Source organism: Arachis ipaensis, chromosome B9 (genome assembly GCF_059453495.1).
Source record: "Arachis ipaensis isolate K30076 ecotype BB chromosome B9, ASM5945349v1, whole genome shotgun sequence".
Taxonomy (NCBI): domain Eukaryota; kingdom Viridiplantae; phylum Streptophyta; class Magnoliopsida; order Fabales; family Fabaceae; genus Arachis; species Arachis ipaensis.
The window spans coordinates 53,909,495-53,981,583 of NC_142444.1; the positions used below are offsets into that span (position 1 = coordinate 53,909,495).

General features: G+C 40.0%; 2 non-coding genes across 2 annotated transcripts; both read left to right on the forward strand.

Annotated features, from left to right (window-relative positions):
* The first annotated feature begins 30,679 nt into the window (after positions 1-30,679).
* LOC148544685 (small nucleolar RNA R71) lies at positions 30,680-30,787 on the forward strand. The gene has a single exon (XR_015901856.1). It is a non-coding gene; the product is annotated as a small nucleolar RNA R71 (small nucleolar RNA).
* Positions 30,788-50,431: 19,644 nt separating this feature from the next.
* Positions 50,432-50,535, forward strand: LOC148544686 (small nucleolar RNA R71). Its single transcript, XR_015900598.1, has one exon. It is a non-coding gene; the product is annotated as a small nucleolar RNA R71 (small nucleolar RNA).
* Positions 50,536-72,089: the final 21,554 nt, after the last annotated feature.

Consider the following 72,089-nt stretch of genomic DNA (forward strand, 5'->3'; position numbering starts at 1 on the left):
TCATTTGCAGGGAGCAGCTGGTCAGCTTTTTCCTGCTGTGTGAAGTTCTTCTCCCGCGCATGAGGAATCGTGCATGAGGGCAATGATGGACTGGGAGGAATCTCCTTGCTTGCGCTTGCCAGTAGCCTTGCCTTTTCCTTTCCTTTGTGAGGCAGACATCCTGAAAAACAGAAAACCAGGATATGGATAAAAATAGTAAAGCAAATAGGCAATTAAACAAAGGAAACTCAAAGTGGCAAAGGAGAAAGAAAATAAGGAAAATGAGTATATGAAATGTGATTGAATTTATGTTAAATGTAAAAATAATCAATATGCCATGGTTAGAAAGTTAGAGGAAAGTGAAAATAAACAGAAAAGAGATCAAAAGGGTTAGTATGGTTAGAATTTGAAGAAGAAATTAGTAAATTAAAATTAGTGAGTTAGTAAAGTGCGGGTTAAAGTAAGTGGCATAGAGAAAAATTTCATATAACAAGGATTCACAGGTAAGAATAGAAGTACTCATAATCGAACAAGGAAAACAGGGTGATGCTGATTCGAATAGAAATAAAGAAAGCAAAAATTGGAATCAATGAATCACAAATGCAGTTTATGAACCAGGAAACCAAAGAGGGTAAGAAAGTCTGCCATAACATTCATGAAACGGTTTGGGTAAAGCAGAGTAAAACAGAGTTCAGAAATGCCAAACCAAAACATGAATGAAAACAATTTACAAAAAATTTGGGCAGCATTCCGGCAAAAATTGGATTGTCCCGGAAAATAAACAGCAATCATAGCAGTGCATATGAATTAAAAACTTACTGTAGTTACCTATAATTAATAGAAACAGGAAAATTTAGAGTAACAAGTAGCAAATGCAAGAAATCACAGCATATGAACGAGGTCACAGGAACAGCAGAATTGAAGTATGATAAAATAGAAATAGGAACAATGCAAGTAAACAGACCTAGATCCACTAACCACAGCCTAAGCTACCTAACAACCTAAAAATACACTACAACATGCATATCTATCTATCCTAAGTATGAACAAAAACGGAAAAAAATACAGAAAAACGACGAACGGATAAAAGAGAATGCGTGTTGCAGAACCTGGAAAGCGAAAGAAGCAGAACGGTTGGGTGATGGCGGCGGTGGTGTCCGGCGCGGTGGCGGGGCACGGTGGCGCGGTGGCGGCTGAGGGGGAATGGGGATAGGGTCTTAGGGTTAGTAATAGAGAAAGGGAGGGGGGTTGCGGGTGGGTGGCAGAGGGGGGGGCCGAGGCTGGATGGCCGGCGGTGGTGGGTGGTGGTTCTGGGTGGTGGCGGAGAGGGGAGGAGAGAGGAAGAAAGAAGAAGAAAAAGGGGGAAGGGGTGGTACGGCGGCGGTGTCTGGACGGTGGCAGCGTCTGGGTGGTGGCACGGTGGCGGCTGGGTGGTGCTGGGTGGTGGCTGGAGGAAGAAGAAGCAGAGAGGGAGAAGAGGGTTGGGGGTGGGGGGGCTGCGCAACTGATAGGGTTCGCGTGGCTGGGGAGTTATATTTTCGAATCCACGCGGCCGCGTGGGACACGCGGTCGCGTGGTTGGGGTGAAAATGGGAGTGACGCGATCGCGTGGGGCGCGCGATCGCATGAGAGGGGGGGGGGGAATGAGGGGTGACACGATCGCGTGGGTCGCGCGATCGCGTCGCTAGAATTCGTGCTAAACACACGACTCCAGCACCGTTTTAGCGCAACTCTCTGTCTCCTTTTGGGGTGATGTGCAATCCATGCGATGCGATCGCGTCGCTCACGCGGTCGCGTGGGATTGGTATTGTGCAAGTGACGCCATCGCATGGGGCATGCGATCGCGTGGGCCAATTTGTGCGAAACGCACAAGGGCCGCACGATGCCAGCCAAACTTTCTGTTCGTGGGATCCTTACGCCGATATATACATATATATATATATATATATATATATATATATATATATATATATATATATATATCACGCGGCCGCGTGGGTCATGCGGTCGCGTGGGTGGTGTTTCTCGCAATATGACGCGATCGCATGGAGCATGGGGTCGCGTCGTGCACCCCTTTTTTTTATATATATGCATGAAAAATACAGAATGCAATGATTAACATGAATGCTATGCATGATTCCAAGTTTAATAAATTAAAATGAAAAAGGAAAAATGAAAGCAATTAACAAGAAATAAATTGAAAAAGAAGCGACCATACCATGGTGGGTTGTCTCCCACCTAGCACTTTTAGTTAAAGTCCTTAAGTTGGACATTGGAGGAGTATCCTGTTATGGCGGCTTATGTTTAAATTCGTCTAAAAATCTCCACCAGTGCTTGAAATGCCAATAGCCTCCGGGGTCCCAAACCAAGCATGCAAAGCTTCTGAGCAGCTCCAAACAGATTTTCAGGCTCCCGGGACGACGAATGTCAGGATAGAGTCCAGGATTCCAAGCCTTGCTTTTAAATCCGCATCCGTCTTGATCTACATGTTTCCATTCGGGCGGTTTAAAAAGTAGAATCTCACCTTGGTGACCAAACGTTTTCCATGATCCATGCAATTGATCATGATACCAATCCGTGTACTTCGAGGTAAAGCATGGAACCTTATTGAACTTTGTGCACCAGCTTTGAGTACGAGCCATTTTCCTCTTACTCTTAAAGCCGCAGAGAGCTCTAAGCTGGCCATCTGTTTCAAGCAAACCATATTTAAGTGAATAAGTAAAGTTATAAGTTAAGGATTGTACCCACTTGAAGCTTGTATTAGGTGGTAATGGCCTTGGGATAGGTGTTTTTGGTGGTTCTGTAAGTTCCATTTCTTTGTGCTCTTCTGTGAATTCCTCCACTTCTTTGCAGAGATCTTCAATTGTATCTGTGTCCTGGTCAAAGTCTTCTGTGTCTTCCTCATCACTTGAGTCATAGATTGAAGGTTGAGAGAAATCTACCTCTGCATCATCTTCATATTCACTTGGGGAAGATTCTTCGATCTCAGAGAATTCACTTGCGGATGCAAGTTCATTGCTAAGAGAGCTAGACTTGTGACTATCACTATCGAGGAAATTTGTTTCTTGGATTATTCAGTCTGATTCTTCATAAACGACTTGCCTTGGAGAAATATCCTCCTTAGCATCAACTGTAGTCTCCTTGACGGCGTGTTCCTCAATTCTGGATTCCCATGGAGGTTCAGCATCTCCCAGATCTTCAACCAACTCTTCTTCTTGAGCGATGACAGCTTCTTCTACTTGTTCTAGTACGAATTCATTCTCTGTCTTGTCCACTGGAGTTTCTGGTATCTCCTTCATGCTACGCTCTTCGTTAGACTGTTCACATGGGCTGTGGCTGATCCTTGTGTATTTGAGCGCCTAGAAACCCAATGAATTATCGCTTGCTCCAGTTGTTGAATGGTTGTTTGAAATTTATTTACTGTTTCCGTTAGGCGAACCTCTGCTTCTCGGGTTGCTGGACTTGGACATGACACAAAGGAAAGTGGTGGTGATTGGGAGCGATTGGATTGGCACTGGGGTAAGGAAGGATCATATGGTGGCGAATGGTGAAGAGAAGCTTGTGAGTGTGGTGGTTCGAGGTTATATTGAAAGGATGGTTTACATGCACGGGGTGGGGCTTGTTGGTAGTTACAAGGTTGTCCACCATATCTTTCAGCTGGGTATGCATTGTAGAATGGTCTTTGTCCAGGATATCTCGGAGGGTGTTTCTGCCAAAAGGGTTGATTAGATCCTTTTGGTTCCATCCATCCTTGATTGGTCTGACCTTGATGCGTGTTCCTGCTGTAACTTCTATTTCCTTTAACAATATTAGAACCAAACTCAGAGCGAGAGGGATGAGAGTTCATGGTAGCAGATAAAGATAAACAGGAAAAAACAAAAATAAATAAACAAGCGAAAGAAAAATATTTACAATAACCAATAATAAGGCACACGTTAGCAGTTCCCCGGCAACGGCGCCATTTTTGACGTTAGGATTTTTGCCAGTAAAGAATGTCATAAAAACAGTCGCATTGTAGATATAGTCTCTAAACCGACAAAAATCCCTTCGTACAAACGTTTTGGGTGTCACAAGTAACAAACCCCTTTAGAAATTGTTAACCGAGTATTCAAACCTCGGGTCGTCTTCTCAAGGAACTGCAAGAAGGTATGTTCTTATTATTGGCTATAAAGGTTGTAATCGGGGTTTAGGAGGTGAGAAGCAAGTGATTTAAATGACAAGTAAAGTAAATGGCAATTAAAATAAATAATTACTGTAAAGCAACTTTTGGCAAGGTAAGAGAAATTAGAAGTCCACTTTGTTATCTTTCTCAACAATAATGAAAGTTGAATCTAGATTCCACTTGGTCAACTTTTACTCAAGTAAAAGTAAGTCAAGGGAATAATTAAATTGGCCTTTGAATCCTATTTATTTCCTAGGGAAAGGTTGGGATTATTAAAGTTCATCTCAATTAGCAAGATAACGATTATCAATTAAGTTGAGTTGATAACTGTTGGGTTACTGATTTCTTAACCAGGACCAAAAGGGGAAAAAGTAAACTGCTGGAATAATAAAAATGTCCTTAGATGGGAAGCAATGGTAACTTAAATCAAAGAGAACAATCATAAACTGAAAATACCTCAAATATCATTAATTCAAATAACAATCTATAACATGGAAAAGATTCATAAATTCACTGATCAATTCAAGTGCTGGAATAAATAAAAGTAAAAGGAAGCTAAAACAAAGAAATGTAAAACCTGGATCGAGAGTCACTCTTACAAACCAAGAGAAATCCTAAATCCTAAATCCTAATCCTAAAAGAGAGAGAGGAGAAAATCTCCCTCTCAACTAAATCTAAATCATCGAAAGTAACAAAAATTGCGAGCTCTCTTTGAATGGGTGCATTCCCACACTTTATAACCTCTGGTCTATGCTGTCTGTACTTGGATCTGGGACAAAAAGGGCTTCAGAAATCGCTGGGGGTGTATTCTGTAAATTCTGATACGTGGCCTCTGTCATGCGTCCGCGTGGGTCACGCGGTCGCGTCATTCGGAGCTTTTCCTTGCCACGCGGTCGAGTCAGCCACGCGTCTGCGTCGTATGCGTTTTGCTTATGTCGTGCGGTCGCGTCAGTCATGCGGCCGCATCGCTGCATCTTCGCTTCTGGCACGCGATCGCGTCGTCCATGCGATCGCGTGAATACCAGTTTCCTTCAAAGCTCTGTTTTGCTTTCTCCTTCCATTTTTGTATGTTTCCTTTTCCATCCTTTAAGTCATTCTGCCTTAGAAAATATGAAACTACTCAACACACTGATCACGGCATCGAATGGAAATAAAGGTAATTAAAATAATTAATTTTTAAAGCTTAGAAAAACATGTTTTTCACAATATGACATAATAAGGAAGGGAAAGTAAAACCATGCAGTTAATATGAATAAGTAGGTGGAGGATTGAATAAATCACTCAAATTAAGCACAAAAGAACTCATGAAATATGGGTTTATCAAGAGGTCGTCAATGCTCCTCCAGATCTGAACACCAGGATTAGTGCGCATCCAGTCTGATTGAGGGTGAAGCTCCTGCAGTCCATATTCCTTAATGATCCTACTCAAAACACCACAAACAAGGTCTAATCTTCCGGAACAGAGAATGCTGCGCCTTTAGGTTCTAGGCTCTACCACAGAGACCCTATTCTCCCCGTAAATTGGCTGAACTGGTGTCTCGAGAAGTCCCCAACGAAGTCATGGATTAGCCGTCTGAGAGATGTATAATCAAGCTGGCGGTTCATGCTTTCCAGTCACGTATTCACACGAACTCAAGTAGACACGGATGGTTGTCAGGCACGCAGTCTTAGTATGATGAATGGAGCTGGTTGTCACTGGCCATCCCATTCTCCATGTTGAAGAACAAATATACATCTTAGAATTAAATTAAACACGGATTGAAGAGAAATAGTAATACTTTTATTAATTCATAGAACTCAGCAAGGCTCCTCCCTTCAACCTAGGAGGTTTAGAAACTCATACTGATAGGAAATACAATGATGAAATGAAAATTAGTGAAAAATTTGGTAGAAAATGTAAATCTAATCCCTTTAATACTAAACTAATGACTAGTAAGGGTAAAACAGTCTTTTTAGTGCTAAAATCCACTTCTGGAGCCCACTTCGTGAGTGTTTGGGCTGAGCTTTGATGAGATCCACGTGCTATGAGGCCTCTAGGATGTTGAACGCTGGCTAGGGGGTCCTCTCTGGGCGTTTGGACGTTGGTCTCTTCTCCTTGGACGCTGGACACCTGAAAGGGGGCAGGAGACAGGCGTTGGACGCCAGTTTTGGGCCTTCTAATCTGAAGCAAAGTATAGACTATTATACATTGCTGGAAAGCTCTAGAAGTCAGATTTACATAGCAATTGAGAACGCTTCATTTGTACTTCTGTAGATTTAGAAAAGCTCTTCCAAGTGCAAGGAGGTCAGATCCGGACAATATTTGCGGTGCTTTCTCTGTTTCTGAATCAAACTTTTGCTCCAACTCCTCAATTTTAGCCAAAAAATACCTAAAATTGTATAAAAACTCACAAACTCAAAGTAGAATCCAAAAATATGAATTTAACACTAAAACCTATGAAAACTAAACAAAATATGCTAAAAACCATATGAAAATGATGCCAAAAAGCATATAAAATATCCGCTCATTAGATTTCCATAAAATTATTGGACCATCAGTTGTCCAACCTCTGTGTGTGGGTTGCACAGAAAATGCCACCCTCTTCTCTCAATTTGAAATTGAATTTCTGGATATTCATCCGGTTGCAGTGCAAATCTAACTTCCAGAGTCACAGCCTTCTTGTAAGTATTATCATAGAAGTGTTCCTCATGGAGCTTGGATCAGAACCTGTGTGCATCATGAGAACTGGTGGCTGGCTCTTTGTCTTTCCTTTTCTTTAAGGATGCAATAGTTTTGGGTGCCATTACAGAAAATAGAAAATAGAGAAAACAAACAAGCAAAGCGACAACACCAAACTTAAAACTTTTGCTCATCCCCGAGAAAATTAGAAAATACAAAGGGGAAGACAGAGGGGAGTGAAAGAAGAAATTGAAAAAGAATAAAATAAAAATTAAATTTAAAATTTTCTTTTCTATTTTTTTTATGAAATTGAAATACTAAAAAGGATGAAGAAAAGAAAAGGGGATGGACAAAATGGGGTTAGTGGAAGGGGTGTTATGTGTATGGAAAGGGGTGAAGGTTAGGACAAGGAAGCATGGTTAGGATGGGGGGGTAAGGTGTTGTTGTTGGGGTTGAGAAGGGGATGGGGAAGGGTATGGTGTTCTTCGAGAGAAGCATTGGTGGGGGGGGGGGACAATTAGTATTAGTTGTTTTTATATAGAAGGAGACTGAAGTGTGTTGAAGTGTGTGGCTTGAAGTGGGATAGAGGGGGACTTATATAGAGGGATTGGGTGGGTTTCGTCAGGGTCAATGGTCACGGGCAGGTCTAGGGGAATGATGGGAGTGGTTCACGAGTTGGCTTGGGGAAGGGGTAAAGGAAACAGGGAAGTAGGCGTGAAGTGTAACACCCTAATTAGCCTAAGCTTTACCTCGCGTCGTAAAGTAAAGGTTAATCAGAGATTACGACAGTTCTAAGCTCATACACAATATATATATATATATATAGAGAGAGAAAGAGAGAGAGAGAAAGAATAGTATAATCTAGAAGCCCGATGAAAGATATAGCTCAAAAACAGTATTTAAAAGCGCAAACGTACTATCAAAGCTACTAACTTAAAGCAGAAGATATATATGTAATATAACAATAGATAATAGTATAATATCATAAGAATCTAGCCACGGCTCGTGGAGTTTAAGCCGGCTAGCCATATACAGACATACAGAAACCAGACAGTAAAAACAGCTTATACAAGTTTTGTTCTCTCAATACAGGCCTCTAGGCAAAAGCAAAATACAAAAGTGAGAACTGGAGTTTAACCCGATGCATAAACAAAATAAATTGAAAAGACTCCAAAAGAATCCGAGATCCTCCGCTGCTGTCACCATCCAAGCAACTTACCGAGGTGGGTTGCGACCTACATCTGAAAAATACAACAGAAATATGGTATGAGAACCGGAGGTTCTCAGTATGGTAAGAGTGCCCAGTGAAGTAGGATATAAGACCTCGGGATGCCAAAGGCAATCCTAGATTTCACATCCACCACAAGATTCAATCTTAAGGTATGCTAAAACAATTAAGCATAAATATATAATCTTAACATAAACAAAGGCAAGTGCATCGGGTCATACCAAGTAGTACCTCAGGTGAATGAGGGTCGATCCCATGAGGATTGATGGATTAAGCAACAATGGTTAAGTGATTGGCTTAGTCAAACAAACAGAAAATGATGTTTGAAGGTTCAAAAGCATTAATAGTAAATCAGAATTTCAGAAAAGCAAGCAGTAAACAAGTAGTGAATAATATATGGAGAAACAGTTAAGGCTTCAGAGATATCTATTTTCCGGATTGACTTTTCTTACTAACTATTTTAAGCATGTAAGATTCAATTCATGCCAAACTATATATGACTAAGCCCTAATTCCTTAGACCTTCTTAGTCTCCTCTAAAATTCATCAACCGCCAATTCCTTGGTCACTAAATTCCAATTAGAGGATGAAGCTCAATTCTAGTTATATGCCACAAAAATCCTAATTACCCAAATATAAGAGGATTATATGTCACGTATCCCGTTAAGTCTAGATAATTAGAAATTTAGGAGAAATTATTTTCCAGCTGTTGTTCAAGTAAAGAGCTTTTCCAAGTTATATAAGAACTCAATTAGAACAAGGATCATACTTCCGTTCCACCCAAATTCATACAATAAAGAACGAAAACATTTCTTGAATTATAAATCAGTACATGAATTAAAATAGAAAAATAATAGTATCAATCCATACAATAGACAGAGCTCCTAACCTTAACAATGGAAGTTTAGTTGCTCATGGTTCAGCGAGAAAACTAGGATTCTGTAAAACTGTAAATTGCGGAATGAGGTAGAAGAGAAGAGAAGAGCCCAAAGGGCTTATTCTTTTTCCCTTTTATATCTAATCCTAATTAATGTAAATTATAATTTCTAAAACTAAATAATATCTTTTCCTATTTTAAAATAAAAATTAAGCTTAATCAAAATAAATAAAATCTTTGTGCATCTTCAATTGATGAATGGGGACCACTTGCTTCGTAGGAATGCACGCCTAACTCAAGATGGATGATGAGCGGATAATTTATACCCTTTTTGGCATTGTTTTTATATAGTTTTTAGTATATTTTAGTTACTTTTTATTATATTTTTATTATTTTTTATTCAAAAATCACATTTCTGGACTTTACTATGAGTTTGTATGTTTTTCTATAATTTCTGGTATTTTGTGACTGAAATTGAGGGATTTGAGCAAAAATCTGATTCAGAGGCTGAAAAAGGACTATAGATGTTGTTGGATTCTGACCCTCCTACACTCGAAATGGATTTTCTCGAGCTACATAAGTCCAATTGGCGCGCTTTTAATTGCGTTCGAAATTAGACATCCTGGGATTTCCAGCAATATATAATAGTCCATACTTTTCCCGAGATTTGATGGCCCAAACTAGCGTCATAAGTCATCCTAAAACTTTCTGGCGTAAAATGCCAGAACTGGCACCTTTTTCGGCGTTAAACGCCCATTCTGGCACCCAGGGTGGCGTTTAATGCCAACTTTGGGCATATGAACGTGAAAGATTGAAAGTTCAGCCCAGGCACGCACCAAGTGGGTCCTGGAAGTGGAATTCTGCACTATCTGCACTTAGTTACTCATTTTCTGTAAACCTAAGTTACTAGTCTAGTATAAAAACTACTTTTAGAGATTCATTTTGTAACTTATGACATTTTTACATTTCATATTGTACCTTTGATGGCATGAGTTTCTAAACCCCATAGGGGGGTGAGGAGCTTGGTGTGCAAAAATCGTGACGGTTCCATTCCTTGGTAACGGCGCTAAAAACTCAATACGCACGTTCATAATCTTAGTTCTTTGTCACAACTTCGCACAACTAACCAGCAAGTGCACTGGGTCGTCCAAGTAATAAACCTTACATGAGTAAGGGTCGATCCCACAGAGATTGTCGGCTTGAAGCAAGCTATGGTCACCTTGTAAATCGCAGTCAGGCGGATTCAATTGATTATAGAGATTTAATAATTAAAAGATAAATATAAAATAAAGATAGTGATACTTATGTAATTCATTGGTGAGAATTTCAGATAAGCGTATAGAGATGCGTTCGTTCCTCCTGAACCTCTGCTTTCCTATTATCTTCATCCAATCATTCATACTCCCTTCTATGGCAAGCTGTATGTTAGGCATCACCGTTGTCAATGGATACATCCTGTCCTCTCAGTGAAAATGGTCCAATGCACTGTCACTGCATGGCTAATCATCTGTCGGTTCTCGATCATACTGGAATAGGATCCATTGATCCTTTTGCGTCTGTCACTACGCCCAGCACTCGCGAGTTTGAAGCTCATCGCAGCCATCCCTTCCCAGATCCTACTCGGAATACCACAGACAAGGTTTAGACTTTCTAGATCTCAAAAATGGCCGTCCATGGATTCTAACTTATACCACGAAGATTCTGATTAAGGAATCCCAGAGATACTCATTCAATCTAAGGTAGAACGGAAGTGGTTGTCAGGCACGCGTTCATAGTTGGGAATGATGATGACTGTCACGATCATCACATTCATATTGAGGTGCCAATGAATATCTTAGAATCGGAATAAGCTTTAATTGAATAAAAAAACAATAGTACTTTGTATTAATTCATGAGGAACAGCAGAGCTCCACACCTTAATCTATGGTGTGTAGAAACTCTACCGTTGAAAATACATAAGTGATGAAGGTCCAGGCATGGCTGAGAGGCCAGCGCCCAAATGTGATCTAAAGATGAAACTCCCGATGTAAATACAATAGTAAAAAGTCATACTTATACTAAACTAGTTACTAGGGTTTACAGAAATGAGTAATTCATGCAGAAATTCACTTCTGGGGCCCACTTGGTGTGTGCATGGGCTGAGCATTGAGCTTTACACGTGTAGAGGCTTCTTTTGGAGTTGAACGCCAGTTTGTGACCTGTTGCTGGCGTTTAACTCCACTTTGCAACCTGTTTCTGGCGTTTAACTCCAGAATGCAGCATGGAACTGGCGTTGAACGCCAGTTTGTATTGTCTAAACTCGGGCAAAGTATGAACTATTATATATTGCTAGAAAGCCCTGGATGTCTACTTTCCAACGCAATTAAGAGCGTGCCGTTTGAAATCCTATAGCTCAAGAAAATCCACTTTGAGTGCAGGGAGGTCAGAATCCAACAGCATCTGCAGTCCTTCTTCAACCTCTGAATCTGATTTTTGCTCAAGTCCCTCAATTTCAGCCAAAAATTACCTGAAATCATAGAAAAACACACAAACTCATAGTAAAGTCTAGAAATGTGATTTTTATTTAAAAACTAATAAAAATATACTAAAAACTAACTAAATTATACTAAAAACTATGTAAAAACAATGCCAAAAAGCGTATAAATTATCCGCTCATCAGAGCTCTGCTGTGTTTCAATGGATTAATGCAATTACTACTATTTTCTATTCAATTACGGTTGATTCTATTCTAAGATACTCACTCGTACTTCAATATGGAGAATATGATGATCCGTGACACTCATCATTATCCTCAACCCTATGAACGCGTGCCTAACAACCACTCCGTTCTATCTGAGCTCAACGTAGTCATTGGGCGATAGCTTGAGTGTGTATCCCTTGGGTTTCTAATCCACGGACCGAGTCTGGAGGTTAGAACCTTCGTGGTATAGGCTAGAACCAATTGGCACCATTCTTGGGATCCGAAAAGTCTAAACCTTATCTGTGGTATTCCGCGTAGGATCTGGGAAGGGATGACTGTGATGAACTTCAAACTTGCGAATGTTGGGCGCAGTGACAGTGTGCAAAAGGACAATGGTCCTATTCTGACGCTAGCAGGAACCGCCAGATGATTAGCTGTGCGGTGACAGCGCATATGGATTTTTTTTCATCCGAGAGGATCATACAGCTTGCCATTGAAGGAAGCCATGCGTGTTTGGAGAAGAAGACAGTAGAAAAGTAGAGATTCAGATGATAGAGCATCTCCGGAACCTCAGCCTGTTTCGCATTACTGAATCACAAGTACTATTTATTTTATGTTATTTATTTTTCATAAATATAACCACTCTTATCATTAATCTCCTGACAAAGATTTACAAAATAACCATAGCTTGCTTCAAGCCAACAATCTTCGTGGGATCGACCCTTACTCACGTAAGGTATTACTTGGACGACCCAGTGCACTTGCTGGTTAGTTGTACGGAGTTGTAAAAAGTGTAATCACAATTTCGTGCACCAAGTTTTTGGCGCCATTGCCGGGGATTGTTCGAGTTTAGACAACTGACGGTTTATTTTGTTGCTTAGATTAGGAAAAATTTATCTCTTTGATTTAGAGTCTTTTATTATTATTTTTGGTTAAAATTTTAGAATCCTTATTCTCTTTTTCTAAATTATTTTCGAAAAATTTTTAAAAAAAAAACCAATAACTTCATAATTTAATCTTCTGTTTGAGTTTAGTTTCATATTTTAAGTTTGGTGTCAATTGCATGATTTTATTTTTCTTTCAATTTTTCGAATTATTAGTGTCCAAAATATATAAAAAATTTTAAGTTTGGTGTTCTTTGTATCTCTATTTTCTTAAAAATTTTTAAAAAGTGTTCTTGGTGTTCATCTTAACATTCAAAGTTTTTCTGTTTGCTTTCTTAGTTTTGATCTAAAAAAATTCTAAGTTTGGTGTCATTTTATTATTTTTCTCTTTCCTCATTAAATTCAAAAATATATTTTCTATTTATTTAATTGAATTTTTGAAAATTTCATTTAAAAATTCATATTTCTATTTTAAATTTTTTTTATTTTATCTTATCTTAGTTTTAAAATTTCAAAATTCAAAATTATATCCAAAAATTTTTCAAATCTTTTTAATTCATCAGCCATTTTAGCATTCGAATTTTTTTATTTATTTTAATCTACTTTATTTTATTTTATTTAATTTTCGAAGCTTATTTTTCTAGTTCCCAATTATTTTATTTTCTTCTCTTTTGAATTCGGTTAGCATTAAATAAATAACATAAAAATAAAAATATTTTGATTTTTCCTTTACTTTATTTCTATTTTACAATCTACAACATCTCCCTTTCTCCATCATGGATCTAAGTGGAAATGAACAGTCCAGAAGGACTCTGGGGTCATATGCTAACCCCATTACTGCTGCATATGGGAGTAGTATCAGTATACCCCCCATCAGAGCAAGCAATTTTGAGCTAAATCCTCAGCTCATTATCATGGTGCAGCAAAATTGTTAGTATTCCGGTCTTCCACAGGAAGAACCTACTGAATTTCTGGCACAGTTCTTACAAATTGCTGACACAGTACGTGATAAAGAAGTGGATCAGGATGTCTACAGATTATTACTGTTTCCATTTGCTGTAAGAGATCAAGCTAAGAGGTGGTTAAACAACCAACCCACAGCAAGCATAAGAACATGGAAACAATCATCAGACAAATTTCTGAATCAATATTACCCTCCAAAAAGGGTGACACAGCTAAGGTTGGGCATCCAAGGCTTTAAACAAGAGGATGATGAATCTCTTTATAATGCCTGGGAAAGGTACAGAGGGATGCTAAGGAAATGCCCCTCTGAAATGTTTTTAGAGTGGGTACAATTCGACATCTTCTACTATGGGCTTACAGAAAAAGCTCAAATGTCTCTAGACCACTTAGCTGGTAGATCTATACATATGAAAAAGACAATTGAAGAGGCTGGTGCACGAAATTGTGATCTCAATGGCGCCAAAAACTTAGTACGCACTATCATAATCTCAATTCTTCTTCACAACTTCGCACAACTAACCAGCAAGTGCACTGGGTCGTCCAAGTAATAAACCTTATGTGAGTAAGGGTCGATCCCACGGAGATTGTCGGCTTGAAGCAAGCTATGGTCATCCTTGTAAATCTCAGTCAGGCAGATTCAAATGGTTATGGGATTCTGATAATTAAAATATAATTAAAACATAAAATAGGATAGAGATACTTATGCAATTCATTGGTAAGAATTTCAGATAAGCGTATGGAGATGCTTTGTTCCTTTTGAATCTCTGCTTTCCTACTGCCTTCATCCAATCATTCATACTCCTTTCCATGGCAAGCTGTATGTTGGGCATCACCGTTGTCAATGGCTACTTCCTGTCCTCTCAGTGAAAATGGTCCAAATGCGCTGTCACCGCATGGCTAATCATCTGTCGGTTCTTGATCATGTTGGAATAGGATCCATTGATCCTTTTGCGTCTGTCACTACACCCAACACTCGCGAGTTTGAAGCTCGTCACAGTCATCCCTTCCCAGATCCTACTCGGAATACCACAGACAAGGTTTAGACTTTCCAGATCTCAGGAATGGCCGTCACCAATTTAGCTTATACCACGAAGACTCCGATCTTTCGGAATGGAGGCTAAGAGATAAACGCTCAATCCAAGGTTGAACGGAAGTGGTTGTCAAGCACGCGTTCATAGGTTGAAAATAGTGATGAGTGTCACGGATCATCATATTCATCATGGTTGAAGTGCAATCGAATATCTTAGAATAGGAATAAGCTTGAATTGAATAAGAAAATAATAGTACTTTGCATTAATTCATGAGGAACAGCAGAGCTCCACACCGTAATCTATGGTATGTAGAAACTCTACCGTTGAAAATACATAAGTGATGGAGGTCCAGGCATTGCTGAATGGCCAGCCCCCTAAACGTGATCTCTGAACATAAAATTATTCAAAGACTAACTAGAGATATAAAATAAATCACTAAAAGTAGTTTTTATACTAAACTAGTAGCTAGGGTTACATAAGATAAGTAAATGATGTTGAAATCCACTTCCGGGCCCACTTGGTGTGTGCTTGGGCTAAGCATTGAGCTTTCATGTGTAGAGACTCTTTTTGGAGTTAAACGCCAGGTTGTAGCCTATTTCTGGCATTTAACTCTGGTTTGCAACCTGTTTCTGGCGTTTAACTCCAGAATAGGACAGGAAGTTGGCATTTGAACGCCAGTTTGCATCATTAAAACTCGGGCAAAGTATGGACTATTATATATTGCTAAAAAGCCTTAGATGTCTACTTTGCAACGCAATTGAGAGCGTGCCAATTGGGTTTCTGTAGCTGCAGAAAATCTATTTCGAGTGTAGGGAGGTCAGAATCCAACCGCATCTGCAGTCCTTCTTCAGCCTCTAAATCAGATTTTTGCTCAAGTCCCTCAATTTCAGCCAGAAAATACCTGAAATCACAGAAAAACACACAAACTCATAGTAAAGTCCAGAAATGTGATTTTTATTTTAAAACTAATAAAAATATACTAAAAATAACTAAATCATACTAAAAACTATGTAAAAATAATGCCAAAAAGCGTATAAATTATCCGCTCATCAGAGGCTCAAGAGCTCATTGATACAATTGCTAGAAATCAGCATCTGTACTTGAGTAGTGAGTCCTCCCTGGAAGAAGAGGCTAAAGTAGTATCCACTTAACTTAGTCCTCATGAACAAGTTGCTGAACTCAATCAGCAATTGCTTACTATAACAAAACAGTTCACAGAATTCAAAGAGATGCTCCAAGACACTAAAAATGCTAACCAAAATATAGAAACACAATTGAATTAGATAAGACAGAACCTATCTAAACAGATAATAGAAGAATACCAAGTTGTTAAATTAAGGAGTGGAAAAACACTGAACGTATCAATCCAAGGTAGCAGGAAGCCAAGAAAGGAACAACTAATAAAGGATAACCAAACCACTACCCAAAATCCCTCTGAGGACAGTAAGAGCCCAGAGAAGAATGATTCTGGCATTCAAACGCCAGAAAGGGGGTGAAAAGGTGGCATTAAACGCCCAAGGGATGGCCAGTTCTGGCGTCCAAATGCCAGAAAAGGGCGGCAATCTGGCGTTAAACGCCCATGCAGCCCCCAACTCTGGCATTCAAATACCACAAAGGGGTCAGACACTTGCAAGTGCTGAAAACAACCCCCTTAAGCAGGCTTCTCCAACCACTTCTGTAGGAAATAAACCTACAGCAACCATGGTTGAAGAATATAAAGCTAAGATGCCTTATCCTCAGAAACTTCGTCAAGCGAAATAGGATAAACAATTTGCCCACTTTGCAGACTATCTCAGGACTCTTGAAATAAAGATTCCATTTACAGAGGCACTTGAGCAAATACCCTCTTATGCTAAGTTCATGAAAGAGATCTTAAGCCATAAGAAGGATTGGAGAGAAACTGAAAAAAATTTTCTCACTGAAGAATGCAGTGCATTCATTCTGAAAAGCTTACCAGAGAAGCTTAAAGATCCCGGAAGCTTTATGATACCATGAACATTAGAGGATGCTTGTACCAAGACAGCTCTATGTAACCTTGGAGCAAGTATCAACTTAATATATGCATCCACTATTAAAAAGCTTGGTTTAACTGATGAAGTTAAACTAACCCGGATATGCCTCCAACTTGCTGATGGCTCCATTAAAATTCCATCAGGCATAATTGAGGACATGATTGTCAAGGTTGGGCCATTTTCCTTTCCTACTGACTTTGTAGTGCTGGAAATGGAGGAGCACAAGAGTGCAACTCTCATTCTAGGAAGACCTTTCCTAGCAACTAGACGAACCCTCATTGATGTCCAAAGAGGAGAGATAACTCTGAGAGTCAATGAGGATGAGTTTAAGTTGAATGCTGTCAAAGACATGCAGCATCCAGACACACCAAAAGACTGCCTGAGCGCAGATGTTATTGATTCCTTGGTGGAAGAGGTCAATATGACTGAGAGTCTCGAATCAGAGCTAGAGGACATTTTTAAGGATGTACAGCCTGATCTGAAGGAACTAGAGAGAATAGAAGAACCTCTGAAAATTCTTCAGGAAGAGGATAAGCCTCCTAAACCCGAGCTCAAACCACTACCACCATCCCTAAAATATGCATTTCTGGGAGAAGGTGACACTTTTTCGGTGATCATAAGCTCTGCTTTAAATCCACAGGAACAGTTACAGGATAGCATATGTGTATTGACTACAGAAGACTCAATACAGCCACCAGAAAGGGTCATTTTCCTTTACCATTCATAGACCAGATGCTAGAGAGACTAGCAGGTCATGAATACTACTACTTTTTGGATGGCTATTCAGGTTACAACCAAATTGTAGTGGATCCTCAGGACCAAGAGAAGACAGCATTCACATGTCCATCTGGAGTCTTTGCCTACAGAAGGATGCAATTTGGTCTATGCAATGCACCTGCAACCTTTCAGAGGTGCATGCTCTCTATCTTCTCTGACATGGTAGAGAAACTTCTAGACGTCTTCATGGATGACTTCTCAATATTTGGAGACTCATTCAGCTCCTGTCTTGACCATCTAGCACTTATTCTGAAAAGATGGCAAGAGACTAACATGGTTTTAAACTGGGAGAAATGTCACTTTATGGTGACTGAAGGAATTGTCCTTGGGCACAAAATTTCAAACAAAGGAATAGAGGTGGATAAAGCTAAGGTAGAGGTAATTGAAAAATTACCACCACCTGCCAATGTTAAGGCAATCAGAAGCTTTCTGGGGCATGCAGGATTCTATAGGAGGTTTATAAAGGATTTTCAAAAATTGCAAAACCTCTGAGCAATCTGCTAGTTGCTGACACGCTATTTGTCTTTGATACGGAGTGTCTGCAGGCGTTTGAAACTCTGAAAGCTAAGTTGGTCACAGCACCAGTTATTTCTGCACCAGACTGGACATTACCATTTCAACTAATGTGTGATGCCAGTGACCATGCCATTGGTGCAGTATTAGGACAGAGGCATAATAAGCTTCTGCATGTCATTTATTATGCTAGCCGTGTTTTAAATGATGCCCAGAAAAATTACACAACCACAGAAAAGGAGTTACTTGCAGTGGTCTATGCCATTGACAAGTTCAGATCTTATTTAGTAGGATCAAAAGTGATTGTGTACACTGACCATGCTGCTCTAAAATATCTCCTCACAAAGCAGGATTCAAAACCCAGACTCATAAGATGGGTGCTGCTTCTGCAAGAGTTTGATATAGAAATAAGAGACAGAAAGGGGACAGAAAACCAAGTAGCTGATCACTTGTCCCGGATAGAACCAGTAGCAGGAGCGTCCCTCCCTCCTACTGGGATCTCTGAAACCTTTCTAGATGAGCAACTCTTTGCCATTCAGGAAGTACCATAGTTTGCAGACATTGCAAACTATAAAGCTGTGAGATTCATACCCAAAGAGTACAGTAAGCAGCAAACAAAAAAATTGATTATTGATGCAAAGTACTACTTGTGGGATGAACCATATCTCTTTAAGAGGTGTGCAGACGGAATGATCCACACATGTGTGCCTAGAGAAGAGGCACAGAAGATCCTATGGCATTGTCATGGATCACAGTATGGAGGACATTTCGGAGGTGAGCGGACAGCCACTGAAGTTCTCCAATGTGGTTTCTACTGGCCTACTCTCTACAGAGACTCCCGAGAGTTTGTACATAACTGTGACAGTTGCCAGAGAGCTGGTAATCTGCCTCACGGTTATGCCATACCTCATCAAGGGATCTTAGAGATTGAGTTATTTAATGTATGGGGTATTGACTTCATGGGGCCTTTCCCACTATCATACTCAAACACTTATATTATGGTGGCAGTAGACTATGTATCTAAATGGGTAGAGGTAATTGCAACACCCACTAATGATACTAAGACAGTGATGAAGTTCTTCCAGAAGCATATCTTCAGCAGGTTCAGTGTTCCTAGGATACTGATCAGTGATGGAGGCACTCATTTCTGCAATAAACAGCTTGACTCTGCTCTGGTCAGATATGGAATTAACCATAAAGTGGCCACCCCATATCATCCACAGACAAATGGGCAGGCTGAAGTCTCAAATAGAGAACTAAAATAAATCCTAGAATGGACTGCAAGTACCCATAGAAAGGATTGGGCAAGAGGTCTGGATGATGCTCTGTGGGCATACAGAACAGCATTCAAGACTCCTATAGGAACCTCTCCATACCAGCTTGTGTATGGAAAGGCCTGTCATCTACTAGTAGAACTGGAACACAAGGCCTACTGGGCAACCAGGTTCATAAAGCTTGATGCTAAGGTAGCTAGAGAAAAGAGATTACTCCAGTTGAATGAGCTAGAGAAATTCAGAATCAGTGCTTTCGAAAATGCTAAAATCTACAAGGAGAAAGCAAAAAGATGGCATGACAAAAGGCTGTCATCTAGAGTCTTTGAGACAGGACAGAAGGTCCTGCTATTCAACTCTAGGCTCAGATTGTTCCCTTGGAAATTGAAATCCCGGTGGAGGGGCCCATATGTGATTACAAGTGTGTCACCATATGGCTTTGTAGAACTTCAAGATATTGATTATGACAAAAAATTCATTGTTAATGGACAAAGAATCAAACATTATCTTCAAGGCAATGTTGAGCAAGAATGCTCAAAACTGAGACTAAGTTAAAAAGCTCAGTAAAGTCCAGCTAAAGACAGTAAAGAAGCACTTGCTGGGAGGCAACCCAGCTATTATCAATAATTAGATGTTTGTAACAGTTAGATAAGTCTTTTTAATTTTGTTTCCCTTGTTAATTAATATATTTTTAGTGAAAAAGTCAGGAAAATGGAGTTTCAAGTCATAAAACAGAGAAATCATAGAGGAAAGGAGCTCACTGGCGTCAAAACGCCAGTAAAGAGGCAAACTGGGCGTTAAACGCCAGAATGGCTACCATTCTGGGCGTTTAACGCCAGTAAAGGTAGCATTCTGGGCGTTTAATGCCAGAATTGACAGCATTCTGGGCGTTCAGAAAAACGCCCAGTGAAGAAGGATTTATGGCTGGGCGTTAAACGCCCAAAATGGCCACCAGATGGGCGTTAAACGCCATAATGGATATCATTCTGGGCGTTTAACGCTAGAACAGACAAGAGAGAGGTAATTTCATTTTCAGTCCAAATTTTTTCGAACTTTCTCGTTTTAATTCAAAATTTTCTGCATCTAAACATTGCAAACATTCAATTTCTAACTTACATTAACAAAAATTCATAATCTTATAAATTCCTTTTAATTCTCCTTCAAATTCTTTTCAAATCTTTTTCAAAAACTCATGTAACCTCCCAATTTCTTTTCAAATCTTTTCAATTCATTCATATTATCTTTTATTTCTTAGATACATAAACAAAAATTCAGATTTAACTTCCTCATATCTTCTTCATATCTCTTAAATTTTGAAAACAATCTTCTCTTTTGCATATCATGTTTATCTTTTATCAATCATATCTTTCAATTATATCTTTTTCTTTTTTTTTTAAATTTTCAAAACCATACCCTCCCTCCCCTCTATTTACACATTCGGCCATCACCCCTCCTCCATCATTCGAATTACTCTCTCCATATACTCATCTTCTTTCTTTGCTTTTGCTTGAGGACAAGCAAACCTCTAAGTTTGGTGATCACTGACCAAGATCATGGCCCCTAAAGGAAATCAAACCACTCCAAGAGACAAGAAAGAAAACAATCCAAAACCACAATGGATGCATGAGAGGTTCTGCACCAAAGAACATGCAGATCATTACTTCAAAATAGTGTGCAGAAGATCAGTGATCCCGGAAGTCAGGTTTGATCTGAAAGAAGACGAATATCTGGAGATCCAAGAGCAAATTCGAAACAGAGGCTGGGAAATCCTAGCTAATCCTGAGATGAATGTGGGAAGAAACATGGTTCAGGAATTTTATGCAAATCTGTGGCTGACAGATAAGCAAAGAATGGAGGGAACTGCCTTCCACACTTTTCGAACCATGGTCAGAGGCAGGATTATCTACTTCCATCTTGACAAAGTGAGAGAAGTCCTCAAACTTCCTCAACAGCAGTGATGATCCACTGTATTATGCTGGGAAAAGAAGTGGAGGTCCATCAATTAATTCTTTATGAAATTTACACAATTGCAAACAAGGAATCCATTGAAGCCAAATTGGCCTACCCAAGCTTGATCAGTCTGTTATGTAAAGATGTGGGAGTACAAATAGGTGTTGATGAGTATATCCCAGTCGAACACCCAATCACTAAAAGGGTGATGGATGGACCTCAAGTTCAAGACAACCTCACCAAGAGGAGGGCGCATGAGCTCCTCCCGGAAATTCCCCAATTTGACTATTGGACCCGCTTAGAAGCATCTGTCAACAAGCTGCAAGAATCTATGGATCAACTCAAAGAAGAGCAGCAGAATCAGAACAGCATGCTCTGCAAACTACTCAGAGAACAAGAGAAGCAAGGGCGTGAGCTACAGGAACTAAAGCGCTAGAAGCTGTCCCTTGAAGAGCTGGACGTCCTACAAATTGAAGGAGCACCTACCCCTCAAAATCAAGGTTGTTGAGTCCTAACTCTGTGATAACTTTTGTCATTAGAGATCTATTTTAAGAGTCATTTAATTTTATGTTTTTAATTTCCTTGCTTTTATTATTATTGGTCTGCTTTTATGTTTATTTTATGTCTTATTTTATTTCATGATTAATAAAATTTAGAGTCTATGTCTTAAAGCTATGAATGTTCTATGAATCCTTCACCTTTCTTAAATGAAAAATGTTTTTAATTACAAAAGAACAAGAAGTACATGATTTCGAATTATATCTTGAAATTAGTTCAATTATTTTGATGTGGTGACAATACTTTTTGTCTTCTAAATGAATGCTTGAACAGTGCATATTTTTGAATTTGTTGTTTATGAATGTTAAAATTGTTGGCTCTTGAAAGAATAATGAAAAAGGAGAAATGTTATTGATAATCTGAAAAATCATAAAATTGATTCTTGAAACAAGAAAAAGCAGTTAATAGAAAAGCTCACAAAAAAAAAAGCCAATAACCCTTTAAACCAAAAGGCAAGGGTAAGAAGGATCCAAGGCTTTGAGCATTAATGGATAGGAGGGCCCACAGGAATAAAATCCTGGCCTAAGCGGCTAAACCAAGCTGTCCCTAACCATGTGCTTGTGGCGTGAAGGTGTCAAGTGAAAAACTTGAGACTGAGCGGTTAAAGTTGTGGTCTAAAATAAAAAGAGTGTGCTTAAGAGCTCTGGACACCTCTAAACTGGGGACTCTAGCAAAGCTGAGTTACAATCTGAAAAGGTTTATCCAGTTATGTGTCTGTGACATTTATGTATCCGGTGGTAATACTGGAAAACAAAATGCTTAGGGTCACGGCCTAGACTCACAAAGTAGCTGTGTTCAAGAATCAACATACTGAACTAGAAGAATCAATGACACTATCTGAATTCTGAGTTCCTATAGATGCCAATCATTCTAAACTTCAAAGGATAAAGTAATATGCCAAAACTGTTCAGAAGCAAAAAGGATACAAGTCCCACTCATCTAAGTGAAGCTAATCTTCATTGATAAGTTTGGAATTCATTGTACATTCTCTTCTTTTTATCCTATTTTATTTTTATTTGCTTGGGGACAAGCAACAATTTAAGTTTGGTGTTGTGATGAGCGGATAATTTATACCCTTTTTGGCATTGTTTTTATATAGTTTTTAGTATGTTTTAGTTACTTTTTATTATATTTTTATTAGTTTTTATTCAAAAATCACATTTCTAGACTTTACTATGAGTTTGTGTGTTTTTCATAATTTCAGGTATTTTTTGACTGAAATTGAGGGATCTGAGCAAAAATCTGATTTAGAGGCTGAAAAAGGACTGCAGATGTTGTTGGATTCTGACCCTCTTGCACTTGAAATGGATTTTCTCGAGCTATAAAAGTCCAATTGGCACGCTCTCAATTGCGTTGGAAGGTAGATATCCTGGGCTTTCCAGCAATATATAATAGTCCATACTTTGCCCGAGATTTGATGGCCCAAACTAGCATCCAAAGTCAGCCTAAAACTTTCTGGTGTAAAACGCCAGAACTGGCACCTTTTTCGGTGTTAAACGCCCATTCTGGCACCCAGGGTGGTGTTTAATGCCAACTTTGGGCATATAAATGTGAAAGCTTAAAAGCTCAGCCCAGGCACGCACCAAGTGGGTCCTGGAAGTGGAATAATGCACTATATGCACTTAGTTACCCATTTTCTATAAACCTAAGTAACTAGTCTAGTATAAAAACTACTTTTAGAGATTCATTTTGTAACTTATGAAATTTTTACATTTTATATTATACCTATGACGGCATGAGTCTCTAAACCCCATAGGTGGGGTGAGGAGCTCTGCTGTGTTTCAATGGATTAATGTAATTACTACTGTTTTCTATTCAATCATGCTTGATTCTATTCTAAGATACTCACTCGTACTTCAATATGGAGAATACGATGATCCGTGACACTCATCATTATCCTCAACCCTATGAACGCGTGCCTAACAGCCACTCCATTCTATCTGAGCTCAACGTAGTCATTGGGCGACAGCTTGAGTATGTATCTATTGGGTTTCTAATCCACAGACCGACTCCAGAGGTTAAAACCTTCGTGGTATAGGCTAGAACCAATTGACAGCATTCCTGGGATCCAGAAAGTCTAAACCTTGTCTGTGGTATTCCGAGTAGGATCTGGGAAGGAATGACTGTAATGAACTTCAAATTTGCGAATGTTGGGTGCAATGACAGTCTGTAAAAGGACAATGGTCCTATTCCGACGCTAGCGACAGATGATTAGCTGTGCGGTGACAGCACATATGGATTTGTTTTCATCTGAGAGGATCATACAGCTTGCCATTAAAGGAAGCCATGCGTGTTTGGAGAAGAAGACAGTAGAAAAGCAGAGATTCAGATGACAGAGCATCTCCGGAACCTCAGCCTGTTTCGCATTACTGAATCACAAGTACTATTTATTTTATGTTATTTATTTTTCATAAATATAACTGGTGCACGAAATTGTGATCTCAGGCAACGGCACCAAAAACTCTGTACGCACGTCTTAATAAATCGTTTTTCATTCACAACTTCGATACAACTAACCAGCAAGTGCACTGGGTCATCCAAGTAATAAACCTTACATGAGTAAGGGTCGATCCTACGGAGATTGTTGGTATGAATCAAGCTATGGTCATCTTGTAGATCTCAGTCAGGCGGATATCAAATGGTTATGGAGTTTTTGAAAATAATAATAAATAAACAGAGAATAAAGATAGAAATACTTATGTATATCATTGGTGAGAATTTCAGATAAACATATAGAGATGCTTTCGTTCCTCTGAACCTCTGCTTTCCTGCTGTCTTCATCCAATCAATCCTACTCCTTTCCATGGCTGGCTTTATGTAGGACATCACCATTGTCAATGGCTACTTTTCATCCTCTCTGTGAAAATGGTCCGATGCGCTGTCACTGCATGGCTAATCATCTGGAGGCATCACCGTGGTCAATGGCTACATCCTATCCTCTTGTGAAAATGGTCCAAATGCTCTATCACGGCACGACTAATCATCTGAGGTTCTTGATCATACTGGAATAGGATTCACCCTCCTTTTGCGTCTGTCACTACGCCCAGCACTCGCGAGTTTGAAGTTCGTCACAGTCATTCAATCCCAGAATCCTACTCGGAATACCACAGACAAGGTTTAGACTTTCCGGATTCTCATGAATGCCACCATCAATCTAGCTTATACCACGAAGATTCTGATTAAGAGATCCAAGAGATAATCATCCAATCTAAGGTGGAACGGAAGTGGTTGTCAGGCACGGTTTCGTGGGGGAATGATGATGATTGTCACGTTCATCACATTCATGTTGAAGTGCGAATGAATATCTTAGAAGCGGAATAAGTTGAATTGAATAGAAAAACAGTAGTACTTTGCATTAATTCATGAGGAACAACAGAGCTCCACACCTTAATCTATGGAGTGCAGAAACTCTACCGTTTGAAAATACATAAGTGAAAGGTTCAGGCATGGCCGAGAGGCCAGCCCCCAAAACGTGATCAATATGATCCAAAGATGAACTAAAAATCATAAGATGTCTAATACAATAGTAAAAAGTCCTATTTATACTAAACTAGTTACTAGGGTTTACAGAGATAAGTAATTGATGCATAAATCCACTTACGGGGCCCACTTGGTGTGTGCTTGGGCTGAGCTTGAATGTTACACGTGCAGAGGCTCTTTCTGGAGTTGAACGCCAGGTTGTAACGTGTTTCTGGCGTTCAACTCTGGTTCGTGACGTGTTTCTGGCGTTTAACTCCAGACTGCAGCGTAGAACTGGCGTTCAACGCCCTTTTGCATCATCTAAACTCGGCCAAAGTATCGACTATTATATATTGATGGAAAGCCCTGAATGTCTACTTTCCGACGCAATTGGAAAAGCGCCATTTTGAGTTCTGTAGCTCCAGAAAATCCACTTTGAGTGCAGGGAGGTCAGAATCCAACAGCATCAGCAGTCCTTCTTCAACCTCTGAATCTGATTTTTGCTCAAGTCCCTCAATTTCAGCCAGAAAATACCTGAAATCACAGAAAAACACACAAACTCATAGTAAAGTCCAGAAATGTGAATTTAACATAAAAACTAATAAAAACATCCCTAAAAGTAACTAGATTCTACTAAAAACATACTAAAAACAATGCCAAAAAGCGTATAAATTATCCACTCATCACAACACCAAACTTAAATTGTTGCTTGTCCCCAAGCAACTGAAAATCAAATAGGATAAAAAGACGAGAATATACTATAAATTCCAAACTATCAATGAAACATAGCTCCAATCAGATGAGCGGGACTTGTAGCTTTTTGCCTCTTGAATAGTTTTGGCATCTCACTTTATCCATTGAGGTTCAGAATGATTGGCATCTATAGGAACTCAGAGTTCAGATAGTGTTATTGATTCTCCTAGTACAGTATGTTGATTCTTGAACACAACTACTTTATGAGTCTTGGTCGTGGCCCTAAGCACTTTGTTTTCCAGTATTACCACCGGATACATAAATGCCACAGACACATAACTGGGTGAACCTTTTCAGATTGTGACTCAGCTTTGCTAAAGTCCCCAATTAGAGGTGTCCAGGGTTCTTAAGCACACTCTTCTTTTGTTTTGGACCTTGACTTTAACCGCTCAGTCTCAAGTTTTCACTTGACACCTTCACGCCACAAGCACATGGTTAGGGATAGCTTGGTTTAGCCACTTAGGCCAGGATTTTATTCCTTTACGCCCTCCTATCCACTGATTCTCAAAGCCTTAGGATCCTTTTTATTTACCCTTGCCTTTTGGTTTTAAGGGCTATTGGCTTTTTGCTCTTGCCTTTTGGTTTTAAGAGCTTTGGCTTTTTCTGCTTGTTTTTTCTTTTTCTTTCTATTTTTTTCGCCATTTTTTTTCTATTTTTTTCTGCAAGCTTTTGTATTCAATGCTTTTTCTTGCTTCAAGAATCATTTTTATGATTTTTCAGATTATCAAATAACATGTCTCCTTGTCATCATTCTTTCAAGAGCCAACATATTTAACATTCTTAAACAACAACTTCAAAAGACATATGCACTGTTCAAGCATTCATTCAGAAAACAAGAAGCATTGTCACCACATCAATATAATTAAACTAAGTTCAAGGATAAATTCGAAACTTATATACTTCTTGTTCTTTTGAATTAAAACATTTTTCATTTAAGAGAGGTGATGGATTCATAGGACATTCATAACTTTAAGACAAAGTTACTAAATACTAATGATCAGGTAATAAGACACAAACATGGATAAGCACTTAACATAAAGAAAATGAAAAACAGAGAATGTAAGAACAAGGAATGAATCCACCTTAGTGATGGTGGCATTTTCTCCTTGAGGAACCAATGATGTCCTTGAGCTCTTCTATGTCTCTTCCTTGTCTTTGTTGCTCCTCCCTCATTGCTTTTTGATCTTCTCTAATTTCATGAAGGATGATGGAGTGCTCTTGATGTTCCACCCTTAATTGTCCCATGTTGGAACTTAATTCTCCTAGGGAGGTGTTGATTTGCTCCCAATAGTTTTGTGGAGGAAAATGCATTTGAGGCATCTCCGGGATCTCATGGTGATGAGCTTCATGCGTCTCTTGAGCTCTATGAATGGGCTCTCTTGTTTGATCCATCCTTTTCTTAGTGATGGGCTTCTCTTCCTCAATGGGAATGTCTCCTTCTATGTCAATCCCTGCCGAATTGCATAGATGGCAAATGAGGTAAGGAAAAGCTAACCTTGCCATAGTGGAGGACTTGTCAGCCACCTTATAGAGTTCTTGAGGTATAATCTCATGAACCTCCACCTCTTCTCCAATCATGATGCTATGGATCATGATGGCCCGGTCTATAGTAACTTCAGACCGGTTGCTAGTGGGAATGATTGAGCGTTGAATGAACTCCAACCATCCTCTAGCTACAGGCTTAAGGTCCAGTCTTCTCAGTTGAACCGGTTTGCCTTTTGAGTCAATCTTCCATTGAGCTCCTTCCACACATATGTCCATGAGGACTTGGTCCAACCTTTGATCAAAGTTGACTCTCCTTGTGTAGGGGCGTGCGTTCTCTTCCATCATTGGCAAGTTGAACGCCAACCTTACATTTTCCGGACTAAAATCTAAGTAATTATCCCGAACCATGGTGAGATAATTCTTTGAGTTTGGGTTCTTACTTTGATCATGATTCCTTGTGATCCATGCATTAGCATAGAACTCTTGAACCATTAGAGTTCCGACTTGTTGGATGGGGTTTGTTAGAACTTCCCAACCTCTTCTATGGATCTCATGTCAGATCTTCGGATACTCATTTCTCTTGAGTTTGAAAGGGACCTCAGAGATCACCTTCTTCTTGGCCACAACATCATAGAAGTAGTCTTGATGAGCTTTGGAGATGAATCTTTCCATCTCCCATGACTCGGAGGTGGAAGCTTTTGTCTTCCCTTTCCCTTTTCTAGAGGATTCTCCGGTCTTGGGTGCCATCAATGGTAATGGAAAAACAAAAAGCTTATGCTTTTACCACACCGAACTTAGAATTTTGCTCGCCCTCGAGCAAGAGAAGAAAGAATAGATGAAGAAGAAGAAGAAAATATGGAGGAGAGGAGGGAGAGGTGTATTCGGCCAAGAAGAGAATAGAGGGTTGTATGGTGTGAAAATGAGGAAGAATGGAGGGCTATATATAGGGAAGGGAGGGGGGGTAAGGTTCGGCCATAATGATGGGTTTTGGGTGGGAAATTGATTTTGAATTTTGAAGTTAGGTGGAGTTTATGAGGTAGGTTTATGGGGAAGAGTGGATGATGTGAGTGGTGAAGTGGTGATAGGGAAGAGAGATTGAGGTGATTGGTGAAGAGTTTTGGGGAAGAGTGTTTATTGGGAAGAGAGGATGAACATTGAGAAGAGGGAAGAGAGTGAGTGGAGGTAGGTGGGGATCCTGTGGGGTCCACAGATGCTGAGTTGATCCTGTGGGGTCCACAGATCCTGAGGTGTCAAGGATTTGCATTCCTGTACCCATTAGGCTTGTAAAATGCCTTTGCATGCAATTCTGGCGTTTAAACGCCAAATTGATGCTTGTTCTGGGCGTTCAACGCCCAGATGCAGCATATTTCTGGCGTTGAACGCCAGCCAGATGTTGTTTCTGGCGTTCAGCGCCAGCTCTTCTTCACTGCGCATTTCTGGCGTCTGGACGCTAGGATGCTGCTTGTTTCTGGCGTTCAACGCCAGATCCATGCTCTGTTCTGGCGTTGAACGCCAGCCAGATGCTCCTTACTGGCGTTTAAACGCCAGTAAGATCCTCCTCCAGGGTGTGATTTTTCTTCTGCTGTTTTTGATTCCGTTTTCAATTTTTATATTTATTTTGTGACTCCACATGATCATGAACCTAATAAAACATGAAATAACAATAAAATAAAATTAGATAAATAAAAATTGGGTTGCCTCCCAACAAGCGCTTCTTTAATGTCAATAGCTTGACAGTGGGCTCTCATGGAGCCTCACAGATGTTCAGAGCATTGTTGAGACTCCCCAACACCAAACTTAGAGTTTGGATATGGGAGTTCAACACCAAACTTAGAGTTTGGTTGTGGCCTCCCAACACCAAACTTAGAGTTTGACTGTGGGGGCTCTGGTTGACTCTGTTTTGAGAGAAGCTTACTATGCCTCTTTTCCATGTTTACAGAAGGATGACCTTGAGTTTTAAACACAAGGGAGTCCTCATTCAATTGAAGGACTAGTTTGCCTCTGTCAACATCAATCACAGCTCTTGCTGTGGCTAGGAAGGGTCTTCCAAGGATGATGGATTCATCCTCATCCTTCCCAGTATCTAGGATTATGAAATCAGCAGGGATGTAAAGGCCTTCAACCTTTACTAATATGTCCTCTACTTGTCCATAAGCCTGTTTTCTGGAATTGTCTGCCATCTCTAATGAGATTTTAGCAACTTGTACCTCAAAGATTCCCAGTTTCTCCATTACAGAGAGTGGCATGAGGTTTATTCCTGACCCCAGGTCACATAGAGCCTTCTCAAAGGTCATGGTGCCTATGGTACAAGGTATCAGGAACTTTCCAGGATCCTGTTTCTTCTGAGGCATTCTCAGTTGATCCAATGCATTCAGTTCATTGGTGAACAGGGGAGGTTCATCTCCCCAAGTCTCACCACCAAATAAATTGGCATTCAGCTTTATGATTGCACCAAGGAACTTGGCAACTTGCTCTTCAGTAACATCCTCATTCTCTTCAGAAGAAGAATACTCATCAGAACTCATGAATGGCATAAGGAGGTTCAATGGAATCTCTATGGTCTCTAGATGAGTCTCAGATTCCTTTGGTTCCTCAGAGGGGAACTCCTTATTGATCACTGGACGTCCCAGGAGGTCTTCCTCCTTGGGATTCATGTCCTCCCCTTCCTCTTTGGATTCGGCCATGATGGTTATATCAATGGCCTTACACTCTCCTTTTGGATTTTCTTCTGTATTGCTTGGAAGAGTACTAGGAGGGATTTCAGTGATCCTTTTACTCAGCTGGCCCACTTGTGCTTCCAAATTTCTAATGGAGGACCTTGTTTCATTCATGAAACTCACAGTGGCCTTAGATAGATCAGAGACTAAGTTTGCTAATTTAGAGGTATTTTGTTCAGAGTTCTCTATCTGTTGCTGAGTGGATGATGGAAAAGGTTTGCTAAACCTGTTTCTTCTACCATTATTAAAGCCTTGTTGAGACTTTTGTTGATCATTCCATGAGAGATTTGGGTGATTTCTCCATGAGGGATTATAGGTGTTTCCATATGGCTCACCCATGTAATTCACCTCTGCTATTGCAGGGTTTTCAGGATCATAAGCTTCTTCTTCAGCAGATGCCTCTTGAGTACTGTTGGATGCAGCTTGCATTCCATTCAGACTCTGAGAAATCATATTGACTTGCTGAGTCAATATTTTATTCTGAGCCAATATGGCATTCAGAGTATCAATTTCAAGAATTCCCTTCTTCTGAGGCGTCCCATTACTCACAGGATTTCTCTCAGAAGTGTACATGAACTGGTTGTTAGCAACCATGTCAATGAGTTCTTGAGCTTTTGCAGGAGTTTTCTTTAGGTGAATGGATCCACCTACAGAAGTATCCAATGACATCTTAGCTAATTCAGACAGACCATCATAGAATATATCCAGGATGGTCCATTCTGAAAGCATGTCAGAAGGACACTTTTTGGTCAGTTCCTTGTATCTCTCCCAAGCTTCATAGAGGGATTCACCTTCTTTCTGTCTGAAGGTTTGAACATCCACTCTAAGCTTACTCAGCTTTTGAGGAGGAAAGAACTTGGCTAAGAAAGCCTTGACCAGCTTATCCCAAGAGTTCAGGCTATCCTTAGGTTGAGAGTCCAACCATATTCTAGCTCTGTCTCTTACAGCAAACGGGAAAAGCATGAGCCTGTAGACTTCAGGATCTACTCCATTAGTCTTAACAGTATCACAGATCTGCAAAAATTCAGTTAAGAACTGAAAAGGATCTTCATATGGAAGTCCATGAAACTTGCAGTTCTGCTGCATCAGAGAAACTAATTGAGGTTTCAGCTCAAAATTGTTTGCTCCAATGGTAGGGATGGAGATGCTTCTTCCATGTAAATTGGAATCAGGTGCAGTAAAGTCACCAAGCATCCTCCTTGCATTATTATTATTTTCGGCTGCCATCTCCTCTTTTTGTTCGAAAATTTCTGAGAGGTGCTTGCTGGATTGTTGTAATTTAGCTTCTCTTAGTTTCCTCTTCAGAGTCCTTTCAGGTTCTGGATCTGCTTCAACAAAAATATTCTTGTCCTTGCTCCTGCTCATATGAAAAAGAGGGAACAGAAAAATAATAATAATAGGGATCCTTTTTACCCAGGTATAGAGGTTCCCCTGTGTGAGTAGAAGAAGAAAAGAATGTAATGTAAAGAAGGGAAGAAAAAAAAACTCGAACACAGAGAGGGAGGTAGTCTTTGAATTTTTGGATGGGAGAGAAGTGTTAGTAGATGAATAAATAAATAGAAGGAGATGAGAGAGAAAGAGGAATTTCGAAAATTATTTTTGAAAAATGGTTAGTGATTTTTGAAAATTAAAATTAAAATTTGAAACAATTAGTTAATTAAAAAGAATTTTTGAAAAAAAGGGAAGATATTTTCGAAAAATTTAGTTAGTTAGTTGAAACAAATTTGAAAATCAATTTTGAAAAGATAAGAAGATAAGAAGTTAGAAAAGATATTTTAAAATCAAATTTTTGAAAAATATATGATTTTGAAAAAGGTAAGATAAAAAGATATTTTTGAAAAGATATGATTAAAATTAGTTTTGAAAAAGATTTGATTTTTAAAATCACAATTAATGACTTGATTCACAAGAAATCACAAGATATGATTCTAGAACTTAAAGTTTGAATCTTTCTTAACAAGCAAGTAACAAGCTTGAAAATTTTTAATCAAAACATTAATTGATGATGTTATTTTCGAAAATTATGTGATAAAGATAAGAAAAAGATTTTTGAAAAATATTTTTAAAATTTTCGAAAATAACTAAGAAAAATGAAAAAGATTTGATTTTTGAAAAAGATTTTGAAAAAGATAAGATTTTTTTAAATTGAAAATTTGATTTGACTCATAAGAAACAACTAAGTTTTAAAAAGTTTTGAAAAAGTCAACTCAAATTTTCGAAATTTATGAGTGAAAAAAGGGAAAGATATTTTTTTGATTTTTGAATTTTTAATGATGAGAGAGAAAAACATGAAAAAGACTCAATGCATGAAAATTTTGGATCAAAACAATGAATGCATGCAAGAATGCTATGAATGTCAAGATGAACACCAAGAACACTTTGGAGATCAAGATGAACACCAAGAACTTATTTTTGAAAAATTTTTTTATGCAAAGAAAACATGCAAGACACCAAACTTAGAAATCTTTAATGCTTAGACACTAAGAATTCAAGAATGCATATGAAAAACACCATACAACACAAAACAATATAATATGAAGATCAATCAAGAAGTTTTATCAAGAACAACTTGAAGATCATGAAGAACACTATGAATGCATGAATTTTCGAAAAATGCAGAGAATTTTTAGAAAAAATGCAATTGACACCAAACTTGAAATTGACTCAAGACTCAAACAAGAAACACAAAAAAATTTTGATTTTTTTTATGATTTTGTGATTTTTTTATATTTTTATTTTATAATTTTTGAAAATTAGTGTGAAAAACAAAAATAAGGATTCCAAAATTTTTAATATGAATTCCAAGAATCTTGCACTCTTATTCTAAAGCTCCATTCTGAGGGTTAGACATGGCTTAATAGTCAGTCAAGCTTTAGCATGTAAATCTTTTGGATCTGGAACAGCAGCAGGTGGATTAGCAACAACTAGATTGCTCTTGATAATGTTGGGTAAGCCCCAATCCAAATGAATTTAGACATGGCTTTACAGCCAGTCAGGCTTCAACATGCTTCATGAAACACTAGAATTCATTCTTAAAAAATTTTAGAATAATTTTCGAAAACAGATCAGAAATTTTTGAAAGATTTTTGAAAAAAAATTTTTTTTTGAAAAATTTTTTTTTTTGAAAATAAAACAAAAAGAAAATTACCTAATCTGAGCAACACGATGAACCGTCATTTGTCCAAACTCGAACAATCCCCGGCAACGGCGCCAAAAACTTGGTGCACGAAATTGTGATCTCAAGCAACGGTGCCAAAAACTCTGTACGCACGTCTTAATAAATCGTTTTTCATTCACAACTTCGATACAACTAACTAGCAAGTGCATTGGGTCGTCCAAGTAATAAACCTTACGTGAGTAAGGGTCGATCCCACGGAGATTGTTGGTATGAAGCAAGCTATGGTCATCTTGTAGATCTCAGTCAAGCGGATATCAAATGGTTATGGAGTTTTCGAAAATAATAATAAATAAACAGAGAATAAAGATAGAAATACTTATGTATATCATTGGTGAGAATTTCAGATAAACATATAGAGATGCTTTTGTTCCTCTGAACCTCTGCTTTCCTGCTGTCTTCATCCAGTCCATCCTACTCCTTTCCATGGCTGGCTTTATGTAAGGACATCACCATTGTCAATGGCTACTTTTCATTCTCTCTGTGAAAATGGTCTGATGCGCTGTCACTGCATGGCTAATCATCTGGAGGCATCACCGTGGTCAATGGCTGCATCCTATCCTCTTGTGAAAATGGTCCAAATGCTTTGTCATGGCACGGCTAATCATCTGAGGTTCTCGATCATACTGGAATAGGATTCACCCTCCTTTTGCGTCTGTCACTATGCCCAGCACTCGCGAATTTGAAGTTCGTCACAGTCATTCAATCCCAGAATCCTACTCGGAATATCACAGACAAGGTTTAGACTTTCCGGATTCTCATGAATGCCGCCATCAATCTAGCTTATACCACGAAGATTCTGATTAAGAGATCCAAGAGATAATCATCCGATCTAAGGTGGAACGGAAGTGGTTGTCAGGCACGCGTTCGTGGGGGAATGATGATGATTGTCACGTTCATCACATTCATGTTGAAGTACAAATGAATATCTTAGAAGCGGAATAAGTTGAATTGAATAGAAAAACAGTAGTACTTTGCATTAATTCATGAGGAACAGCAGAGCTCCACACCTTAATCTATGGAGTGCAGAAACTCTACCGTTTGAAAATACATAAGTGAAAGGTTCAGGCATGGCCGAGAGGCCAGCCCCCAAAACGTGATCAATATGATCCAAAGATGAACTAAAAATCATAAGATGTCTAATACAATAGTAAAAAGTCCTATTTATACTAAACTAGTTACTAGGGTTTACAGAGATAAGTAATTGATGTATAAATCCACTTCCGGGGCCCACTTGGTGTGTGCTTGGGCTGAGCTTGAATGTTACACATGCAGAGGCTCTTTCTGGAGTTGAACGCCAGGTTGTAACGTGTTTCTGGCGTTCAACTCTGGTTTGTGATGTGTTTCTGGCGTAGAACTGGCGTTAAACACCCTTCTGCATCATCTTAACTCGGCCAAAGTATAGACTATTATATATTGCTGGAAAGCCCTGGATGTCTACTTTCCAACGCAATTAGAAGCGCGCCATTTTGAGTTCTGTAGCTTCAGAAAATTCACTTTGAGTGCAGAGAGGTCAGAATCCAACAGCATCAGCAGTCCTTCTTCAACCTCTGAATTTGATTTTTGCTCAAGTCCCTCAATTTCAGCCAGAAAATACCTAAAATCACAGAAAAACACACAAACTCATAGTAAAGTCCAGAAATGTGAATTTAACATAAAAACTAATAAAAACATCCCTAAAAGTAACTAGATTCTACTAAAAACAATGCCAAAAAGCGTATAAATTATCCGCTCATCAATAACCACTCTTATCATTAATCTCCTGACTAAGATTTACAAAATAACCATAGCTTGCTTCAAGCCAACAATCTCCGTGGGATCGAACCTTACTCACATAAGGTATTACTTGGACGACCTAGTGCACTTGCTGGTTAGTTGTGCGGAGTTGTGAAAAGTGTAATCACAATTTCGTGCACCAATGGAGCTGCGCCTTACTTAAGGGATGCAGTGAGGAATGGCATGCTGGGCTTGGTGGCTGCACCTTACTTGGAGAATTGTTGTGCCTTACTTGAGTGAAGCAAAATCAATGTGGCGTGCTTTCGTTGTGTCTTGTGCCTAACTTGTGAAATCTCAAGTTAGGCGCAGCCTTGGCAAAACTGGTGGAAGAGAAGTATGGACTATTATATATCGTTGGAAAGCTCTAGAAGTTAGCTTTCCAACGCCACTAAAGTCATATCCATCATACCTTTGTAGCTCGAGTTATTCAGGTTTGAGTACAGAGAGGTCAGGGTTGATAGCAGCATTCGCCTTCTTCTCTTTCTCTACGAAAACTCCATCAAATCTAGCCAAATGTTACCTAAAATAAATAGAATTGCACACAATTCAAAGTAGCATCTATAGTGGCTAAAAGATAATTAATTCTTGATTAAACTCGACAAATTGAATGCAAATTCACTAGGAAAAGATAGTAAAGATGCTCACGCATCACAACACCAAACTTGAATTGTTGCTTGTCCTCAAGCAACCAAAACCAATACATGATTAAGATGTTAATTTGCATGAGAAGTGAGAGTTCAGTCATGTTGTCTCTTCTTAAAGTGGGATTTATCTATTGCAATTCTGAACAGTTTTGGCATCTCACTTTCCTTTGAATCAGAGGAATGTCAATGTCATTCGGAATTAGAATCTGGATCATATTATGAATTCTCTGATCTTTATACTTCAATTTAATCCTTGAACACATCATATATCCTTAAATTCTCAACTAACTGGTGCTTTGCACCTTGAGCCTAGCTGTGACTTTAAATGTTCTGTATCAAGGGTTAATTGACACAAGAACATCACAAGCACTTAACTGGGAAACCCTTTTGAAGTTCTAATTTTTTTTCAGCTACTCCCAGACAGTGGTGCTCAAAGCCTTTGGCATACTCTGCTAATTACAATTGATCTCGACTCTAAATGTTTTATCTCAAGGATTACTTGACACAAGAACACCACAAGTATATGACTAGGAAAACAACTCTTTGAGCTTTTAATCATGTCTGACCTCCCTAGTCATTGATGCTCAGAGCCTTGGACCTTGCTTTTATATCCTTTTCTTTGCTGTTTCGTTTGCTTCAAGGATCAACTTTCACTAAATTCAGAAAATTCATAATAGTTCTCTAAATTCTTTTTCCTTATACATTAACATTCCTTGATTCAAATTCAAACATGCACGGTTCATGTCATACATTTAGAATCACGGAGAACACCACCACATTTAAGTAAATCAGACTATTCTTTGTTATAAACTCTATTTCTCATGCAATACATCTTTTTCTTCTTTTTCTTTTGGATTCCAACTCAGTAAGTAATACATGAGACACTTTTCAGAATTAAAAACAAATAACAGAATAAAAATAGCAAAATAAACTAGAAACTAGGAATTGAAATAACAAAGGATCATGCAGACATTCAAGTAAAACAGCAGAAAACATGAATATAACATAATAAGAACGGAAGAAAATATAGAATGAAAGGAACTCAACCACCTCAGTTATTCTAGTGGCCGTCTTATTCTTCAGGCCGTGCTCCTTCGTGAAGATGATTCATCTCCCTTTGGTGCCATTAAAACAAACAGAAAATCCACAAGCGAAGCGACAACACCAAACTTAAAAGTTTGCTTATCCTCAAGCAAAGAAAAATTGAAAATAGGGAGGGACATAAAAAGACGTACGAAGGAGTAAAAGAAAATATTGTTGCAAAAGAAGAATACAATGATAAAAGGGCAAGATAGATAAAAATTAAAACTTATGTTTTTGTTTTTTTGTTTTGTTTTGTGTTGTTTTATATATATATATAAAGGGGGGAAGTATATCTGTATATATAAGGGGAAGGGGGCAGATTATATACGTTATAATATATATATCAGGAGAGGATCTGGGGTGATTGGAATGGTTTTTGATAGGAGTAGGGACCAGATTTGGTTTAGATTTGGTGGGCAATAAGGTGGGGTGGGGACTTTGGGAGTTAGGCTGCGCCTAACTTGAGGCAGGAAGCTACACTCAGCGCCTTACTTGAATGCTTTAACCAAAGGGGCGCCTAACTTGAATCAATAATCAAGGCCTTGCACCTAACTTGGTGTCACGCCCTTTCTTGCTACACCTTACTTGAAGCCTCCCGAGCGGACTAGCATCCATTGCGCCTAACTTGATTTCCCTTGCGCCTAACTTGCCTTGAGTCTTCATACCTTGCGCTTAACTTGAAAAATCTCAAGTTAGGTGCAGACCATCCAGAGAATTTTGCTCCTTCATATGAAACATATGGCGCCTAACTTAAAAATTCTCAAGTTAGGCGCAGACCCTCCAGATAAAAATTGAATGCTGCGCATAGTATGTGGCACTTAACTTGAGAATTCTCAAGTTAGGCACAGACCCTGGAGCGACAAATTCTCTGCTGCGCGTCCGTAACTCTATATTAGGAACCTGTTTCTTTTTCAATAATTCTGCATGATCCAAACATACGTAAAACAAGGAAAAACAAAAAAAAACTCAATAAAAACCAAATAAATAACAAAATTAAACCAACAAAAATCAAACTAAAGGATATGAAAACATCGGGTTGCCTCCTGACAAGCGCTTCTTTAACGTCACTAGCTTGACGGTCAGCTCCTCTAAGGAGGAAGATCATAGGGGCTCAGTTCTTCACCCCTCACCTTAAACTTCCTTCCTATGTCTCCATAAGGTAGCTCAATATGCTCCAAAGAGAGGATTCTATTTACTGTATAAGTCCACACTGGATTGCTAGTCAACACCACCTTCATTCCTGGGGAGAAACCTTCAGTGGGGATCTTTTTGTTTCTCTATCCCCTGGGTATTTTCTTCTTTTTGGGAACCTCCTCCTTGGTGGATGATGCATTCTTGACACCAAACTTAGGTATGATGACAGGAGGAATTTTATTGATTGTCACCAAAGGAGGTTTGAGCTGCATATTCTGCTGTCCGTCATCAAGGGGTTCTTGAAAGTTTGGATCAATAAGCTCAGTTTGCATGCACCTCTCTTCTTCACCTTCTGAATGTATATCTTTGAAGACATGAAAGACCAGTTGCTCATTATGAACTCTAAGCACTAATTCGCCTTCTTCCACATCAATTAGAGCTCTTCCTGTGGCTAGGAATGGCCTTCCTAGAATTATAGAGGCATTCTCATCCTCCCCTGTGTCAAGAATCACAAAATCTGCTGGGAGGAAGAACTTACTCACTTTGACCAAGATATTCTCCACTAATCTATATACAGGCTTTAGAGATTTGTCTGCCATTTGTAATGCTATCCTTGTGGGTTGTGCCTCTTGGATTTTCAAGTTCTTCATCACAGATAGGGCATTAGATTTATGCTTACTCCCAGATCACATAACGCTTTTGTTCCGAGGGTTACCTGAAACTGTAGGCCGATATCGGATGATATCTTCTGTACTGGTCGGAGATGACGTGTCCGGCTGGCTGGTGACGGCCGAAGCTGTTGTGTCCGACTTGTTAGACTGGCTTCACTTCTGATCCGTGGTCACCGGAGGGTGGGGGATACCTGCAAGAGACTCCGATGCTTAAGTTAGCACGGGTATTAAGCAGGTTTATTGTAGAATCAGAGTATGAGTTATACCTCGGTGCTCCAGTGTATTTATAATGGTGTGGAGTGACCTTTTTAGATAAGATAAGTTAGTTATCTTATCTTATCTTTATCTTTGAGTTGAGGTCAGCTTATCTTCAAGGGAACCGCCCTTATCTCTATAGGCTTGGACTGCATTTGGATTTGGGTCGTGTTCCTCTATTTAGGACCTTTACTGGGCTTTCCTGTCGATTTGGCCGACCTCTTTTGAAAAGAGGTCGGATAGCCTGACCTGAAGAGGTCGGTCGCTTTGTTACTGAACATCCCGGGTCTGATAGCTCGACCCAGGGTGTGAACAGTGCCCCTGCTTGAGCTCGGTCTTCTGCTTGAGGTCGAGTCCTTGACTTCGATCTTTCTCTAGTGAAGCCGAACTCAAGCATTTTGTCGATTCCTTTCTTTGTAGAACCTCTTTTGAATGTGGAACGCCTTCCTCTAAGAGCGCGCGCTTTTATATTAGCTCTTTGTTCTTGGGAACGTGCGAGGGTTTAATACCTTCATTAATTGGTATGAATTACCCCGTTTCCCTTGGCTTTATTTTAAATTTTTGCAATTAAAAAATGGTTTCTCTTCTTTGTCTTTCTTTGTAACTTCTCCCTTTACTTTCTCACTTTTGTTTTCGCCTGTATTTTGCTTTTCTCGCGTTGCAGCATCATTTTGGCGATTCTGGGTGATTCCATTTTTTCTTCTTCAATCTCCTTCGAAGCTTCTTTCTTTGTTCAGGTTGGTGTTTCTTCCTTTCCCTTTTCCACGTCATTTTCTTGTATGATATTGAGAAAGTTTTGCTTTTGGAGAAAGTTTGGATCTTTCTGCTTCTGCCGCGCCTGATTGCTGTTGTAATGTGTGTTCTGGGAGTTTCTTCGTCTTTTGCATGATCCTTTTCGCCTTTCCTGTTGTTTGATGCTTTTAGGGCTTTTGCATGTTATCACCGTTTTCTGTTTTGATGATGGTTTTGTTTGATTCTGAAAAAGGTTGCGCCTTTGATGATTTCCGCTTGGCATGTTTGATGTTGGCGACGCTTTTTGCTGATAGACTGTAAAAAGATAGTGGCTTTGATGACTTTTTATGTTTTATCTTTCTCCTATGAAAATATTTGCTGTTTGAAATCTTCTTTTCTTGTTTGAGAGATGCCGGGACGTAAGTTGTGGATTTTCCTGAAACCTTGCTTTGTTACTGCCTCCAAAGGATGCCCCAGGACTTTGGTTTGAGTCTTGGGGTTTTCCTTTTTGTTCTTCTAGTCGAGTTATTTTGCCCCTCGTCCGAGATGTTTTTTCGTAATCCCATCTTCTTTTCTTATTGTTGGATTAGTTGGCCTCATGTCTTCTCGTAATAACATTGTAGAGATGTCTTCTAAAGTTCCCGAAGGGATGTCTGATTGGCTGGACTCCCTTGTCTTGATGTGTGTCTCTGTGGTGGACGCTGATTTTTGTGTAGACCTGAGGAAACGTCATAGGATTTGTGGTAGCAGCGCCCGGGAGAGGGATTATGAGCTTGTAGCGCCTGATTCTGATGAGAGGGTTTGTTTTCCTACTTCGGTCGAGGGAGAGCGTCCCTTTTTCTATGCCTATGAATATTTCTTCAGTCAGTTGGACATTACCTTTCCTTTTACTGCTTTCGAAACCGATTTGTTGTGGTCTTGTAATATTGCCCCATCCCAGCTTCATCCGAATTCCTGGGGTTTTATCAAGATTTTTCAGCTGCTTTGCCAAGAGTTAGGCATAACACCTTCTCAGACTCTTTTCCTCTATCTTTTTGTTTCTGCCAAGCCCGGAGGGTCTTCCAAAAAGAAAGCTTCCTGGGTTTCTTTCAGGTCGGCCCAAGGGCATAAAGTTTTTGCCATGTATGATGAGTCTTTTAAAGATTTTAAGAATTATTTCTTCTGAGTCCGTGCTGTTAAGGGGGCCCGCCCCTTTTTTCTTGATGAAAATGATGAGCCTGCCTTTCCTCTATAATGGCAAAAGAATGTGAGAATGTCTCGCTATACCTGGGAGATGCTTGACGAGGTTGAACGAGCTTTTGTAGTTGTTCTTGAAGATTTATGGGGGAAACCACCCCATCTTGATACAAAAAAGTTTTTGAGTGACCCGTCTTTGGTTCGAACTGTTTTAGGTAATGTCCGACTTGTTTATATACTTGCTTTTTAGTTTTACTTCTTCTTTTTGTGATTCTAACCCATTGCTGTGGTCGATTCTGTATTTTCAGAGATGTCGAAAAATAACGATTCTATGAAGGCCTACAAGAAAGCAAAGAAGGCTGCAACTGCTCAAAATATCTCGGCCAAGGTGGCGAGAGAGGGATCTTCCCAAGTTCCGGTGAAGCCGCCTGTGCCGAGTTCTCCTGGCCCGAGGAGGCTAATTCCCACTCCTAGGGTTCGCCTGGCCGAGCCTCCGCAGTCTTTCGCTGCAACTTCTGGTGCTCCTCCCAACAAGAAACAAAAAACAATTGAGCCTTTCAACCTTGATGCCCCTGATTTTGACGCAGTCGAGTTTGTAGATCAGCAGATCGGTTCATACGGTGTCCTTCCTATGGATGATGTATCACTTCTTCGTCATTTGGACTTTATAACTCGGAGTAGTGTAAAAATGGCACATATGGGAGCTGCCTTGTACCGAACTGCTCAAAATCTTCCTCTCCATGCCACCAAAGCCTTCATGGAGGAGGCAAAATAGGAATTCGACCGGATGAAGGGCTTAAAAGAGGAGCTTGAGGTGAAAGTAGCCAAACTGGAGAAGGATCTGGAGAACGAAAAGGCTAGTTCTCTTGCTCTGGCGGCTTCTGTGATATTGGCCGAGGACACTACGTTGAGGCATAAAGATAGTTATGTCACGTCTTATCAGGAGGTGATACGTCTGAGGGAGGAGTTGGAGTCTGCCCGAGTTGACTATTCCAAGCTCCAAGGTCACCTTGTCGGCAGTGTAAACGCTGCTTATGATAATTTGAAGGAGCAGGTTCAAGTTCTCGCTCCTGAGGTTGATCTTACTCTTTTTAGCTTGGACAATATAGTGAGGGATGGTAAGATTGTTCCCGACGACCAAGATGATGATGATGTCGAACCTCCCTCTGTGCCTGCTGCTAAAGTTTCGACCTCTATAGCTCCTCCTGCTGGGATTGCTCGTCCAGAATTAGATCCTAATTGTCAAATTCTGAATAGGGACGACGGTACGATGGATGTAGTGCCTCTCCAAACTCGCCCTCCTTCACCCCAGACTGATGCTACCGAGAAGGCTCCCGATCTTAACTAAGTTTTCTTGGATGTTTGTGTAGATAGCCCAACTTGTGGGCTTTTTAAACTCTTTATTTCTGTAATTTGAATATTTTGCTGACTGTTGATACTCCTTTTGGTTGCTTATTTAGCAACTTTTTGTTTTGAAAAAACAAGTAGCTTTCAAGCTTTGGGCCTGATCTTGAAGCTTGTTTATAATATTGCATTTTGTATCATGCTTGTTTGCACTTGTTTTTGGCACCTTTCTGGGTTTTGAGAATGCCGAAGCCTTGCTGCTCGTCCTCTTTGGATTGCTTTGTACTTATTGCTTGTAACTTGGATCCTTTGCGGATGTGTGGATCCAACTTGTGTTTCAGTTTTCTGGCTCTTACTTGTATTTATTTCTGGCAATCTATAACCGATTTCTTTACGTTGGTCCTCTTTCCAATTATTTTTGTAGTCCTCTTTTTTGGACCTTTGTCAGGTCTCTTTCAGGGACTACTTTTATAACTTGTCTGTTGTAGGAGACCGACTTCTTTGCGTCGTCCTTTTCTAAGTTATTTTTGTAATCCTCTTTTTTGGACCTTTGTCAGGTCTCTTTCAGGGATTACTTTTATAACTTGTTTGTTGTAGGAGACCGACTTCTTTATGTCGATCTCTTCTAAGTTATTTTGTAATCCTCTTTCTTGGACCTTTGTCAGGTCTCTTTCAGGAATTACTTTTATAACTTGTTTGTTGTAGGAGACCGACTTCTTTATGTCGATCTCTTCTAAGTTATTTTGTAATCCTCTTTCTTGGACCTTTGTCAGGTCTCTTTCAGGGATTACTTTTATAACTTGTTTGTTGTAGGAGACCGACTTCTTTATGTCGATCTCTTCTAAGTTATTTTGTAATCCTCTTTCTTGGACCTTTGTCAGGTCTTTTTCAGGGATTACTTTTATAACTTGTTTTTCGTAGGAGACCGACTTCGTCATGTCGATCTCTTCTAAGTTATAGCAATTCCTCTTTTATAGGGTTGGCCAGAGCTCTTTCCAGGGATTCGCTGATAACTTGGATTGACTTGGTCTGACTTCTCAACGTCGGCCAGTCTTTAAGTTATTATTTAGCAATCCATAAGACCTCGTCAGGTTCTTTTCTCAGATCACTTTTGATAACTTCTTGCATTATTCTGTGTTCATCTTTGCCAATTTGTAGAAGGTGGTTTCTATCTTTCTTTGGTCAACCTTTAGATGAATCACGTTTTCATCTTTATTGGTCTTTTATCGTGATCGTGCAGTGAATCTATTTTTCACTTTCTGCTGATCTGTTACTTTATAATCGGACGATGAATGCGTCAGATTAATGCGTCTTGAGAATTTGTAGAATATCTAAAATATATTTTATTCAAAAGAGAGTGCAAATATATACATGTTGGAGTTTTTCATCCTTTTAAGTCGGATAATATCTGGATCTCAAATTGGTGCCTCATTAAAAAACCTTTTCAGGAAAAAGAGTGCATCCTATGATGAGATCTTTTACCTTCTCTAGCTATAGTACCTTCTTAGGTTGCAGGCGTGCCACGATCTGGGAAGCTCTCGTCCATCGAGTTCGGACAGTCTGTAGTAGCCCTTCCCAAGTACTTCTATGACTCGGTAGGGTCCTTTCCAGTTTGCTGCCAACTTTCCTTCTCTGGGTCGAGTTGTTCCAATATCATTTCGGATTATGATGAGATCATTCTCCGCGAAACCTCTTGGCACTACCTTTTGATTATATCTTGAAGCCATTCGGCGCTTTAGCGCTTCGTCCCTTATCCGAGCTCTTTCTTGAATTTCCGGAAGTAGGTCAAGTTCTTCTCTTTGAAGTTGAGGGTTGGCTTCTTCATTGTAGTGGACTACTCTAGGTGACCCTTCCTCGACCTCTACTGGGATTATTGCCTCCACTCCGTACGCTAATCGAAACGGTGATTCATTTGTAGTGGAATGTGGCGTAGTTCGATATGCCCATAGGACCTGTGGAAGTTCTTCAGCCCAAGCTCCCTTTGCATCTTGCAGTCTCCGTTTCAACCCAGCCAATATGACTTTGTTGGCAGCTTCGGCTTGCCCATTGGCTTGAGGATGTTCGACGGAGGTGAACTGGTGCTTTATGTTCAAGTTGGCTACTAATTTCCAAAAGCCTGCATCTGTGAATTGAGTGTCATTGTCTGTGGTGATGGAGTATGGAACCCCGAACCTCGTGACAATATTCCTATATAGGAATTTCCGGCTTCTTTGAGCAGTCGCATTGGCTAGGGGCTCTGCCTCGATCCACTTTGTGAAATAGTCTACTTTGACTATGAGGAATTTAACTTGTCCTGATCCCTGGGGAAAGGGTCCGAGAAGATCGAGTCCCCATTTTGCAAATGGCCAAGGCGAAGTTACGCTGATGAGCTCTTCTGGTGGGGCGATGTGAAAGTTGGCATGTTTCTGGCATGGGGGACATGTCTTTACAAATTCTGTAGCTTTCTTTTGTAGAGTTGGCCAGTAAAATCCCGCCCGAAGTACCTTTTTTGTGAGAGCTTGTGCCCCGAGATGATTGCCACAAATGCCGCTGTGTACTTCCTCTAAAACTTCCCTTGTGTTAGAGGTCGGCACACATTTTAACAATGGTATTGAAATCCCTCTTTTGTATAGGGTGTTGTTTATGATGGTATAGTACTGAGCCTCCCATTTTAACCTCTTTGCTTCCTTCTTATTTGTGGGGAGTGTTTCTTTTTTGAGGTAATTAATTATGGGGGTCATCCATCCTTGATCCTCACTTGTTATAGCTAGGACTTTTTCTGCTTCCGAGATTGACGGATTCTGTAGCATTTCCTGGATGAGGCTTCTATTGTTGCCCCCTGGTTTGGTGCTGGCTAGCTTTGAGAGTGTATCAACTTGGGTATTTTGTTCGTAGGGTATGTGGCAAGTCTTATATTCCCCGAGTTGTCCGAGTTGTTCCTTGGTTATATCCAAATACTTTTTCATGGTGGGATCTTTGGCTTGGTAACTCCCTGTTATATGTGAGGTGACTACTTGTGAGTCGCTGAAGATGTTGAGTTTTTGAGCTCCAACCTCCTTAGCCAGCTTCAAACCAGCTAGTAATGCTTCATATTCTACCTGGTTATTTGAGGCCAGGAACCCAAATTTGAGGGAAAGCTCAACTTGGGTTCCTTGGTTGCTTTCTATTATCACACCTGCACCGCTTCTAGTCTTATTTAAAGACCCGTCCACGTAGAGATTCCATTCTGTGGGGGTTTCCAGGGTATCTGTGATTTCTACAATGAAGTCAGCCAAGTATTGTGATTTGATGGCTGTCCGAGCTTCATATTGGAGGTCAAACTTGGATAATTCAACTGCCCATTGTAAAATTCTGTCTGCTAGATCTGTATTCTGCAGTATCCCTTTTATGGGCTGGTCGGTCCGGACCTTAATGGTGTGAGCCTGGAAGTACGGGCGTAGTCGTCGAGATGTCAGTATGAGAGCATAGGCAAACTTTTCTATTTTTTGGTAGTTCAACTCGGATCACTGCAGCGCTTTACTAATGAAGTATACAGGTTGTTGCCCTTTGTCATCCTCTCGAACTAGTGTTGAGGCTACTGCCTGACTTCCTACCGCAAGGTACAATACGAGTGGTTCTTCCTTTCGTGGTCGAGTTAGGATAAGTGGTCGCCCCAGGAAACTTTTGAAATCTTGGAAGGCTTGCTTGCATTCCATTGTCCATTCGAAGTTCTTTCCTTTCCTTAGAGCGGCATAGAAAGGAAGGGATCTTATTGCTAATCCCGCTTGGAACCTGGACAAGGCTGCCAACCTCCCGTTGAGTTGTTGTACTTCTTTGATACAGGTTAGGCTCTTCATATTGAGTATGGCCTGGCATTTATCCGGATTTGCCTCAATTCCTCTTTGTGTGAGCATAAAACCCAAGAACTTGCCTGCTTCCACTGCAAAAGTGCATTTTGCGGGATTGAGGCGCATGTCATGCTTCCTTATGGTGTCGAACACTTGGGCCAGGTCGGATAATAATGTCTCTTCACTTTGTGTCTTTATTAACATGTCGTCCACGTAGACTTCAATGATTTTTCCAATATGATCTGAAAAGACTTTATTCATTAGCCTTTGATACGTAGCTCCCGCATTCTTGAGACCGAAAGGCATTACAATGTAGCAGTAATTTGCTTTTAGCTTCAAAAACGAGGTATTCTCTTGATCTGGTGGATACATGGAGATTTGGTTGTATCCGGAATATGCATCCATAAACGAGAGGTATCTATATCCGGATGAAGCATCTACCAGAGTGTCGATACTTGGGAGTGGATAAGGATCTTTTGGGTAGGCTTTGTTGAGATCGGTGTAGTCGGTGCACATTCACCATTTTCCATTTGATTTTTTCACCAAGACGACGTTAGCTAGCCATAGTGGGTACTTGACTTCTCTTATGAATCCTGCCTCTAGTAGTGCTTGTACCCGTTCTTCCACAGCTTGGGATCGTTCTGGCCTAAGTTTTCTTCGTCTCTACTATACCGACCGAGATCCTGGATAGACCGCCAACTTATGGCTCATTAGCTTGGAGTCTATGTCTGGCATGTCTGCAGGTTTCTATGCGAAGAGATCGACATTATCTCGTAAGAACTGTACTAGTAATTCTTTTGTGTCTCCCTTCAGAATCATGCCAATATTAGTTGTTTTGTCCGAGGTATCCCCGATCTGAACTTTCTCTATTTCTCCTTCGGGTTGTGGACATAGTTCTTCACGTCTCTAAACTCCACCGAGCTCAATTGTATGGAACTCTTCTCCTCTGCCTCTGAGGTTTAGACTTTTGTTATAACAGCAGCGTGCCATCTTTTGATCTGCTTTTATTGTAGCTATCCCTTCTGTAGTTGGGAATTTCATGCATAGATGTGGAGTTGAGACTATTGCGCCGAGTTGATTTAGTGTTGTCTGACCTATTAGGGCATTGTAGGCTGAACTCACGTCGACCACGATGTAGTCTATCTTGAGCATTTTGGATTGGTTCCCTTTTCCGAAGGTTGTATGTAGTGACACGTATCCCAGCGGTTGTACTGGGGTATCTCCCAGTCTGAACAGGCTGTTAGGGTATGCTCTAAGCTCCTTTTCTTCTAAGCCGAGCTTGTCGAAGGCAGTTTTGAATAAGATGTCGGCGGAGCTCCCTTGGTCTATTAATGTGCGGTGGAGATTGGCATTTCCCAGTATGATGGTGATGACCATGAGGTCGTCGTGTCCTGAGATGATACCGGATGCATCTTCTTTGGTGAATGTGATTGCAGGGATGTCGGGAGCTTCCTCCTTTCCTTCAACATGGTATTCTTCTTTGAGATGTCTTTTGTCGGATGATTTGGAGATTCCTCCTCCTGCAAATCCTCCGTGTATCATATGGACATGTCTTTCTGGCATACGAGGTGATCGCTCAATTCGTCCGACATCTTCATCCCTTCTTCTCTTTCTTTGATCATCATCTCGGGTGGCCAGAAACCGATCTAGTTTTCCTTCTCTTACTAATTTTTCTATGATGTTTTTTAAGTTGAAGCATTCGTTGGTGGAATGCCCTCGGATTCGGTGATATTCACAGTATTCGTTCCGATTTCCTCCTCCTCTTTTACCTTTGAGTGGTCGAGCTGGGGGTATCTTTTCCATATGACAAACTTCTTTGTAGACATCTACCAGGGATACCCTAAGAGGGGTGTAATTATGATATTTTTTAATTTTTTCCTCTTGTCGATCTTCTTTCTTTTTGGATTCTTTATCTTTGTCTCGGTAGAAGAATCCGAATTTTGAGGTTTCTCCCAACCGAGAGTTTTCTTCCATGTTGATATATTTTTCTGCTCGCTCCTGCACCTCATCCAGAGTTGTGGGATATTTCTTAGATATAGATTGGCTGAAAGGTCCGTCTCGTAGGCCATTGATGAGGTCCATGATGGCAGCCTCTGTTGGCAAGCTTTGTATGTCTAGGCACGTTTTGTTAAATCTCTCCATGTAGTTGCAAAGACTTTCCCGATCTCCTTGACTGATTCCTAGTAGACTGGGGGCGTGTTTGGCCTTATCTTTTTGGATGGAGAATCTGGCCAGGAATTTTTTAGCTAGGTCGTCAAAGCTTGAGATGGACTTGGGAGGTAAATTTTCGAACCATCTAATTGCTGTCTTCGTGAGGGTCGTTGGAAAAGCTTTGCAGCGAACAGCGTCCGAGGCGTCGGTGAGGTACATTCTGCTTCTGAAGTTGCTGAGGTGATGATTGGGATCTGTAGTGCCATCATACAGAGTCATGTCTGGGAGTTTGAAGTCCTTAGGGATTTTAGTTTTCATGATGTCCTTAGTGAATGGATCTTGATCTTTGCGTGAATTATCCTCAGGGGTGGTCCGGGTAGCCTTTGCTTTGAGATCGGCTTCAAGTTGCAGGAGTTTATCTTCCAATTTCCGACGTCGCCTTGCCTCTCTTTGTAGATCCTTGCCAACTTCTCATTGATGCTGGCTTTCTTTTTCAAGTTGCTTTAGACGATCTTGAAGCGCTTCTATTACTCCCAGATGTGATGAGTTTTTGTCTCCGTTGGATTCCGGAGTATCTTTTGGTGTAGCGTCCGTATTTTTGTGCGGCGTTCTATCCTCTAGATCCGAATCATGGTCGTTATCATGGTCGTCCGCCATAATGATGGGATGACTTCCAGGTTCCCCGGCAACGGCGCCAATGTTTCGAGGGTTACCTGAAACTGTAGGCCGATCTCGGATGAGATCTTCTGTACTCGTCGAAGATGACATGTCCGGCTGGCTGGTGACGGCCGGAGCTGTTGTGTCCAACTTGTTGGACTGGCTTCACTTCTGATCCGTGGTCACCGGAGGGTGGGGGTACCTGCAAGAGACTCTGATGCTTAAGTTAGCATGGGTATTAAGCAGGTTTATTGTAGAATCAGAGTATGAGTTATACCTGGGTGCTCCAGTGTATTTATAATGGTGTGGAGTGACCTTTTCAGATAAGATAAGTTAGTTATCTTATCTTATTTTTATCTTTGAGTTGAGGTCAGCTTATTTTCAAGGGAACCGCCCTTATCTCTATAGGCTTGGACTGCCTTTGGATTTGGGTCGTGTTCCTCTATTTGGGCCCTTTACTGGGCTTTCCTGTCAATTTGGCCGACCTCTTTTGAGAAGAGGTCGGATAGCCTGACCTGAAGAGGTCGGTCGCTTTGTTACTGAACATCCCGGGTCGGATAGCTCGACCCAAGGTGTGAACAGCTTTCTCAAAGGTAGTGCCCCCAATGGTGCATGGAATTTGAAAGCTCCCTAGATCTGGCATCTTCCTTGGCAAGTGATTCTGAATAATGGAACTACATTCCTTACTCAGGACCACTGTCTCATCTCCCTTTAAAGGTTTCTTCTTTGACAACAGCTCCTTCATAAACTTGACATAGAGAGGCATTTGCTCCAAAACCTCAGCAAAAGGAATATTGATTTGCAACTTTTTGAAGACTTCCAAGAACTTTGAAAACTGCTTGTCCTTGGTCTCCTTTTGAAGTCTCTGAGGATATGGCATTTTAGGCTTGTACTCGGGAGCCTTTGGCAATGTAGGATAAGTGTCAAGAGAGTCTGGGAATGGGTTGTCTGCACGCTTTGGAGGGACGTGCTCCACTTCTTCCTTCTTCTCCTCTGGAGTTTCTTTTTCAACCGGCTTCTCATTAACTTATGCTTCTGTACTTGCCACTTGTCCACTTATCAAAGTGATAGCCTTGCATTCCTCTCTTGGATTTGGAATTGTGTTACCAGGAAGGCTATTAGTGGTCCTTTGATCAATTTCATTAACTTTTGTGGCTAATTGACCCATCTGAATCTCCAAGTTCTTGATTGATGCTCTGGTTTCCTGTCTAAAACTTGCCAATATTGCTTCTAAATCTTTGTTCTGCTGGGGTTGAGAAGTTACTTGCTGAGATGACTGAAACTGGTGGTTATTAAAATTATTCTGTTGAAAACCACCCTGACAATTATTATTAAAATTTTGTGGCCTCTGAGGTTGCTCTCTCCACCCAAAATTTGGGTGATTTCTCCACCCCTGATTGTAGGTCTTTGAGTATGGATCATTGTTGGTGTGTCTAGGAGCACTTCCCATGTAATTGACATGTTCAGAAGAAGATTGAGCATAATCATAATTCTAATTTTGCATAAAATTACCTGTCATCTAATAAGGGACCTCTTGAGGTTCATTATGAGTGTTGATAGCTGAAACTTGCATTCCACTCAACTGTTGAGTAAGTAGATTTATTTGCTGAGACATAAGCTTGTTCTGAGTAAGAAGAGCATTAACAGCTTCCACTTCCAACACGCCTCTCTTCTGAGAGGTCTCAGAGTGCAAAGGATTCCTGTTGGAGGAGTATAAGTATTGGTTGTTAGCAACCAACTCAATAAGCTCAATAGTCTCCTCTGGTGTCTTCTTCATGTGCAAAGAACCACCTGCAGAATTATCTAAGCGCATCTTGGACATTTCACATAAGCCCTCATAAAAGATATCCAGCTGAGTCCATCTAGAGAACATGTCTGGAGGGCATTGCCTAGTTAGTAGCTTGAATCTCTTCCAAGCTTCATAAAGGGTCTCACCATCTTTCTGTCTGAAAGTCTGAACCTCCACCCTTAACTTAGTCAGCTTTTGAGGTAGAAAAAAATTTAGTCAGAAATTCAGTGACAACCTTGTCCCAAGTATCCAGACTCTCCTTGGGTTGAGAATCTAACCATAATTTTGCTCTATCCTTCACAGCAAATGGGAAGAGCATGAGTTTGTATACCTCAAGATTCACTCCATTGGTCTTCACTGTATCACATATTCGCAGAAAATCAGAGATAAATTGATTTGAGTCTTCCTGAGGGAGTGATAGCACAAATTGCGAATCACACTTTTCACAACGCGTACCACTGACCAGCAAGTGCACTGGGTCGTCCAAGTAATACCTTACGTGAGTAAGGGTCGAATCCCACGGAGATTGTTGGTTTGAAGCAATCTATGGTTATCTTGTAAATCTTAGTCAGGAAGTCAATTATGTTTGTCAATTGAATTGTGAATAACCAGTAGAGCATAAAATAAAAGTTACTTGTTGTGCAGTAATGGAGAGTATGTTGGAGTTTTGGAGATGCTTTGTCTTCTGAATCTCTGCTTTCCTCTGTCTTCTGATTCACGCACGCACGTCCTTCTATGGCAAGCTGTGTGTTGGGGGATCACCGTTGTCAATGGCTACCTTCCATCCTTCCAGTGAAAAATATGCTCACGCGCTCTGTCACAGCACGGCTAATCACCGGTTGGTTCTCGATCCGGTTGGAATAGAATTTACTATCCTTTTGCGTCTGTCACTAACGCCCAGCCTTCAGGAGTTTGAAGCTCGTCACAGTCATTCAATCCTTGAATCCTACTCGGAATACCACAGACAAGGTTTAGACTTTCCGGATTCTCATGAATGCCGCCATCAGTTCTAGCTTATACCACGGAGATTCTGATTAAGGAATCTAAGAGATACTCATTCAATCGGATATAGAACGGAGGTGGTTGTCAGGCACACGTTCATGGTTTGAGGAAGGTGATGAATGTCACGAATCATCACCTTCATCACAGTTAAGCGCGAATGAACATCTTAGATAGGAACAAGCGTGTTTGAATGGAAAACAGAAATACTTGCATTAATTCATTGAGACACAGCAGAGCTCCTCACCCCCAACAATGGGGTTTAGAGACTCATGCCGTCAGAAAATACAAAGTTTAGATCTGAAATGTCATGAGATACAAAATAAGTCTCTAAAAGTTGTTTAAATACTAAACTAGTAGCCTAGGGTTACAAAATATGAGTGGACTATGATGGATGATGCAGAGATCCACTTCTGGGGCCCACTTGGTGTGTGCTGGGGCTGAGACTTTAAGCAATCCATGTGCAGAGGCCATTTGTGGAGTTGAACGCCAGTTTTTGTGCCAGTTTGGGCGTTCAACTCCAGTTTTTGATCCTTTTCTGGCGCTGAACGCCAGAATTGGGCAAAGAACTGGCGTTCAACGCCAGTTTACGTCATCTATCCTTGTGCAAAGTATGGACTATTATATATTTCTGGAAAGCCCTGGATGTCTACTTTCCAACGCAATTGGAAGCATGCCATTTCGAGTTCTGTAGCTCCAGAAAATCCACTTTGAGTGCAGGGAGGTCAGAATCCAACAGCATCAGCAGTCCTTTTTCAGCCTGAATCAGATTTTTGCTCAGCTCGTTCAATTTCAGCCAGAAAAATACTTGAAATTACAGAAAAACACACAACTCATAGTAAAGTCCAGAAATATAAATTTTTCCTAAAAACTACTAGAAATAGACTAAAAACTAACTAAAACATACTCTAAACTATATGAAATTATCCCCAAAAAGCGTATAAAATATCCGCTCATCACAACACCAAACTTAAACTGTTGCTTGTCCTCAAGCAACTAGACAAATAAAATAGAAGACTAATAGGTTGAGAAGCAATAATATCTCAGAGTTTTTGATTGAAGCTCAGATCCTAATTAGATGAGCGGGACTAGTAGCTTTTTGCTTCTGAACAGTTTTGGCATCTCACTTTATCCATTGAAGCTCAGAGTGATTGGCATCTATAGGAACTCAGAATTCAGATAGTATTATTGATTCTCTTAGTTCAGTGTGATGATTCTTGAACACAGCTTCTTTATGAGTCTTGGCCGTGGCCCTAAGCACTTTGTTTTCCAGTATTACTACCGGATACATAAATGCCACAGACACATAACTGGGTGAACCTTTTCAGATTGTGACTCAGCTTTGCTAAAGTCCCCAGTTAGAGGTGTCCAGAGTTCTTAAGCACACTCTTCTTTTTGCTTGGACCTTGACTTTAACCGCTCAGTCTCAAGTTTTCACTTGACACCTTCACGCCACAAGCACATGGTTAGGGACAACTTGGTTTAGCCGCTTAGGCCAAGATTTTTATTCCTTCGTGGCCCTCCTATCCACTGATGCTCAAAGCCTTGGGATCCTTTTCATTACCCTTGCCTTTTGGTTTTAAGGGCTATTGGCTCTTTCTGCTTGCTTTTTCTTTTTCTTTCTATATTATTTTTTTTTTTTCGCTACTTTTTTTTTTTTTTCTGCAAGCTTTGTTCTTTGCTGCTTTTTCTTGCTTCAAGAATCATTTTTTATGATTTTTCAGATTATCAATAACATGTCTCATGTTCATCATTCTTTCAAGAGCCAACATATTTAACAGTCTTAAGCAACAAATTCAAAAGACATATGCACTGTTCAAGCATTCATTCAGAAGACAGAAAGCATTGCCACCACATTTAACTAATTAGAATTTCTCTTATTAAAACTCGAAATTTTATTGCTTCTTATTCAAAAGATCTACTACTTTATTCATGTTTGCTGATGATGAGAAAAATAAACTATAGCTTAATTGGAGATAAAATCAAAATAGATACTAATTACTACTATATGACTCCTAAGGTAAAATTAAAATAAGAACAGTTATCACAGAGTTAAGGCTAAGATTAGAACTCAACAACCTTGAGGTTTGGGAAGTGGATGTTCCTATAGTCTGTGAGGTGCTTGGTCCTTCAAGAGAGAATTTCTGCGCTTTAGTTCCTTTAAATCACGCCCTTGCTCCTCTTGGAGTGGGTTGTTTTCCTTTAGGGGCCATGATCTTAGTGATCACGGATAAGCACACCAAACTTAGAGCTTTGCTTGTCCTCAAGCAAAAGAAAAAGAAGGAGATGGGTAGAAGGAGAGCTCCTCCCCACCATCCTGGCGTTTGAATGCCCAAACACTGCCTGTTTTGGGCGTTCAACGCCCAAATGCTGCTCTCCTGGGCGTTCAACGCCCAGTTGTTGCCCTTTTCTGGCGTTGAACGCCAGATAGCTATCCTTACTGGCGTTCAGTGCCCACTGGATGCCCATTTTGGGCGCTGAACGCCCAAAATGGCCTTCACTGGCGTTTTCTTGCCAGTAAGCTCCTTATCTTTGTTTTGTGTGTAGATTCCTTCTGTAACCCTGTAAACTTATGCAAATGATTCTTTACCTTAGTGTCAGTGAACTTTATATAAACAAATAAAAATAAAAATAGGGCAAAATGCTTAGAGGATTGTTGCCCCATGGCTGGGTTGCCTCCCAGCAAGCGCTTCTTTATTGTCTTTAGCTGGACCTTGCTGAGCTTTTAATCTAGCTTCAGCCTTGAGCATTCTTGCTCAGTGTTGCCTTCAAGATAATGCTTGATTCGCTGTCCATTGACAATGAACTTCTTATCAGAATCAATATCTTGAAGCTCCACATAACCATATGGTGACACACTTGTAATCACGTATGGTCCCCTCCACCGGGATTTCAGTTTCCCGGGGAATAGCCTGAGTCTAGAGTTAAACAACAGGACCTTCTATCCTGGTTCAAAGATTCTAGATGATAGCTTTCTGTCATGCCATTTTTTTTATTTTTCTTTATAAAGCTTGGCATTTTCGAAAGCTGTGAATCTGAATTCCTCTAGCTCATTTAGCTGGAGCAATCGTTTTTCTCCTGCTAATTTGGCATCTAAGTTTAGGAATCTGGTTGCCCAATAAGCTTTATGTTCCAGTTCCACGGGCAGGTGACATGCCTTACCATACACAAGTTGGTATGGAGAGGTCCCTATAGGGGTCTTGAATGCTGTTCTGTAAGCCCACAGAGCATCATCCAAGCTCCTTGCCCAATCCTTTCTACGGGTATTTATTGTCCGTTCCAGGATTCTCTTTAATTCTCTGTTAGAGACTTCAGCCTGCCCATTGGTTTGTGGATGATATGGAGTGGCCACCTTGTGGCGAATTCCATACCGAACCATGGCAGAGTAAAGCTGTTTATTGCAGAAGTGAGTGCCCCCATCACTGATTAACACTCTAGGGACACCAAATCTGCTAAAGATATGTTTCTGGAGGAACTTCAGCACTGTTTTAGTATCATTGGTGGGTGTGGCAATAGCCTCAACCCATTTTGATACATAGTCAACTGCCACCAGAATATAAGTGTTTGAGTATGATGGTGGGAAAGGTCCCATGAAGTCAATTCCCCATACATCAAACAACTCTATTTCCAAGATTCCTTGTTGAGGCATGGCGTAACCATGAGGCAGATTACCAGCTCTTTGGCAACTGTCACAATTACGTACAAACTCTCGGGAATCTTTATAGAGTGTGGGCCAATAGAAGCCACATTGGAGGACCTTGGTGGCTGTTCGCTCACCTCCGAAATGGCCTCCATATTGAGATCCGTGGCAATGCCATAGGATTCTCTGTGCTTCCTCTCTGGGGACACACCTACGGATAATTCCGTCTGCACATCTCTTAAAGAGATAAGGTTCATCCCACAAGTAGTACTTTGCATCAGTAACTAATTTCTTCTTTTGTATTCTATTGTACTCCTTGGGTATGAACCTTGCAGCTTTATAGTTTGCAATATCGGCAAACCATGGTGCTTCCTGAATGGCAAATAGATGCTCATCAGGGAACGTCTCAGAGATCTCAAGAAATGGGAGGGACGTCCCTTTCACTGGCTCTATCCGGGACAGATGATCAGCCACTTGGTTCTCTGTCCCTTTTCTGTCTCTTATTTCTATATCAAACTCTTGCAGAAGCAATACCCATCTGATGAGCCTGGGTTTTGAATCCTGCTTTGTGAGTAGATACTTAAGAGCAGCATGGTCAGTGTACACAATCACCTTTGATCCTACTAAGTAGGATCTGAACTTGTCAATGGCGTAAACCACTGCAAGTAATTCCTTTTCTGTGGTTGTGTAATTTTTCTGGGCATCATTTAAAACGCGACTGGCATAATAAATGACATGCAGAAGCTTGTCATGCCTCTGTCCCAGTACTGCACCAATGGCATGATCACTGGCATCACACATTAACTCAAATGGCAATGTCCAGTCTGGTGCAGAAATGACTGGTGCTGTGACCAGCTTAGCTTTCAGCGTTTCAAACGCCTGTAGGCATGCTGTGTCAAACACAAATGGCGTGTCAGCAGCTAGCAGATTGCTTAGGGGTTTTGCGATTTTTGAAAAATCCTTTATAAACCTCCTATAGAATCCTGCATGCCCCAGAAAGCTTCTGATTGCCTTAACATTGGCAGGTGGTGGTAATTTTTCAATTACCTCTATTTTTGCTTGATCTACCTCTATTCCCTTGTTTGAGATTTTATGCCCAAGAACAATTCCTTCAGTCACCATGAAGTGACACTTTTCCCAGTTTAAAACTAGGTTGGTTTCTTGGCATCTTTTCAGAACAAGTTTCAGGTGATCAAGACAGGAGCTGAATGAGTCTCCATATACTGAGAAGTCATCCATGAAGACTTCCAGAAATTTTTCCACCATGTCAGAGAAAATAGAGAGCATGCATCTCTGGAAGGTTGCAGGTGCATTGCATAGCCCAAAGGGCATCCTTCTATAAGCAAACACTCCGGATGGACATGTGAATGCTGTTTTCTCTTGATCTTGGGGATCTACTGCAATCTGGTTATAGCCTGAGTAGCCATCCAAAAAGCAGTAATAATCATGACCTGCTAGTCTCTCTAGCATCTGGTCTATGAATGGTAAAGGAAAATGATCCTTTCTGGTGGCTGTATTGAGCCTTCTGTAGTCAATACACATGCGCCACCCTGTAACTGTTCTTGTAGGAACCAGTTCATTTTTTTCATTATGAATCACTGTCATGCCTCCCTTTTTTGGGACGACTTGAACAGGGCTCACCCAGGGGCTATCAGAAAAGGGATAAATAATCCCAGCCTCTAGTAATTTGGTGACCTCTTTCTGCACCACTTCCTTCATGGCTGGATTTAGCCGCCTCTGTGGTTGAACCACTGGTTTGGCATTATCCTCCAATAGGATTTTGTGCATGCATCTAGCTGGGCTTATGCCCTTAAGGTCACCTATGGACCACCCAAGAGCTGTCTTGTGTGTCCTTAGCACTTGAATAAGCGCTTCCTCTTCCTGTGAATTTAAGGCAGAGCTTATGATCACAGGAAAAGTGTCACCTTCTCCTAGAAATGCATATTTCAAGGATGGTGGCAGTGGCTTGAGCTCTGGTTTAGGAGGTTTTTCCTCTTTCAGAAGAAAGTTCAGAGGCTCTTTCATGTCCCCTGAATCCTCCAAATCAGGCTGAACATCTTTAAAGATGTTTTCCAACTCTGATTCGAGACTCTCAGCCATGTTGATCTCTTCTACCAAAGAGTCAATAAGGTTAACTTTCATGCAGTCTGTTGATGTGTCTGGATGCTGCATGGCTTTGACAGCGTTCAACTTGAACTCGTCATCGTTGACTCTCAGGGTTATTTCCCCTGCTGGACGTCAATGAGGGATCGTCCAGTTGCTAGGAAGGGTCTTCCTAGAATGAGAGTAGCACTCTTGTGCTCCTCCATTTCCAGCACAACAAAGTCAGTGGGAAAGGCGAATGGCCCAACTCTGACAATCATGTCCTCAATCACGCCTGATGGGTATTTAGTGGAACCATCAGCAAGTTGGAGACATATCCGGGTTGGTTTAACTTCTTCAGTTAAGCCAAGCTTCCTGATAGTGGATGCAGGTATCAGGTTGATGCTTGCCCCAAGATCGCAGAAAGCTGTCTTGGTGCAATCACCTTCTAATATGCATGGTATCAGAAAACTCCCAGGGTCTTTAAGCTTTTCAGGAAAGCTTTTTAGAATGACTGCACTGCATTCTTCAGTGAGGAGAACTCTTTCTGTTTCTCTCCACTCCTTTTTATGACTCAAGATCTCTTTCATGAACTTGGCATAAGAAGGTATTTGCTCAAGTGCCTCTGCAAATGGAATCTTTATTTCAAGAGTCCTTAGATAATCTGCAAAGCGAGCAAATTGCTTATCCTGCTCCTCTTTCCGGAGTTTTTGAGGATAAGGTATCTTGGCTTTATATTCCTCAACCTTAGTGGTTAAAGAAGCCTTTTTAGAGGGGTTGTTATCAGCACTTATGTGTGTCTGATCCCTCACTGGCAATTGCGTACCAGAGTTAGAAGCTGGAGTGACGTTAGACGCCAACTCACTGTCTGTTCCTGGCGCCTGAACGCCAGAAATGTGCCCCTGTTGGGCGTTCAACGCCAGATTCTTGCCCATTTCTGGCGTTGAACGCCAATCCTGCCTTGTTTCTGGCGCTGAACGCCAGTTTTGGGCATGGTCTGGGCGTTCAGCGCCAGCCTTCCACCCATTTTCTGGCGTTTTAGTGCCAGAATTATTTTTCCCTGGGCTCTTACTGTCCTCAGGGAAATCTTTGGTGGGTTGCTTATTTCTTGAATTTTTGATGCCTTGAGGTGGGGTTTTTAATGTTTTCCCACTTCTTAATTGAACTGCTTGGCATTCTTCTGCTATTTGCTTTGATAGCTGTTGCTTTGTTTGCTTAAACTGTTCTTCCATATGTATATTAGCTATCCTTGTCTCCTGTAACCTGTCTTTGAATTCAGCTAGCTGCTTTGTTAGAAAATCTAATTGCTGATTGAATTCAGCAGCTTGTTTTACAGTACTGAATTCAGCAGTTACTGTTTTAACCTCTTCATTCATGGAAGGGTTGCTGTTTAGATACAGATGCTGATTCCTGGCAACTGTATCAATGAGCTCTTGAGCCTCTTCGATTGTCTTTTTCATATGGATAGATCCACCAGCTGAGTAATCTAAAGACATCTGAGCTCCTTCTGCAAGCCCATAGTTGAAGATGTCTAACTGAACCCACTCTGAAAACATTTCAGAGGGGCATTTTCGTAGCATCTCTTTGTATCTCTCCCAGGCATCATAAAGAGATTCATTATCTCCTTGTTTAAAGCCTTGGATGTCCAGCCTTAGCTGTGTCATCCTTTTTGGAGGGAAATATTGATTCAGGAATTTTTCTGTCAGCTGTTTCCATGTTCTTATGCTGGCCTTAGGTTGGTTATTTAACCACCTTTTAGCTTGATCTTTTACAGCAAATGGAAACAGTAATAGTCTGTAGACATCCTGATCTATTTCCTTATCATGTACTGTGTCTGCAATTTGTAAAAATTGTGCCAGAAACTCTGTAGGTTCTTCCTGTGGAAGACCGGAATACTGGCAACTTTGCTGCACCATGATAATGAGCTGAGGATTCAACTCAAAGCTACTAACTCCAATGGAGGGTATGCAGATGCTACTCCCATATGAAGCAGTAGAGGGGTTAGAATATGACCCCAAAGTCCTCCTGGACTGTCCATCTCCACTTATGTCCATGATGGATTTCTATGGATATAACTTGGACTGATTTATCTTTTTATTTATTTTATTTTATAAGAAGTAAATACTTAAATAAAATAAAATAACTAAAAAGAATTTGAATTTTGAAAATTTTTTTTTTCGTAAAAAAAAATTAAAAATAATTAGTAAAAAAAAAACGACATTTTTGAAAAAGAGGGGAGGTATTTTCGAAAATTTGAGAGAGAGAGAGTTAGTTAGGTAGTTTTGAAAAAGTTAAGAAACAAACAAAAAGTTGGTTAGTTAGTTGAAACAAATTTTGAAAAGATAGGAAGTTAGAAAAGATATTTTGAAAAGATATTTTTGAATTTAGTGAGGAGAGAGAAAAAAACATTAAGATAGTACAAGATTTAAAATTTTTAGATCTAATGCTCCTTGTTTTTGAAAATTTTGGAGGGAAAACACCAAGGAACACCAAACTTAAAAATTTTAAGATCAAGACACAAGGAAACTCAAGAACACTTTGAAGACTCACAAGAACACAAGAACATGAAGGAAGAACACCAAACTTAAAATTTTTAGAAAACCAAGCCAAAATTTTCGAAAATCAAAGGGAAATCAACAAGAAAACACCAAACTTAAAGTTTGGCACAAGATTTAATAGAAAAAATATTTTTGAAAAAGAAGGTTTTGAAAAGAGTAAAAAAAAAGATTCTAACCCAATCAAATTAATGTTGTAGCCAAATGAGTTATGGGACCTTATTTTAAGAAAGATTATTTTTGAAAATACCAAACTTAAAGTTTGGCACAGGATTTAATAGAAAAATTATTTTTGAAAAAAAGGTTTTAAAAAATATGATAGCCAATTATCATGAACATAAACACCACGCTCTAACTAACTGAGTTATAAATTTAAAGTGTTTTAACAAGGGATAAATAATAAAAGACTCTAAACCAAAAAAGAGAAAATTTTTCCTAATCTAAGCAACAAAATAATCCGTCAGTTGTTCAAACACGAACAATCTCCGGCAACGGCACCAAAAACTTGGTAGCACAAATTGCGAATCACACTTTTCACAACGCGTACCACTGACCAGCAAGTGCACTGGGTCGTCCAAGTAATACCTTACGTGAGTAAGGGTCGAATCCCACGGAGATTGTTGGTTTGAAGCAATCTATGGTTATCTTGTAAATCTTAGTCAGGAAATCAATTATGTTTGTCAATTGAATTGTGAATAACCAGTAGAGCATAAAATAAAAGTTACTTGTTGTGCAGTAATGGAGAGTATGTTGGAGTTTTGGAGATGCTTTGTCTTCTGAATCTCTGCTTTCCTCTGTCTTCTGATTCACGCACGCACGTCCTCCTATGGCAAGCTGTGTGTTGGGGGATCACCGTTGTCAATGGCTACCTTCCATCCTTCCAGTGAAAACTACGCTCACGCGCTCTGTCACAGCACGGCTAATCACCGGTTGGTTCTCGATCCGGTTGGAATAGGATTTACTATCCTTTTGCGTCTGTCACTAACGCCCAGCCTTCAGGAGTTTGAAGCTCGTCACAGTCATTCAATCCTTGAATCCTACTCGGAATACCACAGACAAGGTTTAGACTTTCCGGATTCTCATGAATGCCGCCATCAGTTCTAGCTTATACCACGGAGATTCTGATTAAGGAATCTAAGAGATACTCATTCAATCGGATATAGAACGGAGGTGGTTGTCAGGCACACGTTCATGGTTTGAGGAAGGTGATGAATGTCATGGATCATCACCTTCATCACAGTTAAGCGCGAATGAACATCTTAGATAGGAACAAGCGTGTTTGAATGGAAAACAGAAATACTTGCATTAATTCATTGAGACACAGCAGAGCTCCTCACCCCCAACAATGGGGTTTAGAGACTCATGCCATCAGAAAATACAAAGTTTAGATCTGAAATGTCATGAGATACAAAATAAGTCTCTAAAAGTTGTTTAAATACTAAACTAGTAGCCTAGGGTTACAAAATATGAGTGGACTATGATGGATGATGCAGAGATCCACTTCTGGGGCCCACTTGGTGTGCTGGGGCCCACTTGGTGTGTGCTGGGGCTGAGACTTTAAGCAATCCACGTGCAGAGGCCATTTGTGGAGTTGAACGCCAGTTTTTGTGCCAGTTTGGGCGTTCAACTCCAGTTTTTGATCCTTTTCTGGCGCTGAACGCCAGAATTGGGCAAAGAACTGGCGTTGAACGCCAGTTTACGTCGTCTATCCTTGTGCAAAGTATGGACTATTATATATTGCTGGAAAGCCCTGGATGTCTACTTTCCAACGCAATTGGAAGCATGCCATTTCGAGTTCTGTAGCTCCAGAAAATCCACTTTGAGTGCAGGGAGGTCAGAATCCAACAGCATCAGCAGTCCTTTTTCAGCCTGAATTAGATTTTTGCTCAGCTCCTTCAATTTCAGCCAGAAAAATACCTGAAATTACAGAAAAATACACAACTCATAGTAAAATCCAGAAATATAAATTTTTCCTAAAAACTACTAGAAATAGACTAAAAACTAACTAAAACATACTCTAAACTATATGAAATTATCCCCAAAAAGCGTATAAAATATCCACTCATCAGGGAACCCATGATATTGGCAATTTTGTTGCACAAGAGTAACTAGTTGTGGCTTCAGCTCAAAGTTGTTTGCATCTATAGGAGGCACCACAATACTTTTGCCATAAAGATCTGCATTAGGAGCAGTGTCAGAGCCAAGCACTCTTTTAGGTTGCTCATTCCCAGCTGGATTTGCCACATTGGCATTAACAGCATTATTATGATCCATAGTGGACTCTGCAGCCTTGTACAGTCTTGCTTGTTGCAAACGCCGCCTGAAAGTCCTTTCAGGTTCAGGATCAAGGTCTAAAGGAGGTTTTTTGTCTCTGTTCCTGCTCATAAATAGACAAGAAACAAAGGAAAGTGGGAATCTCTACATCAGAGTGCAGAGAATTCCCAATGAGATAACCTGTGTAAAAAAATAAAATAAAGCAACTAAATAAAAAAAATTAAAACCTTCAAAATAGTTTTATTTTTTTTATAAAAAAATATAAATAGAAAAATTAAAATAAAATTACTAGGCGACACCAAACTTAATTTCAGAAAATAAAAAAAATAGTTGAGCAAAAATTCAAGAGTTAAAGCTAAAATTTAAATAAGACTAATAAAATAGAAAAATAAAAATAAAAAATGAATATATAAAGAAAGAAAACGAAAATGAAATAAAATAAAGTAAATAAAAAAAGAACGAAAGAAAGTTTGAAAAGAAATACAAAATGGATCAAATAAAACTAATAAAATAAAATAAAATAAAAAATAATGAAAGAAATAATACGAAAGTGAAATAAAAATTAAAAAAAAGAAACGAAAGTAAAGAAAATAAAAAGAAAACGGGGTGAGGGAGGGGGTGAACGAGAATAAAGAAAGAAAAAAGAACAATTAAAAATTGAAAACAAATAATGCTAAAAAAAATTAACTAAAGTAAAAATTATCTAATCTAAACAATCAAACACCTAATAGTTGTTAATCACAGTCAATTCCCGACAACGGCACCAAAAACTTGATGCGAAATTACAATCTACAAACTAACCGGCAAGTGCACCGGGTCGTACCAAGTAGTACCTCAGGAGAATGAGGGTCGATCCGACGAGGATTGATGGATCGAGCAACAATGGTTAAGTGATTGGCTTAGTCAGACAAACAGAAAATGATGTTTGAAGGTTCAAAAGCATTAACAATAAATCAGAATATCAGAAAAGCAAGCAGTAAATAAGTATTGAATAATATATGGAGAAACAGTTAAGGCTTCAGAGATATCTATTTTCCCGATTAATTTTTCTTACTAACTATTTTAATCATGCAAGATTCAATTCATGGCAAACTATATATGACTAAGCCCTAATTTCTTAGACCTTCTTAGTCTCCTCTAAAATTCATCAACCGCCAATTCCTTGGTCACTTAATTCCAATTAGAGGATGAAGCTCAATTCTAGTTATATGCCACAAAAATCCTAATTACCCAAATATAAGAGGATTATATGTCATGTATCCCGTTAAGTCCAGATAATTAGAAATTTAGGAGAAATTGTTTTCGAGCTGTTGTTCAGGTAAAGAGCTTTTCCAAGTTATACAAGAACTCAATTAGAACAAGGGTCATACTTCCGTTCCACCCAAATTCATAAAATAAAGAACGAAAACATTTCTTGAATTATAAATCCGTACATGAATTAAAATAGAAAAATAATAGTATCAATCCATACAATAGACAAAGCTCCTAACCTTAATAGTGGAGGTTTAGTTGCTCATAGTTCAGAGAGAAAACTAGGATTCTGTAAAACTGTAAATTGCGGAATGAGGTAGAGGAGAAGAGAAGAGCCCGAAGTGCTTATTCTTTTTCCCTTTTATATCTAATCCTAATTAATATAAATTACAATTTTTAAAACTAAATAATATCTTTTCTTATTTTAAAATAAAAATTAATCTTAATCAGAATAAATAAAATCTTCGTGCATCTTCAATTGATGAATGGGGACCACTTGCTTCGTAGGAATGCACGCCTAACTCAAGATGGAGCTGCGCCTTACTTAAGGGATGCAGTGAGGAATGGCGTGCTGGGCTTGGTGGATGCGCCTTACTTGGAGAATTGTTGCGCCTTACTTGAGTGAAGCAAAATCAATGTGGCATGTGTTTGTTGTGTCTTGTGCCTAACCTGAGAAATCTCAAGTTAGGCGCAGCCTTGGCAGAAATGGTGGAAGAGAAGTATGGACTATTATATATCGTTGGAAAGCTCTGGAAGTTATCTTTCCAACGCCACTGAAAAATCACATCCATTGGACCTCTGTAGCTGGCGTTATTCAGGTTTGAGTGCAGAGAGGTCAGGGTTGACAGCAGCATTCACCTTCTCTTTTTCTGCGAAAACTCCATCAAATCTAGCCAAATACTACCTAAAATAAACAGAATTGCACACGATTCAAAGTAGCATCTATAGTGGCTAAAAGATAATTAATTCTTGATTAAACTCGAAAAATTGAATGCAAATTCACTAGAAAAAGATAGGAAAGATGCTCACGCATCACACAAGCTGTGCAAGCGCCGTCATCAGAATGACCTTGCCAACTTTTGCGTGCGCACAGGGATGTGCGTACGCACAGGTTGCAATTCCTCAATGGGTATGTGCAGGCACAAGCTGTGCTAGCACTGTAAACAGATTGCCTGCCTCTGAGTGTACGTGCACACAGGTTAAAATTTACGCAGAGGTGTGCGTGCGCACAAGGCTGTGCGTGCACACATACCAAAAATTGAATGCAAATTCACTAGAAAAAGATAGGAAAGATGCTCACGCATCACACAAGCTGTGCAAGCGCCGTCATCAGAATGACCTTGCCAACTTGATTAAACTCGAAAAATTGAATGCAAATTCACTAGAAAAAGATAGGAAAGATGCTCACGCATCACACAAGTTGTGCAAGCGCCGTCATCAGAATGACCTCGCCAACTTTTCCGTGCGCACAGGGCTGTGCGTACGCACAGGTTGCAATTCCTCATTGGGTATGTGCACGCACAAGCTGTGCTAGCACTATAAACAGATTGCCTGCCTCTGAGTGTACATGTGCACAGGTTAAAATTTACGCAGAGGTGTGCGTGCGCACAAGGCTGTGCATGCGCACATACCAAAAATTGAATGCAAATTCACTAGAAAAAGATAGGAAAGATGCTCACGCATCACACAAGCTGTGCAAGCGCCGTCATCAGAATGACCTTGCCAACTTGATTAAACTCGAAAAATTGAATGCAAATTCACTAGAAAAATATAGGAAAGATGCTCACGCATCACACAAGTTGTGCAAGCGCCATCATCAGAATCACCTCGCCAACTTTTGCGTGCGCACAGGGCTGTGCGTACGCACAGGTTGCAATTCCTCATTGGGTATGTGCACGCACAAGCTGTGCTAGCACTGTAAACAGATTGCCTGCCTCTGAGTGTACGTGCGCACAGGTTAAAATTTACGCAGAGGTGTGCATGCGCACAAGGCTATGCGTGCGCACATACCAAAAATTGAATGCAAATTCATTAGAAAAAGATAGGAAAGATGCTCACGCATCACACAAGCTGTGCAAGCGCCGTCATCAGAACGACCTTGCCAACTTGATTAAACTCGAAAAATTGAATGCAAATTCACTAGAAAAAGATAGGAAAGATGCTCACGCATCACACAAGCTGTGCAAGCGCCGTCATCAGAATGACCTTGCCAACTTTTACGTGCGTACAGGGCTGTGCGTACGCACAGGTTGTAATTCCTCATTGGGTATGTGCACGCACAAGCTGTGCTAGCACTGTAAACAGATTTCCTGCCTCTGAGTGTACATGCGCACAGGTTAAAATTTACGCAGAGGTGTGCGTGCGCACAAGGCTGTGCGTGCGCACATACCAAAAATTGAATGCAAATTCACTAGAAAAAGATAGGAAAGATGCTCACGCATCACACAAGCTGTGCAAGCGCCGTCATCAGAATGACCTTGCCAACTTGATTAAACTCGAAAAATTGAATGCAAATTCACTAGAAAAAGATAGGAAAGATGCTCACGCATCACACAAGCTGTGCAAGCGCCGTCATCAGAATGACCTTGCCAACTTTTGCGTGCGCACAGTGCTGTGCGTACGCACAGGTTGCAATTCCTCATTGGGTATGTGCACGCACAAGCTGTGCTATCACTGTAAACAGATTGCCTGCCTCTGAGTGTACGTACGCACAGGTTAAAATTTACGCAGAGGTGTGCGTGCGCACAAGGCTGTGCGTGCGCACATACCAAAAATCACAAAATTCTACAACTTTGCAGAATTTTTGATTTTAACACCTAACTTTGATTGATCATAACTTTCTCTACAAAAATCCAAATTTTACAAACTTTATATCGATTTGAAGGGTTTTTGATAAGCTTTAATCTCCAATAAATTTCAACCAATTTTAAAAACCGAGGCAAAAGTTATGATCAGACAAAGTTCACCAAAACCAACTTTTACCAAATTTCACAATTCCCTCAATTTCCTATAAAACACAACCAAAACCATACCAAACCATTCCAAACTCCATTTTTCATGAAAATCTACCCTTTGTATCATATTACACCAATCCTACCACATTTTCTTTCACATTTCATTATCCTCAACCTCAATTATGACATATACAACATATCTACCCATCATCATTATATCACTATCAATTCTCATCATGAACTTAACCATGATTCATATTAATAATCAACAATACTCATTCATCCAAATCCATCATATCTCAACTTCATCATTTAACCATAACAACAACATCAATTCATTATACATCATCAACACAAACAATCATTACAACATATAAATTTCCAAACCTATCCTATGGGTCACTAGCCTAATTGTCCATGAATATTATATACTACATAGAGGAAACTGAAACCATACCTTGGCCGATTCTCTATATGAACCAAAACTCCAAATTTAGCACAATCAAGATCTCAACTACAATCCAAGCTTCCAATGTAATTCCAAAAAGCTCCAATAGCTCCCAAACTCACAATAATAAAACTATATACACATAAATCATCACAAATCAACCTAGGGCTTATCATAAATAAAATTTCACAAGAGTTCAATGTCTCTTATCTTGTCCAATAGTTTTGGTAGCCAAAATCCTAGGCTAAGCAAGGATTAGAGTGAACCTAAATATCCAAAATCACAAAAACTTACTTAATCCAAAGCCCTAAAAACCCAAAATTTTGAACAGAAGAACTGAAAATGATTCGAGCTTTCCTTACCAATTTCTTAGGTGGGTTTTGTAGAGCTCTTCACAAGGAATGCGTAACCACAAATGGCGCGGCGATCGGAGCTCTATCGCTCAACATATGAGCTTGAGAAGAAGATGGTGAATAGTGTTTTCTTCTTCCTCTTCTCTCCTTTCTCTTTCAGCATGAATGTGTGTGTTTTGAGTGTGTTATGATGAAATGGGTTCATTAACGGACCCTTTTATATGTTGGGCTTGGGCCCAACTTGGGCCCAACTTGGGCCCGGTCTAACCCGTTTGTGTTTTTAGCCTGTTTGGCCCAACTTCAGGCCAAACCTTTAAAATTAACGCCCGGTTTTCCATTTCTAATATTTTTCTAAAATTTTTGACTATTTTCACTTTTTTCTCGCGCAGCACAGGGCAGACTTGAACCGGTTCAATTGGTTTGACTGCCGGTTCGTGGTTTTACAGTTTTTTGCAGAAAGCATATTTCCTGACTCAGAAAGACCTACTGAGTCCAAAAATCACATTTAAATCCTCAAATTCTCACTCTAACTTTTTAGAACCTAGTTTGGGCAATATTAATCACTTAATTAACCGTTTGATTAGTTGTGATTCTTACATGAAGGGGGCAGGGAATATGGGCAGGGGTTACGGGCCGGTCTTGGGGAAAAAAGGAAGGGTAGGGAATGTGTTATGAAGGGCTAGGTGACAAGGAAATCTCGAAGGGAGATTTGGTGTCGAAAGGGAGCGAATCACAAGGTTGGTTTTGATATTAGACAAAATTCAGCACTTGGCACTTAACTTCGTTGGAGCAGCGCCTAACTTCATGTTGGTGCTAGGCCTGGTGCCTAACTTGATGTTAGTGGAGCCTAACTCCATACTGGGTTTCCTTTCTGGGTGCCTAACTTGGGATACCTCGCGCCTAACTTCATGTGCCTCTCTCCCTCATGGCGCCTATATTGACATTCGCAGCGCCTAACTCCCCTTGGCATCTCAAACCTAGCGCCTAACTTGAGAAATGCCAAGTTAGGCGTGGACCAGGCAGAACCAAATCACTCCCAACATGCTTCATATGGCGCCTAACTTAATGAATCCAGGTTAGGCGCCACCCCTCTAGAGAGTAACACCAATTTGTACGCAGTATTGGCGCCTAACTTCAAGTGGTGAAGTTAGGCGCTGCCCCTCCAGTAAGTGACGTAAGAATTATTGTTGGTCTAGAATTTCTCAATAGAAAAAGAACTTCGTTGTAAGCATAGTTCCAAACCAACTAATAACTCTCAATCAAATTTTAAGAAATTGGTTGTCACAAAGTTCAACCCCAATAAAAGTGACCGAAGTATTCAAACCTCGGGTCATCTCACAAGAAATGGGCAAACATGTGTATCAACATTGGTTAGAATTCCGGGGTTGCAAGTCATGAGCAAGAAATTAAACTAAGAGACTTATCAAGCAAGAAATCTTAAAGTGCAAGAAACTAAATCAAGCAACTAAGGTAAGGTATGAGCAATTTTACACTAATAAGAGAACATCCAATATAATTCTACTCTAAAACTAAACAAGTAACTAAAACTAGAATCAAACAATGGGAATTTTTGGCGTTCAAATATGAATAATAAAAGCAACTCTTGGCTAGGCATAGGAATTGGGATCACTATCCTTGTCTAATAACCATATCTTGACAATTATGAGGAACCAAACTCATTAAGTTTACTTCTATACTTGAAGTATATTAAATGGCTTGGTCAACATCAATCTATAAGGCCCAACCTAGCTACCAATTGACTTAGTAGTAGGCTAGTGTCAATGGTCATCAAATTGACCACTAAGGGTTCTCAAATCACCAAATCCATTAGACCCAATGACTCAAGTTTACCCAATTCCCTTAGCCTAGGCCAAGAGTAAAGAAAACTACTCCATAATCAAAGGAAACATTTCATCAAACACAAGGTAAGCATTACTAAAAGACATATTCAAAATGCAATTAAATTGAATTTAAAAAGTACCCACTAACAATTATCAATGGAAAATCACTCAAATAACACAATCAATCATAGAAATCATCAATGTAACATTAACAAATCAAGATCCACAAGATTCACAAAATGGGTAGAAAATAGGAAATAACAAGAAGACATGAATCTAACACAATATCTAACAAAATTATACTAAGGAATTCAAATTAAGTAACCAAAACTAGAAATCAACAAGATCCAATTCAAAATTCAATAAGAGAAAATCAAATCAAACTAGATCTAGAGAGGAACAAGGGTTTCTCCCTCTAGAAGAACAAAAACCAAAAACTAGCTAAAATTGTGTCTAAGTGTGTAATGGATGATCCCCCTTTCCCCCTAGGATTCTTGGGTCTTTTCCATGCAGAACCAGCTTGAATTTTGGCCTGTTAAGCCTCAGAAATTGCGAGGCATGATTTCTTTTAATGAGGTCACGTGCAGCTTGTCACGCGTACGCGTCATGCACGCGTACGCGTCGATTGAATTTCACGATCCACGCGTGCGCGTCCAGCACGCGGGCGCGTCGATGGAGATTTCGCTAATCCACCTGGATGCGCCAATCTTCGCGCACCATTCCCAACTTTCCGCACCCACGCGGCGCGTGATGTGCGCGTGCGCGTCAAAGCTGAATTCCCCAAAATTCAATTCTTCATGTTCCTTCCACTTGTGCATGCTTTCTTTCTCTCTTCTAGGCTATTCTTTCCCTATAAACTCTGGAATCACTCAACAAACACATCACGGCATTGAATGGTAATAAAAGAATATCAAAATATGGTAATTTTAAGGCAAAAGAAGCATGTTTTCAATCATGAAGCAATATTAGGAAGAGAACACAAAACCATGCAATTCTTGTGAATAAGTGCGGAAAATATTGACAAAACCCCTCAAATTCTACACAATATAAACCTCAAAATTGGGGTTTATCAAACCTCCCCACACTTAAACCAAGCATGTCCTCATGCTAAAAATAAAAAGACCAAAAACCATGGGAGGAAAGGGTTCATGAAGTGCAAATCACCTAGATGAATACATGCAACTAATGTAAAGGCATCTACCTACTTGGTCAAGGGTAAATCTATCCTCCAAGAATACATATGAGCAATTAGGGTTAAAATGATGTAGTCCATGAATCCTACCAATTTGAACATCAATATGAAGTGCATATAACTCGCGAGATGAACGCTTGTGAAAGCCGGGAACAAGGGCTTGAGCATCGAACCCTCATCGGAAGTGTATCCGCTCTATTCGCTCGAGTGTATAGGGTTCGTCACTCAATCCTCTTCTGATCATGCTTTCCAAGATTTGTCTTTCATCTAACAATCAACAATTACTCAATGCATGCATACAAGTATCATGAGGTCTTATTCGTCAGTTGTAATGGGGCTAGAGTAAAGGTAGGGATGTATATGGTCAAGTGAGCTTAAAATTTGAATCTTCGATTAACCTAAGATCTCACTAAACACATAAAACAACCTATATAATTCTAATACAATACCTAGCTACCCATGGGTTTTACTTTTCATATACTCATGTATTCTTTCTAGTTCACATTCCATATGCATTATTATTGTTACTTTACTTTGGGGTATTTTTGCCCCCTTTTTATTGCTCTCTTTTTCCATATTCTTGTTTCTTCCATTTTTCTATTTCTTTTTCTTACATTCTTTATATATATATATATATATATATATATATATATATATATATATATATATATATATATATATATATATATATATTCTTTGTTTGTCCCCTTTGGGGTTTCATGTACAAAAGTGTCAATGCATATAGTTTAATTATTCAAAACATGAGTGTGTTCCCAATTCCCAGAATTTTCAATTATGAATACAATTACATACCTTTACATCTACCCAAGTTCCCAAGTACACCCTCCAATTTGAATGATACACACCCTCACTCACCTAAGCTAATCAAGGATCCAAATCCAAGGGTGTTCATTATTTTTCACTTAGGGATGTTGATGTGCTCCATTTAAGAACAAAAAGGGTTTATCATGGGATCAAAATTGGTTAGCAATGGTAGATAAAAAGATTAAGGCCGTTTGGGAAAAGTGACTATTGAAATGATGGCCTCAATCGTGTAAATCCATTCATACACAAAGTAATGGATATATAGAATCAGACAAAGCAAGGATTGCAATCATAGAGAGAACATATTGCACACAAGAATGGGAAATAGTGGTTAGAAGATATAACCACACAATAAGGCTCAAAACTCACATGCTTGTGTTCTTCGCTCAAACACTATGTTCCAAAATACATTCTTCAAGCAAGTTTGTTGCAAAAAAAAATTCAAAATTGGTACGGTACCCTGAAAATACAGTTTCTTGGAAAAGAAGTCATCACCCTAACCAAGTAGTCCTAACTAGAAAAATTAACTAAACATGCAAGGTGTCCTAATTAACAAAACAAAAGAGAAGTAAAGTCCATGAATGTTGAAAAGAGGAGATTATTACCCACAGAGATTGGTCGAACGACCATCCCACACTTAAGAATTAGCACGGTCCTCCGTGCTACTAGCAAGATGCAAGTGGTGGTCGGGTTTGGAACTTCCACTATCCCGTTCGCGAGTGCTTTCTTCACTTAAGTACGAGGTGGATGTGGAGATCTCCGGTTCTTCCACAGAAGGAGTCACACGACTCAAAAGCTTCTTTATTTAAGCATACCGGCATTGGTTCCGCCGTTCGTATCTATCTATCTTCTTGTGGAGGTCTTCAAGCCTTTGGTGGGAAGATCCTTGTAATGTAGAAGAAGTGGTAAGAAGAATCGAGAGGACAGCTATATCAAGGGTTTTGTGTTCCGCCGGAGGCTTGAGATATTTTTCGGTTGGGACTACATCGCCCTCGACCGGAATCATCGCTCTCCGATCCTTAGTTTCCCGGGGAACACCAGTAGTAGCCACTAACTCTGTCACCAAGGCTGGGAAAGGTAGGTTACCCTTGGCATGAACACGATCCATGGCTTGGTGGATGATGCGAGCAATGTTAACCGGCCGCTCTGTGAGTATACACCAAACTAGCAAGGCAAGGTCCGCGGTGATCAAGGTCTCGTGAGTGCTGGGAAACACGTAATAAGACAAAATCTGGGTCCATGCTTGAGCCTCTACAGTCAGATAACGCGCGAGAATGCCCTTAGGTCGAGGTCTGAGGTGCCCTTGGGTCCAAAATATTTCTTGTT